Here is a 70,829-nt window from a genome sequence, read left to right as displayed (position 1 = left end):
CCTGTCAGGCAGCTTTCAAAACCTGCCTGGTTTCCTGCCAGCTTGCCCGGCTCTTCACCAGTCCTGATTTTCCAGGGTTTGGAGCAAGCCATATGGAGTGGGCTGCGGACCCCAAGGAAGCTCCTCCATGTAGACTGCCACTGAGTCTGGGACCCCTTGGGCTGTCCCTCTGGTGGAAAATTTTGAATTTCTTCTGAAACCAATGTCAAAATATCTAAATCCTCCACAAACCGGAAGTACCTTTATCTGCACAGCTCTGTTGCTGACAGCCCACACCCAGCATTCACTTCTGAGATCTGGCAGCTCTACTGAATCCATCCAGCTCCTCTGGAGTCTGCCTAGAATAGACATCCTCAATGGTGCAGCATACGCTGGGTTTCCTGCAATTGTTTGGGAGACATTTCTATTTGATGGTTTTGAAGTCTTCATCAGGAACATGGAGAGGATCTTCCTAGAATATTGAAGTCATCATTGCAGCCAGCGTGGACATGCCAGTGGAGAATGTTACACGAGCCAGAGTTTCCTAGCTCAAGACCGTATCACCACCACAACATTCTTAATCTCCAGCGAAAGGCAATATGTCAGAGGTCAGTCCTGGCCTCCACCCACCTCCATAGCACACAAAATTAGCTTTGCATTCACCAACGCCCTGAATAACACATTCACAAGTGGCAGCATGACAAGGCCTTACCTCATCAGAGGTAACGCCCTGCTGCTGCCTCAGTTGCCTCACTGTCAGAGCCAAACAAAACCACCACAGCTGGTACTTTGTCATTACTCTCCCCTTCTGGGGACTAATTTACTAACATGCAAAAAGTTTAACTCAGTAGACATGCCCAGTCTTCTTCTCCAGGCTCACCAGTCTCCTAATGCCCTCTTAAGGGATTTCCTCCAACCCCTCCCTCCAGGTAGCTCTAGCCTAGCCTTTACCTTTCTGTGATAAGAAGAGCTTCTGCCCTGGGATAATTTGAACTTGCATCTCCTCTAGGTCTCTCCCCTCTTTACCCTTGAATCAGGTCCCGTCTCACTCTCAGATCTAAGCAGATGCATTCTACCAGCTCCACCAGAAGACTCTCAAGCTAGACCTTCCCTAGTGTTGGATCTCCCCTTTTCTTCTCCTCATATAGGAAGCCCCACTTTGGGGCTACCATCACATGATGCCTGGTCACCTGACCCAACCCCCAGCCCAGTCCCAAACCCATCACCTGGGAGGCAGACACCTAGGCACAGGTGAGGATGAGCCCAACTTCCCTTAAAGGGCAAGGCCATGCTGTGACAGGCATCCACTCCCAAAAGCTGTCGGGGCAGTGGTCAGATCATCTGAAGCAAATAACCGGCAGTGTGTGTGAGCATTAATACCGTTCACCCTTAAACAGGGGGCAGCTCTTCGTCATTTGCTTTTCACGAACAATAGGCACCCAGAGAAAAAGGCATGGAAATGGACAATGATCAGTGTCAATATTTGTCATGCAACTGTGTTCTGTGTGCATGGTGGGGGGAGCTGGAATTGTTGGGGCTGGCTGGACATTTGCTGCTAATTTGTTTTTTAAATGGAAATGTGTGGAAAGTGCCTGATTGCCCCCCAAAATTTGGATTTCATTGAAAACCCCAAACCTGGCAATCGGAAATGTTTGAAATTTCAGCCAAACATTTTGGATTGTTGGGTTTTCAGTTTTCCAACAAAATGTCCAAAATTTCAATGAAACCACACAAAAAAGTTTCATTTTCATTGAAATTTTCCCTGGGAGGAAAAAACTGCCATTTTCCAAACAGCTCCAGGAATTACACTAGTTCCATCCCTCCCTACTCGGATGAGATATACATTTCACCAAAGGTCTTATACAGCTACATGTGGGAGCTTTAACAGAAGCCCTGGGTCTCCTTGCCTCATCCCTGTGGTCTGTGGACAGTGAGGCTATATTGAGGATGGGAAGTCAAAGGCAACTTTCTCACTGCGTTTTCCTATCCAAGGACTGGGCATTGTTTTAAGAGAAAAATTCCCCTGGCTCAACATTAAAGATAGAACTAAATCATGTGACAGCAACCTCTGCCCGACTGCCACCCCTTCTGCCTCCAGTGTGCTAGGAAATGGCTTATTGTAAAAGGGAAGCACTGAAATAGCAGGAGACCGGAAGTGTGCGGCTCGATGCTGGTGTGCAGAGAGAAGAGCTACTGTGGATGCTGTGCCCATTGTGGATGCTGTGGATGCTGTGCCCTGTGTGGATGCTGTGCCCATTGATTACAGACCCAGCCCCACGCACTCATAGTAAGCGCTTGGCCTTGTCACACTGATGTCACCGCTTTGCAAACTTGTCAAAAACCCTGCAAATCTCCCCTCCCCCATGGCGTTTGCACTGTAGAACATTCTGCCCAGCTGATGGTGGTCCATCCATGGTGCTGGGGGCTCTGCGGCTACTCCCCTCCATTCTGAGCCAAATCTGAGTCAAGAATCTAAATCACTAATCCGCCAGCAGAGGTTGGGACTGATGAAACAGCACCCCGAGCTATAGGCAATGGAGAGCCTCCTGTTGCTGCTGGCTGGTATAGGTTGGCATTGCCGATCCAGCCCCCTGTCTGGCCGAAGGGAATTCCCTGTGATTCACAACCTTGATGGGAAGTTTAAGTGTGTGCTGGGGGGAGGGTAAACTGGAATATTCTCCGTGGAGGACCCTGGAAAAAGAAATAACCAGTCCCCTGTGCTCCACAAGGTCACTATTTATGGACAGAAAGTATGGGTGGCACGTGACTCCTCCTTTTGCAGGCTGTGGCCCCGCCCCAAGGCCAGCCCCCACTCCGACCCCCCAACTGCCCTTTTCCCTGAGGTTCCCCTCACCTGCCTCTCACACCTCTTCCCCCGAGGCCCTCCACCCCACCCGCCTGCCTGCTGACTGGGCAGCCAGCCGGCCCCTCACTGCTTACACAATGCTCTTCACCCCCTCCCCAAGACCCCCATGTGGGAAGAGCGGGGACCAGGAGAGGTGAAGCAAGGGCAGGGCCTCTGGGGGAAGAGGCCGAGTGGGAGTGGGGCCTTGGGGCGGAGCGTGGGCAGGGCCATGGCCCTGGCACCCTTTCAGCAGCAGTGCGCACCAAACGTAGTGGGCCGGCTGTTTAGGGAGGCTTAGCCTCCCCTGGCCTCTTATACCCAGCACCATGACAGAGAGCTCTGATGTGTACCTAGGAATGTACAAGAAGTAGTAAAGCAGAGCTGAGTTTGGGTCCAATCTAAGAGGGCGTTGGACAGTCAAGGAAGAGCTCACGTTCATTAGCGTCACAGGAGCAGGTCTTCTTCTTTTCTCCTGGATGAGCATGGGAGCCCGAGAACAAGGCAGCAAAGAGGATGTAGAACCTACTGCCTCTTTATCTACCTTACGCTTTCATACAGCACCTATCGCTGCGGTAGTGCAGTGTCAACCTCTCCGTCACTGATCTCAGTCCAGCCTAGATCAGCAGAGGACAAAAGCTGTTCCTAGCTCATGGCTGTTCAGTGGCCAATAGGAAATGAGCTGGGCTCCCAGCGCACATCATCCAAACTGGCACTGACTGGTCCCTTCAAGGCAGTCTCAGCAGAGAGGCCCAGGGCGGAATGGGAATTGACCTCCCTCCCTGTGAGGGCCGCTTGCACCACTGCTGCCCTTTCTGCCCACGTGCTGTGACTGCAGAAGTCCAGTCCCAGGGTGGCCAAGCCGGCAGCTTTCGCCAGCACTACAACCCAGCCCCTCAGTGGTATTTAGGCTCCTCAATCAGTGCGAGTTAGGCACCCGCACACCTTGGAGGATCTGGGCCTAAGGTCCCTTGAAGCAGGAAAAGGTAGGAGTAAAAGTGGCAGCGGAAAGCCAGGTGGGAAAGAGACCAGGAGTGGCTGAACGGCCTTTCCACTCTATTGTCCTAGGCTCCGGGGTAAGCAGCGCGCGCCGAGTCTGAGTGAACTACCGTCATACCATGCAGTGTGCATCACGCATCACCACAGTTCCCAGGGGGGACTCACGACATCCGGGCCCCGCAGAATCAAAGTAAAACAATCTGTGGAAATGACCCAGCAAGGAGAGGGGACAGGATACCGCTCAGCAGCACCGCAGGCTGCATTGTGCCTTTGGATTCCTCACGGATGAAGTCAGACTCCAGCCTTGCTAGTAAGAGGGGAGCTGAAGGGGGAAGGGAGAAGGCCGGAAGGATCAAGGGCCACAAATACCCCTTCCTCTGCTGTGATCATGGGAAATCATTTATATAGGATACTCCCCCTAACGGATGATCCATGCCCCGTGCTCCAAAATCAAGTAATCCTCTCCCCCTGCCCACAATCCACTCCAGCACACCCCAGTGGGAAATGCATTCGCCCCTGAGCTGTGGTGATTGGGTGAGCCCTGTGCACTGAGCAAACTCCTGTCACTTGGGAAGCTCTGGAGCTAGAGCACCCACCGGGGAAAAAGAGTGGGTGCTCAGCACCCACCAGCCACAGCTGTTTGGCATCTGGTGGGAGGCACTTGGGGGAAGGGGCAGAGCGGGGGCGGGAAGAGACAGAGTGAGGGCGGGGCCTTGGGAAGAAGCAGGGGTAGAGCGCCCACCAAGGAAAATAAAAGTCAGCACATGTGTTCCTGTGTCTTTTTGGTGGGATGCGATGAAGGTGCAATACCACACCTGTTTGGGAGAACTCCCAGCCCCACCTGGGAGCTCAGAGGAATGGTGTGAAATGTGGATCCTCCTGGCCAGGCAGGGCAGCTTCATATCAAACCCACTCTGCTCAGAGGCCATTTGCCTGAAGTACCCTTTGAAAACCCTTCATCCTCTTCCTCTAGTACACCGAGGCTTACTATAGACCCCTTCCTATTGCAATCCTAGGCTCTCCGGAGGATGGCATGGGATGGGGAGATAGGGCTGCATCTACTTTTACCTTAGGGCCTGGTGACTGAAATCAGCGTGCGTGACGTAACACAGCAGCAATACCTGGACTGTGGGAGTCGGTCTGTGATACCAGTGGCCCAGTGTTCAGCATCTTCCCTACTATTTAAGGCATTGTTTATCTCTAGGCTGTGTAAACCAGCTGCCGTGCCATAGCTGAGCCCAAATCCAGGCTGTTGGCATCACATCTCTCCAGAAAGGAAAGAGGGTGCCTGGGGACTGGCACCGAGGAGAAGGGGTGAGATGCCAGAGGAAGATGCTGTTATGTGACTGAAGGGCGTGGCTTTGGGGAAGGGATGGGATAGGAGGGGTAGATTAGCAGCTGGGATGTGTACGTGTGAGATGTAACCATCTCCACCCCACCCCGCAGCAACCTCTCTTTACATCCTCTGCCCCAACCCCTCCTCCGTTAAAGTGGCTCGCTGTAAGCGCCGGAAAGTGGGGAGAAGGGGTGGCCACACCCAGCTTACAACTCATCTCTCCCCATTAGCAATAGAAACATTGAGTCCAAGTGACAGCTGTGACTCGCCTGGCTGAGCAATGTTCCTCCTCTCTCCTGATCAGGGGACTGCTCAGCACAGCAGGGTCACAGCCAAGCTGTGGGGAGAGCACGGCTCCGTCCAAACCCCCTCCGGCTGGAGAGAGCGCCAGGGAGGAGGCTATGGCAAGTGAGTCAGCAGCAGCAGTGACTGTCACAGGATCATCTGGGGGATCAGGACACTGAGACACATTGCAGGAGAGTGTGGCACATTCGGGACAGCCAAAGGAACTGCCGTGGGACAGAGCCGAGGGTGGAGCAAGTGGCCGTGACCACTTCTCTTTCTGGAGCAGAGTATAGCTCACACCCACTCACGCCCTCTTTCCAGTGCTCTCCTTCTGGGTGCTGCACCATACAGTCTTGGTTCCAGTCCCAAACACTCCCACGCACTGTGGGGTTACCGCAGGCTTCAGAGCCCCTGCTGTAGTTTATAACCAGTCCCTGCACAGCCGCATTAAAGCTCCCACAGGCCGGGCTGTCTCGGGCACAGCCTCACACCAAAGGGCAAGGTTGTTCTGGGTACCTGCTCAGTTTGGGGATGGAGCTGGTGCAGATGCAGAGAGGTCCCAGGTTTCAGTCCCTCCTGGCGGTCCCAGCACTGTTTGCTCGAGTGCCTCGTGATCACAACTCCCATGGGATGCCATGAGGAGAAACCATCCAGCCTGCCACTTCCCTCCTGGGCACTGCAGAATTGTTCCCTTCGGTATATCCCCAGCTAATATGCCAGGCCGAAACGTCCCAAGCAATGGAGCTAACATCATTTCCTTTGGCAGATGATTCCACAGAGGTTTCCTCTGCTCAGTTTCATCCCATTGCTCCCAGTTACCCTCACTCCCTGGACCGCCCTAAACAATCCAGCTCCAGCCATAAAGGGTCACCCTCTTCAGATGCTTGTGGATGGTTAGCACATCCCCAGCCAAACTGCACATATCTAGGGCCTGACTCATCACTGCGGTCCCGAATCAGCTGTTCAGTCCATGTGACCCTTCCTCATGAAACTCATGTTTTCCTGCCCTCTTCTTCCATGGTACGCCCACACCTTGAACACTCCGTGCAGATCTGCTCGCCCCAGCTTCAAAGGGATATGTTAGCATTGGAAAAGGTGCAGAGAAGGGCAGGAAAAATGATGAGGGGCACAAAACAGCTTCCATAGGAGAGATTAAAAAGCCTGGGACTGTTCAGCTTGGAAAAGAGACGACTAAGGAGGGAATACGATGGAGGTCTATAAAATCATGACTGGTCTGGAGAAAGTGAACAAGGAAGTGTTATTTACCCCTTCACATAGCACACGAACCAGGGGTCACCCAGTGAAATTAATAGGCAGCAGAATTAAAACAAACATAAGGAAAAAGAAAAGGAGTACTTGTGGCACCTTAGAGACTAACCAATTTATTTGAGCATAAGCTTTCGTGAGCTACAGCTCACTTCATCGGATGCATACTGTGGAAAGTATAGAAGATCTTTTTATACACACAAAGCATGAAAAAACGGGTGTTTACCATGACAAAAGGTTTTCTCTCCCCCACCCCTCTCCTGCTGGTAATAGCTTATCTAAAGTGATCACTCTCCTTACAATGTGTATGATAATCAAGTTGGGCCATTTCCAGCACAAATCCAGGTTTTCTTCTCCCCCCTCCACCCCCCCCCCACACACAAACCCACTCTCCTGTTGGTAATAGCTTATCTAAAGTGATCACTCTCCTTGCAATGTGTATGATAATCCAGGATTTGTGCTGGAAATGGCCCACCTTGATTATCACATACATTGCAAGGAGAGTGATCACTTTAGATAAGCTATTACCAGCAGAAGAGTGGGGTGGGGGAGAGAAAACCTTTTGTCATGGTAAACACCCATTTTTTCATGCTTTGTGTGTATAAAAAGATCTTCTATACTTTCCACAGTATGCATCCGATGAAGTGAGCTGTAGCTCACGAAAGTTTATGCTCAAATAAATTGGTTAGTCTCTAAGGTGCCACAAGTACTCATTTTCTTTTTGCGAATACAGACTAACACGGCTGTTACTCTGAAACCAAACATAAGGAAGTACTTCTTACACAACGCACAGTTGACCAGTGGAACTCATTGCCAGGGGATGTTGTGAAGGCCAAGACAATAACAGGGTTCAAAAAAGAATTAGATAAGTTCATGGAGGATAGGTCCATCCATGGCTACTAGTTAAGATGGTCAGGAATGCAACCCCTGCTCTGGGTGTCCCTAGCCTCTGACTGCCAGAAGCTGGGACTAGATGTTAGGGGATGGATCATTTGATAAATTGCCTTGTTCTGTTCATTCCCTCTGAAGCATCTGGCCCTGGCCACTGTCGGAAGACAGGCTATTGGGCTAGATGGACCATTGGTCTGACCCAGAATAACCATTCTTCTCTGAATTGCTTCCATTTTTTGTGACATCTTTCCGGTCCTGAGGAATCCAGAACTGAACTCAGTGTTCCAGAGAACGAGGCATCACAGCCCTATAGATAGGGACCGTTATCACCCAGCTCCATGGTTCCAGGTCGCTGTTCCATATGCAGCCTTCAAATCACACTGCCTTTTCCTCTCTCTTTGCTGTCCTCTCTTTTGGCCTTAGTGTCCAAGTGTCTCTCTCCGTCCCCTTCTCCCACTGCTGCTCGCCTCTGGCTAGAGCAGATTTCCATGCAGCCCCACCCAAGAAGCCTGACCCCAGGCCCTGCTAGAATGACACCCTCTGAAGATCTGCGCCATTCACAAGTGGCCCCTGAGGGCCCCCTTCCCTGACAAGCCATGCCCTAATGGCTGAATCTATGCACTGTCTAGCCAGTCTCAGACATGCCAGCATCAGAACATAAGAACATAAGAATGGCTATACTGGGTCAGACTAAAGGTCCATCCAGCCAAGTATCCTGTCTACCGACAGTGGTCAATGCCAGGTGCTCCAGAGGAAGAGAACTTAACAGGTAATGATCTAGTGATCTCTCTCCTGCCATCCATCTCCACCCTCTGACAAACAGAGGCTAGGGACACCATTCCTTACCCATCCTGGCTAATAGCCATTAATGGACTTAACCTCCATGAATTTATCCAGTTCTCTTTTAAACCCTGTTATAGTCCTAGCTTTCACAACCTCCTCAGGTAAGGAGTTCCACAGGTTCACTGTGCGCTGAGTGAAGAAGAACTTCCTTTTCTTTGTTTTAAACCTGCTACCCATTCATTTCATTTGGTGGCCCCTAGTTCTTATATTATGGGAACAAGTAAATAACTTTTCCTTGTTCACTTTCTCCACACCACTCATGATTTTATATACCTCTACCATATCCCCCCTTAGTCTCCTCTTTTCCAAGCTGAAAAGTCCTAGCCTCTTTAATCTCCCCTCATATGGGACCCGTTCCAAACCCCTAATCATTTTAGTCGCCCTTTTCTGAACCTTTTCTAATGCCAGTATATCTTTTTTGAGATGAGGGGACCACATCTGTATGCAGTATTCAAGATGTGGGCGTACCATGGATTTATATAAGGGCAATAAGATATTTTCCTTCTTATTCTCTATCCCTTTTTTAATGATTCCTAACATCCCGTTTGCTTTTTTGACTGCCGCTGCACACTGCGTGGACAGACGTCTGCAGAGAACTATCCACGATCGCTCCAAGATCTTTCTCCTGATTAGCTGTAGCTAAATTAGCCCTCATTATATTGTATGTATAGTTGATTCTCAGTGAATGCTGTCTCCCCATGTGAATTACAAGATCACCCAGACTGCTGCATGCTTAATAGGACAAATCATACTGTGTACTACTTTCCATATAAAATCTCAACACCCCTAAAAGCTCATTCCCGCAGGGGCTTCGCTTCGCTTCCCTTCCCTTCCCGTTGGGGGGGAGGGATAGCTCAGTGGTTTGAGCATTGGCCTGCTAAACCCAGGGTTGTGAGTTCAATCCTTGAGGGGGCCATTTAGGGATCTAGGGCAAAAATTGGGGATTTGAGCAGGGGGTTGGACTAGATGACCTCCCAAGGTCCCTTCCAACCCTGGTAGTCTATGAGTCTATGATTCTTCCCTGGATGCTGCTGAGGTCTGCCACTTCCACCGAGGAAAGCTGTGATGGTGACATAGTGAAAGCACAGAGCTGGAGGACGTGTGGCCATACGAGCACTTTGCTTTCCCAGCTCCACACAGGAAATTACTCACACTGGGTAGTTTCAGGATGAAGTACCCACTCCAGTCTCCAGCATGTTCTCATTTCTCTCACTGTATGCCAAGTGAGACTCTCTTGAGGCGCAACAAAGACGCTTTCCTTGAGCCCATACACTCTAGCGTAGGTGTTGGTGCATGCAGCACTGATGAAAGGTGCCAGTTCGATAATGCTGGAGACTCAAGTCCCGACTCAAGTCCCTAGAACAAGTGCTGCACTGGCCATGGTAGTACAAAAGTCCACTACCCTGGCCTACCAATGAAGGGACCACCCCTCGGGGTGAGAGTGCCGTTTGGTGTTCACACCCCCAAAACCCCACCATAACCGATTCTCTCAGCAGAGAGGTCAAGGGCTGAATAGATTGTGGAGACCAGTCTCTAGAAACTAGCCTGACACCCAACACTGCACTTCACAAAGGCTCCCAAACAGCCAGCTTTCAGTTACCATCTACCTGCAGTGGGACCAATGATCTAGAGGAGATAGGCTCTGTACCTCAGCTCCTGTTTTATTCTGGCCCTGTTCCCTGTGTCAAGAATGCAGGACTGGTTTCCAATCTGCCCTGGTGCTTCAGCTAAATCTTTCAGGGACACTTTGACTTAAATTCTCCAACTCATCAAGAATTAAACTATTTCGATGTCTACGGGGCTTGTTCTGCATTACTAGACATTTAATAACACACTAGTGTTTGGAGGGAGCTGTCCAGGGAATCGCGGGGTGAAATCACTGGCCTGTGTTACACAGGAGATCAGACTACATGATCATAGAGGTCTCACTATCTAAGAATCTCTGGCTGCCCTAGACTCCACAGAGCAGGTCTGCTGTCTGCCTGCCACCCTGCCCTTAAACTGTTCAGCTTAACCGTGGAACCAAATGAAACTGGGACCAAAGTAACAAAACCATCTCCAGATAGAATTGGATCTTGAGAGGTAGGAACAGATTCAACACTCTTTGGGGCATGTGTGTGGGGGGGGAATAAATGCAGTACAAATCGATCCACTCCCTGCACTCAAACGCTTCCTCACTCTCTGCCAGAGTACGTTCTAGAAAACATGCTCTTCAAATAGAAACAAAGTAGTGCACAGAGGCTAGTGCCTCCTCTGCAGCCCCCATTAATCCTGGAACTTCCCCCACAAACCACATGGGAGCGTTTGTCGCACAGGAAAACAAACTTTCTGCAGAGGCAGGGGACACATTCACTGCTGTGGTTCCACTCAGGTAACATCAGCATCTTCCATTCCTATGGTCACCCTCAGCTTCTGGGTGCCCAGCAAACAGTTAGTACAGAAGCTACATGGTTGTGCAATTGTATGTGTAATAACATCCCTGCTAGAGGATTGAACCCAGGACTTTTGGCTCTGAAGATATGAGCCTCTCCTGCCTGAACTAAAGGCAAAGCTCCTCATCTTGGATGCAACAGTAGACTCATCAACCTCTATTCTTGTTCCAACCACTAAAGGGAGACAAAGAACCACAGTGCTTTAGTATGGGGTACATAAGGACCAGGGATAAATCCTGGTCAGGCTGTCTCTCTCAGAAGCTTTCTCTTCCCACCCTTTCTATGCGCTCTTGATTAGATAATGAATCTCTTCTGCCCTGATTAATTCACATCCAGCAAAGAAACCAACTGCTTTGCCTCAGCGTCAGAGAGGATGACTCCTGCTCACCTGCTCTTCAGGAGCTCAACTCCAAGGGCCCACCAGACTCAATGAAGGTCTGAAGTATGGAAATGCAGCTGATGATCCCACAGTTTCTTTGGGGGCTGAGGGTAGCAATCATATCCTTAGCCTGCCTCTGGTGGCCTGAAGCTGCCCCTATATCCACATCTGAGTCAGTGAGATTTCCACCACTACTTCAACAACCACCACTGATCCATTAAACTCTCTCTGGAACACTGCCACATCAGCATCAACTTCCTGGACACCAGGATCAGCTTCAACAATGGAACCCAGCAGACAACTATATACAGGAAACCCACAGATCACACCTACCTTCACAGATCCAGTAACCACCAAGAAATCTGTTTTCAATAGCCAGGCGCTCAGATACCACAGAATATGCTCCAAGGAGAACGTCCAGGATATACACATTAACACACTCAAAACTGCCTTCACCAAACAAAGAGACTCCACCAGAGAAGTAGATCACATCATGGAATTGGCACCCAAATACCCTGAGATAACTTGCTTCAATACAGAAGTAAAATCCCCTCTGATTACACACTCTTAGCAGTCACCCACCCTCCCACACTGGGACACATACAAGGTATCAACAGCTACAACAAATACTCGATGGGGAGCCCACCCTGAAAGAAATCTTTCCTGAACCCCCTCTTCTGCGCTTCAAACAACCCTCCAACCTCTCCAATGGCATCATGAGAAGCAAGATCCCCACAGACCAGAACCCACCAACTCAAAGCAGCACCAGACCCTGCCAGAACAACAGATGCAAAACCCGCAGACATATCTCCATTCCTACAATGATCAACACCCTCCACAACAAACTTTTCAAGATCCATGGGTCCTACGCATACCTATCACAATAAGTGGTATACCTCATCCAGTGCGCTAAATGCCCCAATAACAACTATGTGGGTGAAACCAGGCAATCACTGCACTCTCAAATGAGCTCACATAGGAAAACGATAAAAGACAAAAACACCACATCACCTGTGGGTGAACACTTTTCACAAAGTGATCACTCTATATCTGACCTCTCGGTACTTATCCTCGAAGGAAACCTGTACAACAATTTCAAAAGATGAGCTTGGGAGTTTAAATTCATAACTTTGCTGGAAACTAAAAATCATGGACTGATCAGAGACACTGGATTTATGGCTTATTACAGCAATCTGAAACCCACTAACAATCTCTCCCCCTTCCCCCCCCCAGCTGCTTCCCTGCCACACACACACACTTCCTTTCCCCCCATATGACTAGAGGAAAGTTAATGGGCCACTTCACCTTGAATAGTCCCTTGAAGTATGCATTAACTACTTATGCTAAACAATCTGTTGTACCTTGAATGTAGCTGTGACTCTCAGAGGGCAGCTAAACAGCTGCACTGCTGAAGCACTTTAATGAAGATGCTCTATGTGTACAGGAGAGAGCTCTCCTGTCAGCGCAGTTAATCATGAGAGGTGCTGTCTATGCTGACAGGAAAAGCTCTCCCACCAACTTAGCACTGTCTACCCTAGGGTTTAGGTTGGTATAACTATGTCGCTCAGGAGTGTGGATTTTTCATACCCCTGGGTGATGTAGTGATACCGATGTAAGTCTGTAGAGTAGAGTAGACCAGACCTGAGGAAGAGCTCTGTGTAAGCTTGAAAGCTCGTCTCTCTCACCACCAGAAATTGGCCCTATAACATATATTACATCCCCCACCTTGTCTCACTAATATCTTGGGATCTACATGGCTACAACAACACCACATGCCAGGGGGGGCAGTTTTAGAAGAGAACTAGGTTAATTGTCCAAAAAGTGTTTCCTTCTACAACAGCTAGAAGTCTAAATATAAATGGGAGCCTGAGTGATGTGGCAAATTTAGGCTCCAATGCTACTGGAGTCAGTGGAGCCCCCTGCTAGCAACACCAGGACAAGGAACAGTCCCTTAGAGCACATAAAAAGAAGAGGAGGACTTGTGGCACCTTAGAGACTAACCAATTTATTTGAGCATAAGCTTTCGTGAGCTACAGCCCACTAGTTCCATTTAAATGAAGAGCAGGATAAGCGTGAGGGAATATGGCCCCAGTCTCTGGAGATCTGTGGTTAACAGCTTCACGGCTTTGTAAGCATCATGTGCTTTGGGCGCGCCTTTCCCCAGGGCACTGCCTTTGCCATGGTGCTTTCGCTTAGTGGCCAAAGCATTCACACTGTGAGTAGCAGCACCCTTATCGCAAAGGATGACTGTGCGCTGTGGGTGTTTTATGGGGGAGGGGCGACCCAGCCGCTGCTGAAGGTGCTACTTCACCGAGCCACGAATTCCATCTCTCAAGGGTTCTGACAGACCTCAGTGCTGTGCCCAATAGCAATGTCACGGGAGTTTCCTATGTGGGTGTGGACTGGGGAGATTCTGAAATGTGAGAGAGGAGGTCAGTCCCTATGTCTTAGTGGGAATGCTTTCCCCACACCTCTTAAGAGAGGCCGCCAGCACCAACGGAGCATTGCACCTGTGCTCCTGCATAGGAGGAAACATTCGGTCAATGTGACCACAGGAGCTCTGGCCTGAAAAAAACTCAGACGTTTGTGGTACATATGAGCTCAGCAGGTCTGGCCAGCTGGAACTGTGCTACCAATGGGGACTGGGGATGAACCTCACCCAATTCCCAACATGGAGACTTGTCTATTGGACAAGCAGGGGATCTGGCTCATGGTGTCAGTTCCCCAGGGCCCGTGGGCAGTGGCAGAGCAGATCCCCTATGGCCATAAATAATATTACAGACCCTGGCTCCCGGCCGGGTGCAGATGGGGCATCTCTCTGTAATGAGCACAGGTTTACAGCGGAGCTCCCAAGGCAGGTGTTGTTCTGGGTCGGTGTGATTTGCTGCCAGGCTCTTGGTTAGCCACTTCCTGCCTCAAGGCAGCCCCGTGTGTGACGTATGGCTTATAAGAAAAGCAGATGGCAGCAAGACAACAAGAGTTGCTAGGCAACCTGCCCTGTGGTGTAAAGAAACAGGCAGCCTCAAAGGCGTGCCAGGGGACTCATGAGTAGGGTGACCAGATAGCAACTGTGAAAAAAGGGGACAAGGGGTGGGGGGTAATAGGTGCCTATATAAGAAAAAGTCCTCAAAAACGGGACTGTCCCTTTAAAAATGGGACATCTGGTCACCCTACTCATGAGTCCCACTTGCCTGCTCTGGTCTGACAGGTGGTTTCCATCACTTCTGTCTCCTCTGCAGGAGCTCACGGGGCTACAAGCAACCTGTCCTGTTGTCCGTTACCGTCAAACGGCCCATTCAGCACTGGTGGGAGGCGCTGGGCTGACAGCCCTGGGGAGTAAAGGTCTCTGCAGAGCCGGTGGGTCCAGGGCGATACTACTGCCACTCAGCATGCCCTGCCAAGGATGTGTCTGTGCCCCTCAGTTCTCACTCAGAGGGCCCTCCATGGCATCAGAAGGTCTCTGTGCCCTGTTCAATCCTCAGCCTCTCTGCTGAGACTGCCGACGAACTGCTACAGGTGGTGGTTCTTCGCTAGAGTCCAGAGAAGGGAATGAGCTCCTGCAAACTGACCGGATCCTGCGGTCACGGAGAGGATTGCTGACCACAGGCTGCAATGCCCCCATATCCCTATCACTTAGGAAACTGACTTGGGTGATAGGGATATGGGGGCATTGCAGCCTGTGGTCAGCAATCCTCATGACCGCAGGATCCAGATGAGGCCCCAGGGGGCGACACTGCCCAACAAAGCTGTGTGCCCTAGTCTGCAAGGGGACAGGCAGGGAGCCAGGGGGTCTGTGTGTGGGTGCAACACCCCAACTACAGGATACCTGGTGGGTTTACTGCATCTTACTGCATCTTTACTCTTCTCTATCCCAAGGGACACCATATTGGGCTGGATTTGACCTGGCCCCCTAGTGATGAAATGACACAAGTTTCTAATATTGTGAATACTCGAGGATGGGACCAGAGACCCTCCAGACTGAAGATCTCAGGACAAGATAGAAACACCCTGGATCAACAATCGCCCTGCCCTGAACAGCAGATCACACCTAGCCCCTTGTGCCCTGGACCTAAACAAGAGCGGGTGTTGCTCAGGTCATTTGGGTTTCCAGGGGAACTTCAACTTATGTCCATTCAGCCATCCCAGGAAGAACAGATATAGAGACCCAAGTGATGTCACCTGCAGCATGGCACCTCCACCCCACTGCACGAGTGCTTGTGTAGACCTGGGAGCTGGAACATTCAGGCTCAGAGACAAGAGTGGAACCAAGCAAGGGCTGCTGATCTGTGGGGCCAGGCTGATCCCTGGTGTAACTCCCCTACATCACGATGAGCTGGTCCAAGGATATTTTGTGGGAACGGAAGGGAGCAGGGAGCTCCTTCCCTTTTAGTGCTTTACAGAAGACGACCTTTGCTTCACCCTCTTCTGCAGGAAGGTGTGCAAGACAACACACCCTGCTGCACGGCAGCATTTCAAGGTGCTAGGAAACAGCTCTGTCTCTTTGTGAAATGTCTGGGCAGGACAGTGGGTAACTACCTCCTCCCACCTCGCAATGTGGAAAAAGACAGGTTTCAGAGTAGCAGCCGTGTTAGTCTGTATTCGCAAAAAGAAAAGGAGCACTTGTGGCACCTTAGAGACTAAATAAATTGGTTAGTCTCTAAGGGCCACAAGTACTCCTTTTCTTAATGTGGAAAAAGAGAACCACAACTGTGGGGATTTCTTCCCTGGCTTGTTCACAAAGGGGTAATGGGGATTTTGATCACAAGGGTCATGAGATGGTTAGGAAAGACTCCTAATTCCAAAGAAGAAGTGAAATTAAAAGTGATCTTAGTGCACCATTAGCAACAGCAGCCGGCTAGTAACAATACCTAGCCCATCTAGAACATTTTAATCTATAGTTTTTGAAGCCGTTGATGTCTGGCACTGCCTCTGATAATCAGGCCTAGTGGTTGGAGCGTGGGTCACAGGTAGGTGTAGGGTTAGATCTTGGCTAAAGGTGGTTCAGGAATTGAGATCCAGGGGCAGGTTGGGGTCAAAACTGAGATCTCAGAGGCCTTGTGGAGTTTTAAACAAAGTCTGAATAGCTCTGTTCTCTCTGCAGAGCTGTTTGGTTGTTGGGAGTGTCCCACAAGCTGTCCCCCACCCTCCAGCAAAGAACCAGGTTGGTGAGGGAAACTATGTTGCTTGCAGGGAGTAGCAAACACCCAGCCTGTCACATGCTGCTTTCAAGCGGATGCAATCAGGGCTGATAAACTTTGCACCACGTCCACCACAGACATGTGAGAGGGATACTCTTTTCTCACTCTCCATTCTGCATATTCAAAACCACATTTTCTCTGGCCTGTGAAATTAAATGGAAGCTATCATCATGCTTGGGTACACCCTGCTCCTCCACAGCTCTTCACTTACCACGGGTGAAGAATTCTTGCAGGATAAGGGGCATCCTTTCCACACAGCAGGTGTTGCATATCTCGGAGATCAATGGGTCTGCTCGGTAGCTGAAAGTTAAGCATGTGCTTCTGGGCTTTGCTGGATCAGGGCCTAAATTGTAGGCAATAAACGCCTGTCCAAACCCTATTGAAGTTAAGAAATGAGAGTCGTTCTGTTGACTTCAGTAGACAAGACATTGGACCATGCCCTAAAGAAAGAGGGTGCAAAGGACCCAATAGCAAAGAGGATGTCACACTTGCTGCTGGTGCCCTACATTGGGAGGACAGCGCAGGTTTTAACACCTTATGTTAGAGATGCTAAAGGAAGGGAGAGCTGGTTCATTGGCTTTTTCTTTTATTTTATTTGAAGTTTTGGCTGTTTTCTCTGAAATTTTAAGGAGAATTTTCATCCAAATTTGAAAAACGTCAACCAGTTGGTTGGGACAAATGGCAAAAAAAAGACTTTTCCCAAAAAATTTGTTCCATCTTTTTTTCTTTTCTTTTTTTTTTTTTGCCAATTTTTTGTGGATATTTTGCATCAAATTATTGAAATGTGAGAAATTTCGACCAGCTCTAAAGGAAGGTACAGCAAACACCTGCTAAGTGGGATGTCCCGCGGGACAGCCACGCACGACAGTGAAGAGCACTTCCCATTTAAGAGCAAACACCTGTTTGTACCCCTAGATTGTGATCACAGGAAGCTGTAAAAATGTCCCTCCTGCCTGCGTGGATTCAGGGTTAGATCTGCTGGTGTTAATGGCAAATGTCAGTTTTCCTACATCTTGCACCTGGCTAGCCTGGGATAGCCAACACAGCCAGGGAAGAAAAGATCTCCATTTCTTCTGGCTCATGCACCAGCAACAGAATGGTGACTGGATCCTCCTTGCGGGGTCTTTATCACTACAGAACATGCGGGAGCCAGCATTGCCCACAGGTCCTAGGGTGAGTTTGCTCAGCTTTTATGTTTTAACGGACGGCTTTCGGCACTGACTCAAGGGTTTGTGCTGCCAAAGGCCCTGCGCAAAAACAGCCACCCCTCCCAGCAACTCACCCACTAAACAATCACTAACACATTTTGCTGCCCCTACTATTTTGCTGCTTAGAAAGAACCTTTGGGGCTTGCGTATATTTATAGAAGCGGTTGCTTGGCAACTCCTCGAGTCACGTTGCGCTGTGAGTTTAGCAGATGTCTTCTGGGAATCTTGACATCATGCGTGGCTCCGATGCGAGGAAGTGGCTAACCTCACCGGCTCTGCATAGCATGCATAGCCAGGCAAGCCCAGTAGGGAGAGGTCTGGTTTCCAACCCTTGCTGGAGATGAATTTTTAAATACTTTCCCACATGCTGCTAACTGCAGACACAGGACTAAGGGGGCAGGGGATGTGGGTGGGGTATGCAGAGACAGTGTTGGTGGTGATGCTGCTACATAGAATGACTCATAGAAGTGGTGAAACCTACTAGGTGACAGTTGGCCCATCCCACCCAGCCCTCCCCAGTTCAGGGTGAGTCCCTATAACACACTCTCTAGTGCTCTGTCCTGTCCCAGCTGATATAGCCTAAGTGTTGAGTCTTTTACCACTCTGTGGTTCCCAATCCACTTTGCTCTCCCAATTGCGTGGCACCGCATGGCAAACTTCTGAGCAGCTCTGAATATGGCATCTTCCCACAGTATGCTGAGCAGCTCTGAATATGGCATCTTCTGACCTTTCATAGAAGCTGCTGCAGCCTTTTCAGTGTGTCTCACTGACCACCTCTAAGTTGCCTTTTTGTCCTTTAAGTGGCTGCTGAAAGGCACTAGAGCAGCAGCAGTGGGGACAGATTCATCCTCAGATCAGGTACAGCATGGCCAGGGGCAGCACAAGCTTCCCCTGTACACATGGCCCTTTGCCAGTAGTGATCTTTGACATGGATCTAGGCCAAGATTTCAGGGGTGGCTAGGGATTTGGGATGCCTGAGCTGGGATACCATAAAGGGGATACCATAAAGGGGCCTGATCTCCAGGAGGACCGAGCACCCGCCCGCTGAAAGGTCATCCCCTTTAACAAACCACCCAGAAACTCACCACTTCAGGAAAGTCTTGGCCAGAATGGGCCTGACTGTCATCTACATCCAGACCCATCCACACCACTCTGGCAGTCTTGTAGGTCCTCCACTCCCACTTTAAGACCCCTTTACACAACTGGAATGGTATAAATGGGCCTTTCTGGAAATGAGAATCAAGCGCAATAAATTCCATCTCATATGGGTATATGTGAAAGGATGAATTTGAAATAATAATGTAATACCTTTTTCTTGTACAGCACTTTTCATTGGTAGATCTCAAAGCACTTTATAAAAGAAGTCAGTATCGTTACACCCATTTCAGAGTTGGGGGAGAGGAGGGAAAACTGAGACACAGAGGTGACATGACTTGCCCAAGATCAACCAATGGCAAATCAGTGAGTAGAAGCCAGGTCTTAAGAGTCCCAGACCAGTGCTCTGGCCACTAGGCTACACTTCCTCCAGGGAAATAGGATAGGGCCATAGCAATTGTTGTTCTTTCAGGTTCAATGATCTCATTTTGTGGGAGTTTTCTGTAATGGATGGTCATCTTTGCAATAGTGATGGTGGCAGATGCCTAAGGGTCACTTGGAGGCCTGCAAACTGGTATAAATCCACTGCAACACCCAGCATACATTTGGCCCACTGCTTGCTACAGGGCTCAGAACTAGACTGCTTTGTAGCTGGGCTGCCTGCATGACTCCAGGTTAGAGTCCCTGGCACAGGAAGTACCATCTGTGCTTGCAGCTGAGCTGCCCTAGCCCCTGCACCTGGACACACAGCTCATGCTGGCTGCAGCCCCCTCATGTCCCAGGAAGCCATGAAAAAAACAGATGTTTCCATGTTATAGAGGCAGGGCTTGTGCAATCAGAGGAGGAACTAGGTAGTCTAAAGGTCTCCTTCCCCTGCCAGCGCATCACAAAGCTCACGTTCCCATCTGCAGCTGAGTGCTGGTCAGTCCCTTTTTAAAGACACCATAGATCCCTTTTTTCTAAAAGAGCAGTTGACTGCTGGATATTTATAAATCTTGCCCCAGCTGCGGAAGGCCTCAGCAGGTAACCTTAATTGGGGCATTTCCTAACTTCTGAGTGCGTAACTTTGCAACCTTAAGGTTCTTTTAGTGTAGATTTTGGGGATGTTGTTAGAAATGGATCTATCAGATCATGTGACATCATAATTAGAGGCTTTAAATAACATTAATGCCATCAATTAACTGCTGATAGCAAATGTACTCTAAACATGTTCTTGCTCTCCTGTTCTGATGGCATCTCCTTATCAAACATAATTGTGCATCGTTTCACTTTATCAGCAGGAAATCATGAGGAACAGGGCATCATGACATATAGCTAGAAGGGGACAGAAATAGTTTGAGGGGAAAGTGATGCTGATATTTATTTACAAGGGAAACTCTTAGCTATAGTTTGTGGTTATACTTTGACAAGTGACTGTGTCAGACTGCTTACTCACCAGATCTGCTCCCAGGGTCGGCTCAGCTCCATGCAGAGGACATCACCAGCCTACGCATCCCTGAAGTGCAGTGGAAACCCTCAAACTGGAGCTTGAGGGGTGCACAGTCTTGCACAGGGGTCATTAGACCTGCTGGGTGCATTCTGAGCACTAGCTCCTGACGAATAACTAAGGGCTGTTGTTAATAGCTTTGATCCCTGTAAAGTCCTGAAGAAGCAGTACAGCTCAGCAGAGCTCTGATCTCCATTGTACAGCCTCAATGGGATCATTGATTAAATTCCCATTACAGGGCCAATCAGTTGCATGTGTGCAAATGCACTGAGGGCAAGGGAGCTGCCAGCTGCCACTGAGGTTATCGTTGGCAGGCAGTGAGATTGCACAGGCGTAATCAAGGGCACAGTGCTCCCTGTGAGAACACAGAGGCAGCAAGTTTATAGAAGTCCTGGTATCTTCTGGCAAATCAGGCTACCCCTGCAAGCAAGAAAGGAGGGAAATTCCAGGTCCATTCTTAAGCACAAGCAACTCGATGGGACTCATTCAGAAAAAAAGCAATCTGGGACCAATAGATGGTAGGATGGAAATTGTTGAATCATAGAATATCAGGGTTGAAAGGGACCTCAGGAGGTCATCTAGTCTAATCCCCTGCTCAAAGCAGGACTAATCCCCAACCAAATCATAGAATCATAGAATCATAGAATATCAGGGTTGGAAGGGACCCCAGAAGGTCATCTAGTCCAACCCCCTGCTCAAAGCAGGACCAATTCCCAGTTAAATCATCCCAGCCAGGGCTTTGTTAAGCCTGACCTTAAAAATATCTAAGGAAGGAGATTCCAATACACCCGTATTTCCAAGCACAGTCAAACTAAAATCCATAGGCAGAAAGATGGGTTCCAGGGCTGGGGGTCTGATTCTTCTCCAGTTTATCCCACTGCCAATTGGGAGTATCTCCATTTAAGTCAATGGGTTACTCTGAGTGGGAGGAGCAGTGAGAAAAGAATCAGGCCCCCGGATTCTCACTGTAGGCCATTTTAAATGAGAGACAAGCCCCTTTCATTCAGGCTGTTGTGCAATGGAATAAAGAGAAGCAGGAGTTTAATTTGAACATGTTTATTCACGGAGGGAGGGATAGCTCAGTGGTTTGAGCTTTGGCCTGCTAAACCCAGGGTTGTGAGTTCAATCCTTGAGGGGGGACCTGGGGCAAAAATTGGGGATTGGTCCTGCTTTGAGCAAGGGGCTGGACTAGATGAGTCTCCTGAGGTTCCTTTCCAATCCTGATATTCTATGATTCAGAGTCAGTCTGTGTCCTGGCCATGTGGATATGGATGTATTCAGCGCCCAAAGTCTGAACAAGTTGTTCTATAAAACCATGCTGTGACCAAAATGGCCTATAGCTGCCCACCCAGCCTCACTGAGCATCCCACAGTGGACTGGAGATGCCCTCAGTGCCCTGCAGAATGTCTTGGAGATCAGGCTAGGGCCTGCTTGCTTCTCTGTCTCCTCCTCCTCCCCACATCTCAATGAGCGGCCCGCAGGGCAAAGCCCCATATCTCCCATCACCAGTGCAGTACCCCAAGCACCAGGGAGCCTCACTGAGCCATGCCAGCAGTGCCCTACCTGCCCACCGCTCTGGGGTCCTTGCCGCTTTCCCTGCACGGTACTTATGCAGGTGGATGCACCTTTGCCCAGGCATCTGTTGCTATGGCAATAGGCACTGTACATCTACACTGCCCAACAATGCCCCTGGCCGGGAGTTGCAGCGCCCAGGTCAGTTGACTCTGGCTCGTGGGGCTCATGATCCAGGTCTAAAAATGGCAGTGTGGCCATTTCTGCTCAGGCTACAGCCCAGGCTCTGAAAGTCGGGTGATGGGGCTGGGTCTCAGAACGGGGGCTCCACCCGTAGCAGGAGCAGCTACACAACTATTTTTAGCCCTGCAGCGTGAGCCCAATTCAGTGGAGCCAGGCTCTGAACTGGCCTGCCTGAGGGGGAGCGTAGCTGTGCTCTTAGGTGGTCAGCTTTGGGGGCAGAGCTCATCGGTGTGTTCTGTGTTTGTACAGCACCTAATGCCGTGGGGCCCTGGGCCATGCCTGGGGCTCCTGTAGGCTACAGTAGTACAAATAAATAATGATTTGCCAGGAGACACACGGTTCTGTGAGCCAATGGATACCAAGCTTGGATCCAGTTTCAACCTCCCACCCAGCTCAAGGGCCAGAGCCACAGCTGATGTAAATCAGTAACACTCCACTGACATCAGGGAAGCAAGTGCCACCAATGTACACCTTTAGGGCAGCTCAGGGTCTGAGGTTTTGGTTTGGGCTCATCCTCCTTTTAACAAAGACAAAGGTGGCAAGAAGCGAAGGAAGGGGACTCAATCCTCTTGAGTGAGGTTTAAATTTGTGGGGGGTTAAAAAGGGAAGAACTAGAAAAAGACTGAAACAGAGAATTGAAATGTGAGAAGTGGTCAGATACCTTCCCCAGCCCCTGAGAGAAAACGCTGTTGTTCCCACACCCAGTCTCTTTGCTTTTCCCATCTACCCTCAGTACCAGCACTCATCCTCATTTCTTCTAGTACCCAATCCTAGTTCAGCTCCCTTCAGAGTCCCCATGTTCCTAATATTTGATGAATAATATCAGTTTGGTGCCCTATAAACTGGTGCTGGCATTCTGCCCTTCCACTGATGATCTCTTCTGATCATGTCAAGGGTTAATGTCCTGTTCTGTACACAACATTTGTTTAAAACACACACAGAGCTAGACAGCTTCAGCCCAAGCACTGCCTGCTTCCGCTCTCTGTGAAACTCAGCTGGTCCATGCTGCAGAACTCCCACCAGCTCAGTTGTGAGATCAGAGCCACCCACTCCAAGGCACCAGCTGTAGGAGGCCTGACTTAAGCTGGCCAGTCCCCTGACAGAGTTCACACCTCCCCCCCCACACACGCCCCTTCTCAGACACATTGACTCAAAAACATACACCCAGACATTCACCTACACATCCAGACATTCATCTGTGCACAGCCTGTCACACTCACACCTCATCCTGTCCCTTGCAGTCTTACACTCCTGTTCTCCAGTTTGATTCTCCACCCCACCCCACGTGGCCTGTCTCCCTAGGAAAGTTTCTTGGCTTGTAAACCAGCAGTGAAGTTCCTGAAGTAGTCCTAGAGAACATATGCAGAGAGCAACTCAGGTGCACAAACACATGTTTTACAAAGCTGACAAGGGCAATGCTCAGACTTGCAGTAGCATAGGTGCCGTTTGGGTTTAATGGCCATCGCATGCTAAGGTCAGGCTGCTCATGAACACTTGGACTTGCCTTCAACGCCCTGTCCTGCTGCGGCCATGCAAGTGCCTTCCTCTGGCTCATCAACACAAACAACTCTAAACAGTGTTTCCTCAAAGAGGCAGTGGTTTGCCAGACAGTAGCTGAGAACAATCCCCAGCAGGTAACAGCAGTTTGGGGAGGATCAGAGACATAGTTTGAACCCTACATGTGAGAAAATTTTATCAGAACCATAACATTGGGATATCATTGGATTTATTATTTAGGGGGATGTAGCTCAAGAAGCCTTTGGTGAAATGGACTCGGATTTGGACTGCTGACACTCCCCTGAAGCACAGTCATGTTCAAGACCATCTGACTCAGCATGTTGTTTTTGGAGACTGTAGATAAAAAAAACAAGTCTCAGCCTCAACTATCACAGAGTCACCTCTCTGCTGTAATAAGGGCTCCAGGGGTCAGAGGACGCAGTCATTGCATATGAGCCACCATGCCCATTGAAGTCTTTTTCAAGCATCCTCGTTGCTTGGCTACTTCTGTCTGAATGCTGTGATATTTCTCAGGGTGACCCAAGGGTCAAACATATCCCTTTTGGGAGAATCACTTAGCCCCAGCTCCCATCACAGATCCTTTGTCCATGGAGTTCGGTGCAACCCTATAACTACAAGATTACTTGAGTGCACAGCTCTGAAACTCCAGGAATGGGAAAGCCTTGGAGACAGCATTCACAGAGCAAATCCACACAAAGCAAAAATTCCACAAAATCCTTTTATTCATAAAATACATGCATGTCTGTATAAAAAATTTAGAATCGTCCTTATTTTACAATATTTACAACAGAATACAAGCATTCAAGACAGAGGCACTTAGGGTCTGGTCTGAAGACATCCAGTAAACAGCTGGGGACTTATGAAAAACCATTAAGAACCATTATCTGTTTATTTAGGCCAGGGGTTTTCAACTTTTTCTTCATTTGCAGACCCCTAAAAAATTTCAAATAGAGATGTGGACCCCTTTGGAAATCATAGTTCATGGACCCCCAAGGGTTCATGGGCCACAGGTTGAAAGCCACTAATTTAGGCAATAGCTATCTTCCTGAACCTGAAGAGAGACACCTCATTGCACAGATCCTCAGCTGGTGGTACTTTGGCATTGCTCCATGGACGTCAACGGAGATACGTCAATTTATGGCAGCTGAAGATCTGGCTTGGAATCATTATTAAAGGCCGTTTGTTAGGATTCAACAGCCTCCTTTGGTCAATATGGATCAACACAAAATTTGGTGTTATCAGCTGTAAAGCTGTGACCCAAATCCAAAGCTGAGGGATGTTCAGCTCTGGTGGTTTGCACAGTCCCATTATACCTCTAATGGAGGTCCAGAGGGTTAGTATGGGTCTCTCTCTACTCAAACTACGATAAATGGCAATCCATTGCTAGCCTAACCCATCTGAAACCCGTATGGAAGGTGCCTAGAGCATGAGCAGACATTTAGCCAACTTTAAAATGGAGATGCCCCTCAATTGCTGCAGGTGGTATTTGCCAGAAGAGCTACCACTGATGCCAAAGAGCCCTGCAGTGTTAAAGTACTGCAGGAGCCAGGAGGTTCATTAAGAGCAAAACCATTGTCCACAGGCCCAGGAAATACTGTACAATGTCTCAGAGAGGACCCTGATGGAGCTGGGAAATAAAGAGGCTTCACCCTGCTTTCCTTCTCATTACAGATGGGACTCTGGACTCTAGGGGTAGCTTACCTTGGCTTACAATTCCAGCACTTGCAATTCTGCTCAGAGTAAAGAGGTCTCCTCAGAACACTCTACCCTACCCTCAGAGATGGGGAGACAATACATTGGGAAGAGGAGGGTGGAGGAGTGCTATGGGTAACAACTGGAGAAATTTTGCCTTGAAAGTGGAAAGTTTGTGGTTAGTAGCCCACCAAATGCAGAAGGAAACATGCCAAGGCCAGTACCTAAATAAATCCCAACTCGCAGGTCTCCCCACCCTGAGATGAATCAGTATTTGCCATGTATGCTGATTGTCTGAAGAGGGACCATCAGATGACAGAAGGAAACCTGCCAGGATTCTCAGGCATGATGGATTTGCACTTGAGGTCTGTTGTTGCTGGACAGTTGCTCTGCAGATGGAAAGCGTGCCTGTATTATCCTTGCCCCACGGGGTATGAATTTTAGACCCTGCTCTTCCAGAGCAGAACATGAAAGGATGGGGTGGAACATCTCAGTTCTGCCATAACCTCTTCTCAGAGCTCCTGGCCAGAGACAGCATCTCACATCTCTGCAGGGCGAAGAAGAAAATGTATTGTTAGGCCATTGAACTCAGCCAATGCAAAGGAAACCCAAACCCTGTTTTGCCAGGCTGTGTGTGTGTAGTGGTTAAAGCAGGAGATTGGGAATCAGGCCTCCTGGATCCGGCTCCTGGCTCTGCTTGGGGTTAACACCCAACGTTTCAACAATGACCAGCTGAACTTCTGACTTCTGTGGGGGGACATTCAGGGGTGCTGAGTAACAAAGGAACTCCAGGGGAGCTGCTCAACACATCTGAAAACAGTCAGACCCTAACTGCCTTAAGCTGGGCACCAAAAAATGACTTTAGAAAGTTGGACCTTAATTGTGTCTCAGTTTCCCCATCTGTAAAGATGGAGACCAGCCATCCTGCAAAGAGCGTGGAGATGCCTGGGTGCCAAGTGCTGGAGGGGAGCAGCGTTTTGTTATCACCGCTTCTCTTCCAAGTGAGCCATAAGGAATGGGAGAGGATTCCATTTACAGCTTTTTACTCATTCTAGAGAAGTGGGCCAGAGGTTGCAGTCAGTATCCCTGCATATGGATAGCAGAAGAGAGCAAGGATTTCCCTTAGACAAAACTGAAGCTAGAAACCCTCTCGCACCTGCATATGTAAAACTCCCCTAGGTTTCATTAGCAGGGAGCAATGCAGCAGGCAAAGAGTTGCAGGAAAGATCTCTCGCCCTGCTCAGTAAAGGCCAGTGTTACAGGCCTTGGTCAGTGTTCGTCCAATAGCAGCCCAGCCCCAGCCCGCTATCCTGAGCTCCTGCTGTCACCACAGATGATCCTATATGCTGGACATCCACACTGATTTGATTTTTTTTCATTGCAGCCGGCTGCTTGAGTGAGGGGAAATCCAACCTGGGCCAGCTCTCTCTGGGGGGTTTCCTGCCAGCACCAGCACAGCGCAAGACAAATGTAATCAGGAAGTGCTGTCATTTCCCCTCTCCCCTCAGACTAGAGGGGGGCTGCAAGGAAGCAGCAGGGGTGCAGAGCTTGGGTGGCAGCATGCTAGGGCTGCCCTGAACACTCTGGGCCAATGTAGCCCTGAATGATGGAGACTGTAGAATTTAGTGCGGCATGCCCAGCACTTCACCAATAACTGTCAGGCCCCCCCCAGCCACCTCCCTCAGGGCTGGACAGTATCATCACCCCCCCCTTGACAGATGGGAAAGGGTGGTGCGAGAGGGGAAAGGAGAGACTCACCCAAGGTCACCCCAGCAACTGGGTGGAAAAGACTAGACTGGAATCCCAGGGTGAAATCCTGGCTCCATTGAGGTCAGGGGAAGTTTTGCGATGGACTTCAATGGGGCCAGGATTTCACCCAAGATCTCCAGATTCCACTAGTGTTTAATGCTGGTGTTTCTAACAAGCCTGAGGGACTTAGAAGCCCAGGTTTATTGATTCCATGGGAGCTGAGTGGTGCTCTAGGGGATTCAGGCCCTTAACTCCCATTGAAAACCCCACCCTTAAACACTAGATTACATTCCCCGCCATGGCTGCCTTGTGCCAGACTAACCCAGGAGGACACACTGTAGCCTAGACACCACCTTCCAGCCCAGGGGCTGTACAGCCCTGGAGGCAGCAGGCCAGAATTCACACCTGCCAGATTCCCATGCTGTCTGTCAAGGTACAATTCCTAACGTTAAAGGAGAGCAGGATGCAGCCGCCACAGGACAGGCGGAGCTCCTGCAAGGGACTGCACTGGGTGGAGAACAGGGAGAGGCGTGGTCAGACACAGTCATGCCTAGGGACGAATCGTCAGCCTGGGTCCGTTGCCGTAGTTCTATTGACTTCAGGGGAGCTGCACTGATGGCCACCAGTGGAGGATCTAGCTTTCAGCAGTCACCAAAACATGGCAGAGATCAAGGCTCCATACATACCCTCTAGCACTTTATCCAGATCCGCAATGAACTCCTCCAGCTCCTGTGTGTCCCCGAGTTTAGCTAACAGAGAGAAAGATCCATGGTCAGATGCTCGGCATGCCACACCCATCCCAGTGCAGGTCACAAAAGGGATTCTCCTCAGCTTCTTCTGCCCATGGCTGCTCAGGCCATGCTACTATTACTGCTTTCATAACATCACCCATTGGGGCATCTTGTCACAAGGATTTGGAACATCTGGGATGTCGTTTATAGACTAGCCTCAGGCTAGGTCTACACCGTGAACTAGGGGTGGGATTCCCCTGCTTGTGCACACACACTGGAGCTCATTCCATGCAGCTGCAACAGCGGAGGCCCGGTATTCACGGGTGGCTGCAGCAGAGGTGGCTGAGCCCTGCCAAGCACGTACCCGCTGTTTTAAGGCGGTCTGCACTCAGCACAGCTCAGGCGTGCCTCCTCAGTCACGACCTGGGCTACCACAACGACACCGCTCTTTATACTCATACGAGTGCTCACTGAGCTGGCGTGAGCACGTGTACATGAGCCGGGGAATCGCATCCCTAGCTCGTAGCCTTAATGTGAAAGCTAACTGGGCTGTGGGGTATTTCTGATGGCCAGTCTGGAGTAAAAATGATTGTTCTGCCTGGCATTACGGCCCAGGTCCTTGGGAACGCCTTAAACCAACGCACGGAGACTTGACAGTAAGATGCATATACTGTGATCTTTACTGATCACATCAGCCCTGCATGAGCACTTATTAATCTCTCAAGGCCCTGCACTGTACACTCTCGTTTTAGGGCAAAATGTGGGATGGATTTTCCTGGGGATAGCCTTTCCAAAGTCCTGACTAGGAATTGAAGAGCCTGAGGGATGATGGTGGTGTCCCCAGGAGACGCCTGGGAGAGCATCAGACACGTAAGCCATGGTTCCTTTATTGTGGCATGGAAGTGTGTGTAGGGGACTCTCCCTAATCTCTGAATCCTCATACAGATTCCAGTCTCATTTCTACAGGGGACACAGGATGTCACCCCAGAACAAACCTCCTTAGAGGTCCTTGTGCAACCACCAGCCTGTATCCCCATTAGCACAACCAGTTCAGCCCAGCCAACATGCTCCTGGGGTTTGGAGTGGCCCAAAGGGGTGTCACCTGGACTGATGGGCTGAATTTAAGCGAAGGAAAATTCGGGTTGAATATTAGGAGGAACTGACAGCTTGGAGGCAAGGGCCCCCTTCTCCTCTCACATTCACTGGGGTGAGTCAGGAGTGACTCCAAGCAAATCAGTGGCGTTCTGATGTAGAAGGAAAATCAGGGCTACAGACCCAAGTATTGCTTTTGTTCCTGTGCAAGGCACTGCTTCTGAGATCACCCTCTGCTAGGCCCTCTGTCAGTGCCAGGGCTGGGTGACCCTTTCAGTATCAAGGTTCTGGGCTGGGATCCATGAGCTCTGAATGGACCCATCAGATTGGATTCCAGCCTGGATCAGAAACATAGCTCGGTAACATCATGCATGTTCTGCAATCCAGAGGGAGTCGACTCTCCTCTCCATTCCTCACAGAACACACCCCTCTAGAGAGGATTCCCACATAAAAACGTGGATACGCTGCAGTTACTGAACTGAATGCACCTTACCTTTAATGCATTCAATTTCTCTAGGGCCATTGCTGAGGAAATGGGCTCAGATCCTGCATACTTCTACCCTGAGGACACTTTAAATAGGATTCCCCATGGTACCCCTTGAAGGGGACTTTTTGATGGAGAGGTGTCCTGGTCTTACCTTTGGAGTTAGCAGTGCTGGCCGACGTGTTGAGATCTTCTTCACTGGAGTTTAAACTGCTCCCAGGAGACGTGCTGGTACCTGCATACAGAACAAGATCAGTCACTGCACCGAGGCATCATCTAGCTCCAAGAACCACAGGGGCATTATAAAGATGCCAGCAGGGGACAGGGGCCAACATGGTGCAACATGGATTCCCAAATCTAGCTGCTGGGTCCCACTTTCTGCCAGCTGAGTTGCTGAACTGCATCACTCTTGCTACAAATCTCAGCTACAAAAGGGAACAACGCTCTTTTACCAGCCCAGCAGAGGCCAAATTCAATCTAACGGCATCTTCTGTAGTCTGGGTGTGATGGTGGAACAGAGTGATCTGGAACTTCAGTGGGATTATCACAGGCACATGAGGGCAGTGAAAGATCAGAGAGGTGGGTTTTGGCCCAAGACCCTGGCATGTTATGCAGCAGTGAAGCCATTAAATCCCTTCTCGCATGGGGGATACAATGTAGAGGCTGACAAACCCTTGACTTTAAAGATGCACCTGTCAGGCACACAAATACCACAGCCCCTCAAAGTAAGCACAGATGCTACTTAAAGCCCTAGAGGGAAGAGACCCATGAATGTGTGGCCAACATGGGGATGCTCAAAGATGGAATGACCTGGAAGTTTAATCACTGAACAAACCAGAGGTGCAGCTACAGACTGTTGAGGAAGTAAAATTGCAGGAGCCCTGCAGCCACGTTCAAGGGCTCTCCAGCAAGATAGTAAGCAGTTGGGTGGGGATGGAAGAGGCAGACAAGTTCCCCTTGTCCCTCCCAGTGGGATTTTCCCCAGTGATGAAACATCCCCGCCCCAGGTGAACACCATGACTCCTTTTATTCTGCACCGACAGCCCCCAAAACTCACTTTCTAGCTCATCGATGCCACTGTCATAGACACTGGGGTGGGTCCTTCTCTTCAGCTCCTCCAGATGCTGCTCATACTGACAAACTTCACCCTTGTCAAAGTCTTCGATCACCTCGTCAAACTCCCTCAGGAGGTCATGGAGGTCGTCTGGCAGCACTGAAGAGTCAATAGATCAGCCCGGTGAGTCATTCGGAGGCAAAGGCAAACACACACACACAGAACCCAGGAGTACTCTGGGCAGGGTGGGAAAGGGGATCAGGATATCAGAAGGAGAGGGAAATTATGGGGAAAAGGAGGAAAGAGGTTTGCTGTGAAGCTTGAAAATCAGATGACATGGGGAAAAGACAGTAGTTGTCCTGGGTGGTGGGAGCTGCATGGGAGAAGGCTCTCGCATCAACAGTGGCCAGATTTTGGGGGAGAACTGGGAATTCAGTGCCCTGAGTAGAGCAGACAGACTAGGAGCCAGAGGTCAGTGATGTTACCCCAGTGTCGAGCCCATGTGAGAGTGATCAGAGTCAGACCCTGGATCTGAGTAAGGGGGAGGGACTAGAAAAGCAACTTTGAAGTGATCTGTAGAACAGAAGAGCATTCCCGTAGGATGGTCACCTTTAGCCATGTACAAAATGGAACACAGGAGGAGCTGCTGCCTGGGCGTGCCTTTATCCACCCCCAGCATTCCCCGCCATGTACACCCCAGCAGCCAATCCCAGTTATGCTCTCAGCATTATGGACTAGTGGGTCAGATATGAATATCAACCCCTTGCTCTCAGTTATCCATGTGATTGACTGGCCAACATGTCCTAATCAGCCAATGACTGTGCAGCCACCCATTTGCAGTGGTGCTCATGAGTGTGACCTGAGAACACCAGGGCTCTGTCTACAGAATGATTGAAACTGTGCCAGCAACAGCACGGATGCAGTTGTGCAGCAGAGAATCTGAGACAGATGCTGGGCCTGATTCTGATCTCACTTACTGCCTTACCGGAGAGTAATGTCACCAGTTTCAATAGTTACTCCCAGTTTCCACCAACGTGAGATCAGAATCAGATCATGCCAGTTCACTGGATTCCTCCCAGTGGTTTTTAAATGGGCATGGGAGGGGGAAAACCAAGGGATGTAAATTTGTAGAGGAAACTTTGTCAGGATTTTAAAGGAGCCCTGTATTTACTCCTTGGGAGCTGAGTGAGTTTCCAGGACCAGCCCTCCAGCTACGTGCAAATCAAGCAATATAAATACAATTGGCAGAGTCTCCTCTATAATTTGACTTCCTTGTTGCGAAGCTATGAGCTGGGACTGTAAGCTTAGGGGTTTTTTTTCCTCCTACAGAATTGCCAATCTGAAATGCAGCAGGGAGTGCTGGGAAAGCCGCGCAGTCATTCAGCCTGGGGTAGAGCAGCAGATGTACTCCAGGATGCATCTGAGCCGACCCCAGACCACCAGCTTCAGCAACTGGACAGACAACTCTTCCTCACCCCCCTCAGAACTTTTTCAGCCTCACTCCACCCAACTGCTATGGCACCAGCTTTCTGGCTAATGAGGGCTGTAAGAGAGCCAGCAATTCTAGCCAGCTAAGGAGCAGCAGGGTTGCTGATGGATGGTGCACGGTTCTTCTTCCCCCCTGAGGAGTGAGCATGTCCCTTCTGCAGCTCCACCAGCAAGAATGTGCCAAATGCAGCTGGGAGCAAATAAAAGCTATTTCCTTTGACTTCAATGGACATCCCACCAGCTGGTGCATCAGCACTTTGTGGCTTGTAGCCAAACTAATTGTCACAACCAGTCACATCACCGACTTTGACCCATTGAGCCAAAGTCTTCCCTGGTTTAACTCCATTGCCCTCAGGAGAATTACAGCAGGGAAGACACTAACCCACTGCCATTTTCCCCCCACACAGCTGGCCTTGAGAAACTTACAGAGTAGCCTAGGAGTGTAATAAAGAAACATTACAAACTTGCAGAAAGAAGAGCTGAGCTGATGCACCACAGGACCGCAAGAGAGTCTTCAGCACATTTACAAACCACCACTCTACACTACACAGAGCCAGATTCTGCTCTCCCTCAGAGTGGGGTAAGTCAGGAGTCCCTCCACTGGGAAGCTGGTGTGTGAGCAGAAACAGGCCTGTCAGCTGGGTCTCTCTAGCCACCTATATATAGGCCCATCACCATAGTAGATGGCTGGCTCACAAACATTAAGAGGCCAGATCCTCAACTGCTGGAAACCTGTGTAGCTAATTGCCCAATGGATTTGTCCTCACAGCATCCCCATGACAGCACTGACACCCCCATTTTACATATGGAGAACTAAGGCACGGAGAGACCAAGTGACTTCTCATAGGTCCCACAGGAAGCTTGTGGCAGAGTCTGGAATAGGACTCAGATCTCCCAAATCCCAGGTCCATGTCTTGACCCCCAAAACTACCTTGCCTCATCATTTCCCTCCAGAAGAGGCTAATTATCTCCAGAAAGCATGTAATGTTCTTGGGATCACATCAGCACACACTGGGCACTTTGCAGAGAGAGCTTAAAATAAGATCTTAGCTTCAAAGAGTTTACAATATCAACATTTGCTCTGATCTCTGAAAGACTATTGAAAGCTTTTTCTGTTCACACGCACTCCCTCCTCAACTCACAATAGAATGTGTTTATGAGACCCAAAGGTTTTGATGCAAGCCAACTTGAGCAAGGAAAAGCTTGTTATGATTAGATTTTGTATGGAATACACTCTCCTCTGTGAGTTGGAGACCCCCTGCAATACTCATGAAGATTAGGGCAAGTTTAAAATGGAAAGCCATCCTGCTCCTTTACCCATCAGCCTCCTTGCCTTGCTGGCTTCAAGTTCAATCATAATCACATACAAGAGCCTATTGTCTATGTGCTCATTTCCACTGAGGTTTTCTTGACAGTAGACTTTAAAAAAAAAAAACAAAACACACAATCAAAAAACCCTTCCGACCTGTATGAGAACTGATATACTCAAAACTGAAATGGATCCTGGTGAGCTACTGGGAGATCCACAAGCTGGATTCCGATTTCATCTATGCTGGTATAAATCAGGTTTAAATCCACTGAGTTACTCTGGATTTAGCTTAGCTGCGATCCAGCTCTATCTTTGTAAATTCATGGCTATTTATTGAGAGTACCACTCTCAGAGGAAGATCTCATCGGTCACCCATGCATAACAGCTTTCAGAAAGATCAGAAAATTCTCCTGCTGCATTTACAGCTTATAATTAAAACCACTTACAAACACAAGCACAGACAAGATAATCGAAAATGTGATGAAGCCCGACTTCTGTGTGGGTGTGCCCGGGCACGTGCGGGTGTGTGCATATGAGTGAGAGATAACGGTTACTGCCCCGATCCTTGTGCCATTTCAAGAATGAGGCTAACGGTACACAGGGTATCTGCAGATGGCAGGAAACATACACAATGCAACTTCTATCCACCAGCAACTGTTTTTAGTTAGAGTATGGCAAGAGGAGGTAGAATTGTGCTGCAAGAGCGCCTTCTGAGTGACATATCTTGGCTCTCTGAAAGTCCCTAATAAATAACTTGTTTTGTGGTTCTTACCACAGTTTAGAGGGGAAAACCCTTAGAATATTTCCCTAATCTTCAGTAAAGCAGTCTACCTTTTTTCCCTTCCATTGTACAACATGCATTTGCTCTTTTCGGCAGAAACACAATGCAGATAGGCTTCATGGGGAGAAAGCTGCCGAAGAGAAGGTGCTGCTTGGAATAATTAATGGCTAGTAAACAGTTTACAGGAGCGTGATTCCAGGATGGGTTTTTTTCCCCCCACAGCCTTGGAAGGAATCAGGGTTAACACTGGAGACAGCTGACTTGCCTGCCCATGAGAGAGGCGTTACAGGCTTTGAGGTTCAATGCTGCAGCCACTGCTCTGTACCCTTTAAGTCTGGCAGCTGGAGCTGCCTCTCATGGTCAGTGCCTATCAGTACACGATCAAGAAAAAAAATTGGGGCAGGGGGGATTTTTATCAAAATGTGGCTATGTACGGATACTGCTCCCTGCATGCAGGGACACAAATCCACAAGAGCGTGGGTTATAGCTCACGAAAGCTTGTGCCCAAATAAATTTGTTAGTCTCTAAGGTGCCACAAGGACTCCCCATTGTTTTTACCCATCCTTTAACATTCATGAGAAGAAGGAAGAAATATAACAACAGTACGATCCTGGAACACTTAATCCATTGAAGCCAGTGCAATGAGCTGAGGATCAGACCACAAAATTCTATCCAAAGGGTGAAAACACAGTTCCACATGGAAGTTTACTCTTTAGAAATGTTAAACAACTCACACTAGCTTTGTGGAACAGCATAATGGGTTGGAGAAAGCGAGGAAAGCTTGCCGGGCTTTGGGGTTGTTGGTTTTATTTATTTATTATGATCCCACAAAAAAAAAATGTTAATTGAACCCAAGTTGCAGTTATCTGTAAACATAATAAAGCACTATAAGATTTGTGACATTTTGGATGGCTGGTTACTGATGGCTTTTTGAAACGAGGCAGAGTTTTATTATTAATGCCAGTTGGTTTTTTGTTCACATTATTATTATTTCAATAAAAGGAATGTCTCTTCATGACACAAACCTGTGACCTGGACTTTTAGGAACACATCTATTTCTTTCTTCTTTTCTTTTGAAATTTGGTCTGAAGTACATTTGTTTTCTGGGGCTGAGAGATGCTGGGAGGATACTGTTGCAAGATCATAAAGATCAGAGATATATATTTTAGTTGCTGTGTGATGATTTATGTTAATTATTGGGGAAAGAGTCTATTTGTGTAACTTTATTTTTAAAATATGGCAAGGATTACTTAAGGCAAAGGGAAAGGAGTACTTGTGGCACCTTAGAGACTAACCAATTTATTTGAGCATAAGCTTTTGTGAGCTACAGCTCACTTCATCGGATGTATACTGTCCTTTTTCATGGACGGTGTACACAAACAAAGTAAATACACATACAAAATGTATATCTAAGAGAACACCTTTCCCTCTTTAGTATGAGTGAAGAGATGAAAGAGCAAGCTCACTGTACTTGGTTTAAAAATAAAGAAACAAGTCTGGCATTTTTCCTCTGATCAGGTTTTAGGTTAAGGGCAAATAATCAAAAATACACACCGCATATTGGATTCTTTAAAATAGCATGTGGAAATAATTTTTGTGATATGAATTGTTTTCAATAAAACCTTTTTTCAGTTATTTAACACCATTTATGATGATGCTTTATTGTGATTTTAATCTAGAGCAACAAATTATATTGAATAGAGAGAAGTTCTATAAGTGAGGGTGAAGAGAGATCTTTTGAAAAATACCAACGCACTGAACAATTACTTCTCCCCCCTAAGAAGATCAGAGGTAGTGATGCAGCTAATTCATACTATAGCATTCAAACCGATACACCAACCTCTTCGATATTATCCCTTTTTAGAAATTGGATTTTCCAAGGATGACAGGCAAGATTAAACATATAAAGCGCTACGAGGTTTTTAACAAAACAGCCAGAAAAGGTCAATAAGAGTTTTCAAATACATTAATGAATAGAAACTCATTTGCATTTCAATGATCAAATATACTTGTAATAACTCACAGGAGAAGGGGGAAAGTTAATACAGAAGGAGGCAGCACTAACCTGCATTGTTCATGTTCTCTGTGGGGCTGGCCATGATCAGCGAGGGAAACGCTCTTCTCTTCTGCACAGGAAGACAATAGGTCACAATGTGAAAATGACTAAATTCTAAGAGCTATTTTCACCCAGGCGCGGCAAGTTTTGTGCTTTCGGCCCTGCCCCCTCCTTCGCGCTAAGCCAATCAGAGGGCCGCTCGCGGGGCTCCGCCTAGCAAACCCCAGCAGCCTGTCAAGGAGCGGCGGCTGAAAAAAGGGGGTTTTCTGTGAATGGAATGGAACGTGCGTCCCGGAAAGAATGCCGTATGTCTGGCCAAAAAACGATACATGCCGCGGCACCGAACGATCGCTCAGGATCCTGCCGACGGGGCCAGTGCAGGGCACCGTGGGGCTTATAGACCGGAGGCGTAGGAGTATTTAACCCGTGGGGTGTGGAGCAATTTGCAGGAGAGAATAAAGTCCTGGAGGGCGTGGCGGAAAGGATGAAAACCTTGATGACTCTATAGTGGAGGTGTTTGCAGAGAGGACTGAAATCGGGGGGGTGGGAGGTGCCTGGGTGTAATAATGCCTTGGTGAGGCAGTGATGTGTCTGGGGGGTATTAGGAGAAGGCAGAGCCGCTGTTGGCGGTGATTCGCAGGGTATCTAGACAGAGCGAGGATGAAACATATACGGGAGGGAGGGAAAGAAAGGTGTCCAGGACTGTTTGCAAGGGATGGTAGACTAAAACGTGTGTATGCACGAGGAAGAGTGCTCAGTCCGGGTGCTAGCAGAGGGGATGGATACATCCCTTAGTGGTATGTGGAGGCATCTGAGAGCAGGAGCTGGGGAACGGGCCCTTTTCAGCATTACACAGCGTGGATGAGTCTTGTAAAGTACCCAAAATGTGTTACATAATTTATGGACGGACCCATAACACCCTCCTACAGTTGAGAGCTCATGAAAAGAGGGCTTCAAATGTTCCGGGCAGAAATGCTTTAGCACTATTCAGACAGGTGAGGGGGTGGGGGACTTCACCAGTCAGTAAAATCACCCTTTTCTCAGTGCCTTCTTTGGTCCCAAGTCTCCAATTAACAATGTCAAAAGCAAACTAAAAAGCAAAATCACTTGTCAAAGAGCTGAGTTTAACATGCTTACTTTGGTAGGTTGCATGTTTCCCGTAGTTCTTGTTTCTACCAGTAAATCCCAAATTGTTCTGTTTGAAAACACTGGCTTCCTTCTGTGTCTGTTCATTGAGGGTGCTAGTTCACAATTAAGACACAGATCTGAGTATTTAGGATAAATTCATAATCTGATTACATGAGCTGTAACTACTGCTGGTACAATGCTATGCATTTCCTTGTAATTAAATCAAACTCAAAAATTCAGGACTTGGGGGAAGGTGCAAAGAAAAACAATTCACTCAGTTTCTAAGTGGAAACTTGCCATTAATGTCACTGAGGACGAAGGGTCTGGCTTGGTCTGGAAAAAAAGGAGCCTGCATTTTAAAATGACTCATGCTTGGTGTGCCTTGATTTTACGGAGTCCAGTCTCCGTACTATAAATGATTCTGATTTTCAGAAGATGAGTGCCCAGCTCTGTCTGAAAATCAGGCTCTTTAAAGTCCCTCCAATTGGGCACCCAAAAAATCACTTGTGATTTTTGAAAATATAACCCCTGGTTCGTATTTAGCAAAGACAAGAAAGTCTGAAAGCCACACACAATGGGCTTTTCTATATGGGGAAGCTATTGCGAAATAAGCAAGGGTGTGAATTTAAAGAGCGATAACTTTTCCACATTAGCTGTTCCAGGCTATTTCCCTGTGTAGACAAGCCCTTAGCATAAATGGTGGAACATGTCCTGAAATCTACCCTGCTCCTGCAATCAGTTACAAGTGAGCAGATGTTTGTGCCCACACAGAGCTCTATGCATGCGCAAGTGATTGCAACCCAGATCTGAATTCAGGATTGAGGTGTTAACCATATGGGTGCTGAGTGAGTGACCTCAACACCCCTGGTGCTCAGCACTAAGCAGAACTGAGTCCTAAGAACACACCAGCTGGTTCAAAGAATTTAAAAACTCCGTTGGCGAAGCAGAGAAAGCCTGTAAGTTCTGCAAGTCAAGTAGAGCTCTAAATTAAAGAATTTACAAGTTCTGCTAATAAAACCAATGAATTTGTTAGCTCCATCAGCTGAACAGCTATAGAGATGGGAGTCCATATGTGCCGCAAGACTGGGAGCTCCATATTTTTCTTCTTTAAAGAAACAAAAAACCTAATAAATCAAGCCAGCATTTATGCAGCATTAGGTTACAGAGTTAAAATCACACACAATGAAGGCATCTGATTCTCCAGTGCTTCAGGTTTATGCTGACATAACTCCATTACTTTCAATGCAGTACCACTGGCAATGTTGCCAGCTGTGATGATTTGATCTCAAGTCTCGTGATACCTAGTGTTTTGCTTCAGACACCAGCAGCTGGAGTCATGTGATGGTAGGAGAATCTCAGCTTCCATTTAAAAAGCTCTGCTTGTGGAGAAAAGTTTAAAAATGTGACCTGAATGCACTCTGAAGACTCAGAAGCCAGAAGGCAAAGAAAAAGAACCAAAAAGTTAAGTTTTTATTTAAGAAATCTTGTGATTTTTTAAGCCAGTTTTACGATTTGGGGGGGGCTGACTCTTCACTTTTTGAATATTTGGGACTGGCCATCTGCTCTGGTGTAATGTAGAGCAGCATGATGAGATGCCAGAGATGGAAAATGCAAGCTCCCAATATGCAGGTGTTTCACATATGCTATTTTCTATTCCTGCTGACTACTCTTGCTGCTGCAGAATGCACAGAACATGTGCAATACAGGTGAGCTCCTGGTGCTGCTGGCTTAGGGCTTTTGTAGTTCCTGGCTATCTGTAATTCTGCTGTGCAGCCTCACAGCTGCCTTCACACAGCTCTTTGGTTCCCATCTGGAGAGACGAGGCCATGCTGACCTCACCAGGAGAGGGAGAAGATGAGCTCGAGTTAGTCCTAGGCTCAGTCAGAAGAGCTGTTGTAGCAATTCAATCCCCTGCAGCTTGTGTGCAGGTCCCGCCCACTTCCACATTTGCTGCTGAGGCCCTTGCCCACCAACCTTACAGTGGGAAGAGACACATGAACAGACAAAAGAGGTGGGAATGAGATACAACATATAGCAGCGGTTCATGGGGATAATTGGCATGAGTGGTGACTGGCACAGGGGTCTGGGGCCAGCCGAGTGACATGTGTGGTGGCTGGCACGTGGGCCTGGGGCCAGCTGAATGACACCAATGGTGACTGGCACAGGGGTCTAGGGCCTGTGCCCCCTCACTGGATACTTGGCACATTAAATCCTGACTGTAGAGGCTGAGTTTTATGAAGACCCAGGAAAGAAGTGAAAGGGGTCGTTTGCACCCTTTGCAAGCCTATTAATTGCAATATTTATAGAGCACCTTTCATTTGGAAGGATCCCAAAGTAATGTACATGCTGCATATGTAGGGATCACTCACTAAGCTCTTAAGTGCAGGACCCTCTGGGGTGGAATGCAGCAGCTGACTAACTCCATTATTTTCAATGCAATGCCACTGGCAGTGTTTCCAACTGCGATGATTTGCCAGAAGCACTATGCAACAGGTTTCAGGAGGGGGAGTGAAGAATTTGGACGTTAGGAAAAACTTCCTAGCCATCAGAGTGGTTAAGCACTGGAATACACTGCTGAGGGAGGCTGTGGAATCTCCATCACTGGGGATTTTTAAGAGCAGGTTGGACAAACACCTGTCAGGGATGGTCTAGATCAGTGCTTCTCAAGCTATCTGATGTGGGGGACCGGCAATTTTTTTTCCAATGTGCGCGCAGACCGGCAGCCGATGGCTCGCGGACCGGCCCCGGTCCGCGGACCACCACTTTGAGTAGCACTGGTCTAGATAATACTTAGTCCTGCCTTGAGTGCAGGGGACTGGACTAGATGATCTCTCAAGGTCCCTTCCAGTTCCATGATTCTGTGATTCGATCTCTGATTGAAATGACATGGGGATGTCCACATGGACATGTTCCCCAAGACAGAATTGCGGTTGATGCCCCCATTAAATGGTTCCTGGGCTTTTTAACTTTCACGATGTCAGAGCCTTGGTTTTATATCTCATCTGAGAGACAGATGTGAGTTATCACTCTTTTGCCAGATTGGATCTATCCCTTGGAATACTAGCAGCTCAGCTGTTATTTCTGAAGGAAGCAGCCTTTCCTTCAAGGCAGGACAAGCTGTCCAGAGCATTAGCATGCTCAGAAGCAAGGCCTATGTACACAGATTGCTTCATTAAATCCTTTGGTTCCCACCCGTCCTGAGTATTGCTGAATGCTCCAGATGTTCGCTGCTCTCTCCTGTGCCAGAGGCAAAAACAAAACATCCTGGATTGTGGAAAACCCGCTACCTGCAGTATGACCTGACAACACAGAGGCCCTAACACAAGGTGACAATGTGACAATATCCCTTTCCTTTGAAATGAAACTCAACTCCCTGACTCCTGAGCTGCCTAGCCCAATTCTGTCCAACTCTGACACCCTGTGGCAGGAGGAGTGTATGACTCCTCTTTGCGACAGTTTTCTCTGAGGCTCTAAAGCAGCCTGTGGTTGAGAAAAATCAAGAGAGCAGGTGCCATCCTGCCGCAAACACAAGAGTTCCCAGTTCAACGTGTGAAGTATCACTAAACAACTCCTGTCTCATCCAGTGTTGCCTGCAGTATCCATATTTCACCTCTGTGCATTGGGATATTAAAGCACCACAATAGAAGCCACTGAGCTAAATTCTCTGTTGGAGTGGAGTCAGCACCGTTGATCCCAATGGAGTTTAGCAGAGAATTTGGCCCCCTATATTTAGGGGAGAGTTGTTCATCTCATTTCCAATCCATATTTTCAGCTGGACTGGTGGCTTTAACTATGGGCTGGATGGGCCAAGGCTAAAGACAAACAGAAATGAGGGGGGAAAGAGAGGAAAAGGTGTCCATTTCATTTGGTTTTCTCATGGCTGGAGTGTATGGAGGATATTTTTAGTCTTGTCCCTCAGTGACAAAAAGGGTTCATTCATCACTGCTAAGAGTACATGTGGTGGGCTCTTAGAGGCACCATCTCTCAGAGCAGACATTGCATCATGATCCTTTATGGTGTCAATTAAAGTCCCCAGGGCTCTGAGAAGAGAAAAGGAGTTAACCTTAGTGTCCCGGATTCTCTCACTAACAAGGATTCAAGGTCGAAGGCCACGTGGGAGCCGTGGCTGAGCCTGGGCTGGTGGCAATGTTTGTCTGAACCATGATTGCGCTCTCAGCATTTAGCTCATCACTGTATTAAGAGCTTTCGGGAGACCATGGGTATGAAACGCAAAACCTATTATAGGAGCCGAACACAGAACTCCCATTAAGAAATGGGATTAGCACAGGCTCAGAGGCGGACCATGAAATCAGTTCTAGATGCTCAAAGCACATGCCCTTAACCCACTTTTGTGTCAGCTGTCCCAGGGGATTATGGGACCACAATGATCTCCCTTCCACGCCACAGACCAGGACTTTAAAATAACCAAAGAAGAATGAAGAATCCAGCCTGGGTTTTACACCAGACCCAGTGCATGCTAGGACAGGACACTCTGGAAGGGATTGGTTAATTTCACATAGATAATTGGCCGTGCTTTGTCCGATCCATATCCTAATGAGCTGTAGCTCAGGAAAGCTTATGCTCAAATAAATTGGTTAGTCTCTAAGGTGCCACAAGTCCTCCTTTTCTTTTTGCGAATACAGACTAACACGGCTGTTACTCTGAAACCTGTATGAAAGAAAGGCTCCCAGTGCCTTTGAGAGCTTAGCACCACACAATCCAGCCTTAGGATGGTTTCATTTTTAGTAGACTGCTTCAGGGTCTATACATGAAACTGTATGAGACTGTACCCTAACATTTCCCACTGCAAGCAAAGGTCTCTAACCTCTCTGCCCCAAGCACAGCCTTAGTCTTAGCTTGTTGGCTGGTTGCTATACTAGCTATCAACATGCATCTAGACTCCAGCCAGGGATCTGAAAAATCAGGTTGCTGGAAGGTAGAGGGGGGTGAGGGTTTCCCCAGGCCATCCTGGTAAGTTTTGAAGAGCCCCGGGACATGAGGAGCAGAGGTGAATGGAGCGCCATTATTCCTACCCACTTACTTTAGTGGATTGCGAGCTGCAGGCCAGAACAGGAACTGGCCCAGACTGGATGTGCCTCACGGGAGATGTAACTGCCCAGCCTCCAGCTAACACTCTCCTCACAAATGTGTTTGTGTGTCTTCAGGCAGAAACTGACCTTAGTCAGGAGGAGATTTTTAATGTTTTAACAACACTGAGCTTTTCACTCCCAAATAACCTGAATTTTGAGTAAACTCCCATCTAACGTTGTTGGTTTGTTTCCCCCAGCCCAGGAAGGATCAACTCCATGTTCAGGTTTCTTTCAGGCCCTTCCCTCAGGGCACGGTTTACTGGACTCCAGGACCCAGAGGTCTTTCCCTTTGGAATGCTCTCTGCTCCAGGGATGAGGCACAGGACACAGCCTCCCTTCCAGCTTTAAAGGCATCACCTGATCCCTTCCCAGATGGGTCTCATCATTGAACAAGTTTGGCTGGCCCCAAGCACCCTGACCCTTAAAAGGGCAGACCGCCCTGTTACACTCCCTCGAACGCTGACTTTCTGGAGATGAAATCAGATCATTTTGATGAAATCACAATGAAATGCCAACACCTCCAATTCAGAGGGGTTCAGATTTTGGGGTGACTATTTCACACAACCCTACATCAGTCAAACAAAACACAAACATTGTTGCATATAAGAGAACATGGATGCAGAGACCATTCAAATATTTCAAATCTAATAGAGTGTAGTCTTTAGAAAGGACTTGTCTAGATTAGGGTTTGAAGGTATGATGGTAGAACCTTAGCTAACACATTCTAACTAACACATTTGAAAGATCTGATGTAGATTGCCTTTACCATGTGCTAAACTGGTCAAACTGAAGCCAAGGAAGGAGCCCAGGCTTTCACTGGATCAGTTTAACATGTGTTAAAGGCTACACTGCTTTGTCTACACTAGACTTTTCAAATGTTAGAACATGTTCTGACATCCCTTCTTTAAATCTTAGCCTAGACTAGGCCTACGGGCCCAGTCCTGCAAACTTTCCGGACATGGAACTCCCCTGTTGACAATGGGAGTTGTAAACAGAGGGATTTTGCCTGGATGTGTGGCCCCAGGCTAACCACCCTGCTTGAAAGAAGTTGTGACAACCCCATGTCCAGCAGCAGGGAGGAGAGAAGAAAATAACAACAGCCACTCCTCTAATTCAGATCTAGCCAGAAGGTGAAATTTATGGGGGCTCTTCAGCCATAACTCACAATGCCAGAAATTAGTTAAATTAACAACCTCCTCTTCCATGTCTCTCTTTCTCATATACTTTGTGCTGCTGTAAGACTTGAAGACACAGAGCACAACCCCCTAGTGTAGGTACAGCTATACGGATATTAAGACGTAACTGTCACTTTTCAAAGATATACAAGAGGCACTTGCCATTGACTGACCAGCACAAGACCAGTCTGCACTGTGTTACCAACCGTCCCCACAGTGGATGCGGCCACACTGTGGCAAGCAGAATGGGAACCAGCAGTTCCCTCTGTAAGAAATTCCTTCCTCATCACTCAGCCTGATGAGAGACTGCCTGGTTTTGAGCTGCCATGCTACCTCTGGTGCAAGCTCAACCATGTCAGAGGTGTGGTGGTCAGGCTAGTTTATCATGAGGACTTCCTAGATGCCACACTGCTGACCCCAATGCTTTTGAACAGTGACAATGCCTGTGATTCTTATTTAAGTCCTTTTGACACTTTTGATATTTTCTTTTTGACTTATACACTTGTTTTAGTTTCCTACTTTATACTTTATTGTTTGAACTTTTGTCCATCTTTATTATACCACTTGTGCATTTGAAAAATAATAAGGTGCTTATACTGGCATAGCACTTTACAGTCATGGTGAGACAAAGTGCAAATTTTTTGTAATATTCTTAAGAAGCCTGTGTGTGCCTCAGTTTCCCCTGTGTGCTGCATTATTACCTGGCAGGTAGGAAAGGACACAGCTAAGAGACATAGATATGGGTGTCACCTAGCTATCTGGGCCTTAATTCCCATATCACTGGAGCATCTGAGAAGACAATGGCAAATCCAATTGCCCAGACACTGATACCTAGCAACCAGTGACCCAGAGAGATATGGACTTCCCTGCCTGGGGTGGGGGGGCTGAGCCACATCTCCCCAGCTCAGGAACAAAGGACTGGAGAGAGGTGAGGTTCAGGATAAGTGTTGGCTGCTGGAGGCAGTTGGGAGGCTCTGACCTGGGGTTCAGCCCAAGGAGATCAAACTGACAGACACACAGAGCTTGCACAATGGGGTACAGCTTGGCTGGGTGCTGGGCTCCCCAGACTGGACTTTGCTTTAACCTACATTCCTCTATGCTAACCTAAGGAGTTCCTATGCTCTATTACAGATGACTAATAAACCCCACTGGTTTGACAACGCTGTGTAAGTGTCACTGCAAATGCTTGGCGAGGTGCATTAGCCTCTGAAGAGTGAACAAGTCTCCATCAGGGGTCTGTCTCAGCTGGACTTCCTGACTGGCACTCGCAGTGTGAAGCAAGAGTGCTGCAGGCCCAGAGCTCCAGTCAAAGGAGGCAGTGAAGATGCATGGCTTACCTTGGAGGAAGTGTGAGACCCCACTGGGGACCTGGCCCATGGAAGAGGTTCCCCCTAGAGACTGTTCCAAAGCCGAGGCCATAGCACCAACGGCCTCGGTGATGGGACACTAGATGGAGATGGCTCTGAGTTACTATAGAGAGTTCTTTCCCTAGTGTCTTGCTCAGGGCCGGCTCTAGGCAGCAGCTAAGCAAGCTGGTGCCTGGGGCGGCGCTGCTAAAGGGGTGGCACTCCGGCTGTTCTTGGGGTGGCACTCTGGCAGCAGCCCCGGTGGCAATTCGGCTGCAGCTCCTCTCCATTGTTTCCCGTGGCAGCAATTCAGCGGCGACTCTTGTGGCTCAGGTCTCGCCGTCTGCGGCAATTCAGCGGCAGCTCCCTCTGACGTTCCTGTTCTCTCCGGCGGTGGCATATTCAGCAGGTTTTTTGTTTTTGTTTTTGCTGCTTGGGGTGGCAAAAAACGTAGAGCCGGCCCTGGTCTTGCTGGCTGGGGGGTCTTGTCCACATGTTCAGGGGCTAACTGACTGCCATATTTGGGGTTGAGAAGAAATTTTCCGCCAGGTCAGATTGGCAGAGAAACGTAGGGGGTTTTAGCTTTCCTCTGCAACATTCAGCATGGGTCAGTTGCAAGTTTAAACTAATGTAAATGGTGGATTCTCTGTAACTTGAAGTCTTTAAATCATGATTTCCAGACTTCAGTAACTCAGCCAGTGGTTATGGGTCTATTACAGGAGTGGGTGGGTGAAGTTCAATGGCCTACAATTACAGGAGGTCAGACTGATCACGATGGTCCCTACTGGCTTTACAGCCTCTGAGTCTGAGCACCGATCCTGTGGTTCTGTGACACATGGCTACCCTCAAAAGTGGTACCAGTATAGTTAAAGTGGTACAACCGTGTAGTGTAGACACAGTTATACCGGTATAAAGATGCTAATGCCAGTCTAGCTTTTTCCCACAAATTTCTATTAGGTACCTTTACACCAGTATACCAGCAGCCACACTAGGGCCAGGCCTACATTACTAGCTTTGCTGGCAGAGTTTTGTCAGTCAGAGGTGTGATTTGTGCCCACTGCCAGCAGCAGCCCTAGTGGAGATGCAGTTATACAGGCGCGTTTCCTGGCATTGTTCATTTTGCTAGCGGGGTCTGGAATAAGCTGCTGTATATGACCAAAAGTGCAGTTTTGCCAGTACAAGTTGTGTCCACACTAGGAGCCCTCTGCTGGTGTGGCAAAGCAGCATAGCTATGCTGGCAAAACTCTCCTCGAGTAGACCAGGTCTCCAGGTTATAATGATTAACTATTTTGGTAGAAAATCACGCCCTTCATTGAAATAATTAAGTAGGTACAAAAACTGTGTCTGGACCAGGCCTTCTTACCATAAATTTACAGTATCAGACACCTTTCTCTCAGTCTAACTGTATCCACACTAGGGGTTGTACTAGTATAACTCTACTGGTATAAAATCACACCCCGAGCCTACACCAATAAATCAGTACAAAACCTGTGTGTAGACCAGACCTAAGTGTCTGTGAAGCACTCAACAAATGTAAAGAAGTGCTAAGTATTGTTGCATTTAAAAGTCAAGAAATACAAAGGGCTGAAATGCTCTCTCTCCATTGTCAGTGATGCAGGAGCTCAGGCAGTAGAGCAGTGTTCACAGCTCGGAAGGACATCTGCCCTGTGGATGGCCAAGATTCTTCCTTTTTATTTATGTATGTATTTTACTATGGATTCTTCTTTATGTATGTAGATTTTAAACCCTTGGCGGGGGCGAGAGAAACCGCCTTTTGGTTCTGTATCTGTACAGCGCCTAGCACACTGAGGTTCTCTTCCTTGACTTTGGCTCCTCCTGGGCACTACTGCAAGGAGCTATAGTGGAGGTTCTGCATGGATCCAAAGAAGACAGGGATGAAAAACTGTTTCTGCTTTCAAACACAATCTGTGCCGGAGGTCAGGTGAAAGCAGCCAGTATTTCCAGATGCAGCACCTCGACCTGGGATGGATTTCTGCAGCTGGGGAAAAGTTGGGAACTGGTCTCCCGATCCCTGCCAATATCCCTCCTGGGGCAGCTGTACCAAGGAGGAGGAAAGCACCCCAAATCTACCCGAGTTGGTTTCCTTAAATCCAGTATGGGCGGTTTGCCAAATAAACTAAAATAATTTATCCCAAATCCACCGGTACTAAGAGGAAATCAGCGAAGGTACTTGGTATTACCTGCATCTCAGGTTGCAAAGCCAGAGCGCTGAAGAGTCCCTTCCTATTCCAGCAAATAAGAAACAGCAGGGAGCGGTAACACAGCCTGTGCCCAGCTGCGCTCCGGAAGGTCCCGGGCGAGGCTCGGGCTACGCAGCTAGCCTCCGGCATGGACCGAGGCGCCATCTAGTGGCCACGTGCCGCCAGCGTCTCAGCTATGCGCCTTGTTTCCAAGCCCATGTTGCGCGGGTTTTACCTGTTTAAAGCACCGTGGTTCGCCCTTTAAAAAGCGGAGTATTTGTTGGCGGGGTTTAGTGTACCCGACTAGACATAATTTAATTTGTAAACTATGTAATTATGAGGGGGAAAAAGTGAAACTTCCCATACCGGGAGTCGAACCCGGGCCGCCTGGGTGAAAACCAGGAATCCTAACCGCTAGACCATATGGGAGGCGCTGAATAAATGCCTCTGTCCGCTTCTCTCATAGTTGTTCTCTGCTGTTTCATTTGTCCTACTTACTGATCTGTTCGGTCCTTTTCTACTTGCCTTTGGCTCTAGCAAACAAGCCTATGATATGACTGTAGCACTCCCTTATAGTGGCGATAGGCATTAGGACTAATCATATCATCCCAGGTAAAATTGTCCTCTGTATCTAAACTGAGGAAAAGTGATCAGATGGGGAAAATAGATGCCTCTTGAATAATACTGAGTTTTTGGTAAATGCAAACCTGCAACATTCCTGCAGTGTGCATGCACAAACCATGTCTAACCAGTTTGACTTGCCCTAATGCACACCATCTAGACATGCCCATATGGGATTATAACAAGCATGGTTCTACATAGGCCTGTATTCACCCCAGCCATAGGTTACATTGCATTATCTGTGGTATTGGATGGAATAATCAATATGCTCCCAGGTTGGGTGTGAACTAAAGTCCTGGAGTGAGACACCCATAAACTTGGATCCAAATTTTGCAACCGGACTGGTCCAGTCTCTATCATGGGCCAAATCAAAATCTTGGAGCCAAATACCCCCAAATGGTGCTAATGTTTGGAAATGTTTGTTTAATGGCTGAGACAAATCCTGTATCCAAACAAAATCTTGGGAAAATTTGGATCCAAACTTTGCAGCTAAGGCCCATCTCTAATATGTATACTTGGGCCCTGATTCTGCAATGCTCCCCTCTCCCACAACGATCCTACACCTGAGGCCTGATGTCCCATATGTGCAAATCCTACACTCTGAGCCTAATTCTGCACTTTGTACATGTGCCAATCATAGGTGTGGGACTTGCTTCTATGCCCTAAGCAGGTGTCAGTCATGAACATGGAACTGGATCCTGCACATCACACACTATGCCCCCACAAATGCACCAATCATACCCCTGGGAACTGATCATACAGCACCAGGTGCATGCACCAATCATACACACAGTGCCCAACCCTTCACTCCATGCGCTATTTATTCCATGCATGTTCCAATCATTCCCACGGGGCCCAATCCTGTACCCCATCAGCTACAACCCATACATGCTAATCATACATGTGACCTGATGCTGCACCCCATACATGAATCCCTCAGGACACAATATCCACTGCATATGCCACACCCCAGATTCCCCAATCAAACATTGGGGCCCAATCCTGCACCCTATACACAGTCATATAGATGGGGCTTGACTCTGCATCCTACACACAGGTACCCCAGTCAGGCAGACAGGGCCCAAGTCTGTATCCTACATGCACCCCAGGCTCTCTGCAGTCATACACTTGAGCCCAGACTTGCAAGGTGCTGAGCACCCATGACCCCCATTGACAACAGCGGGCTTGGTGGTGCCCCCCAATCCCCCGGGCCAGGCTGCCAGTGATCATGCCGGCTACAGAAGCAGTGCCTCACTTATGGGCAATTTGCCCCTACGCAAGATGGCCGCCCTGGCTTCACCCACCCTTCGCGGCCCTGCGGCAGTTCTCGCCTTTCCGCCTTCAGTCACCTGACGGGCGGGGGAGGAGAGGGCTGGGCGGCTGTTCACGTGACCGGCTGAGGCAGCCTAGTCCCGAGTCTCGTGAGCCAGGGGCGCAGGGGGTGTCCCGGGGGCCGCATCCGAAGGAGGAGAGACCCCGCCGGGCGGCTGGCTCAGGCAAGGCCGAGGCCTCGGGGCCTAGCGGGGGGATTGTCTCTCTCTGCGCGCCGAGCCCTGCCCCCAGGACCCCCCGCTGGGCGCGGGCTGGGAGAGACCCCCCCCCCCGACCCGCTGCGCTCGCACAGCCCCCGCTCGCCAGGGAGGCGGCCTGGGGCGCAGAGCAGGGACCCCCCGCCCCACCGCGGGGTCGGCCCAGGCGGCGCCGCGCTCAGAGCCAGAGGTAACGGGGGCGAGGGGCCGGGGCAGCAGGGTCTGGGGTTGCTGTGGGGATGCAGTGACTGTGAGGGGGTCAGTGTGGCTGGCTGGGGTGAGGGGGGTATGAGTATCTGGGTTTAAAAGGCACGGGGTAGAGCAGGATCACTGACATGAAGGGGGAGTTGCGATGGGCAGGGCTCAGTATGTGAATGGCTGTGTAATAACCTGGGGTGCGGGGAACGCTGTGTAGGGTGTAACTAGGGGGTTTGTATAGGGCTAAAGATTAATTTGTTTCGGGTGTAATGTCAGAGGTTGTGGGGTGGTTAGAGGATAATGGGGGATATTAGGGTATGTGGGAGCATGTGACTAGTTTGCCTTGGGGTGGTTAGTGTGTACATGAGTGACCAATGGTGAACGGGAAGGGTCATGGGGATTTGTGCGTTTGGTTGGAATTACTTACTGTTGGGGTTTAGAGAATGGGTACTATGTGGAACAGTAATGTGGGGGTTAATTTAAATGTGGGAATAGAAGTGTTGCTAATTGACAGTGCTGCGGGGGAATGGAGAGAGAGAGAGTGTGGGGGTATTAGGAGTTTGACATGCTGGTGGAGGGTGTCCTGTCATTTTCCACCACACACTGAATTTCTCTTATGTCTAATTTAACTACATAGTTAAGAGAGGTGTAAGCATGGGTGTTTTAAGGATCTCTTTATGATAGGATGTTTTTGCTAAAGATTCCTTCAGCTCTTTTGCCTGAGACAAAAGTTGTAAAGTGCCTTCTGTAACTCTCCCTGTTATCTGGGTTGTGATGAAGTTGTTAACTGGAGCAGAGGAAAGTACAGCAGTGTAACAGGGATGCTTGTCTTTGTCTTAAATCTGTAGGTGGGTGATGCCAAGCACAGCCATGAAGAAAAAGGTAAGAATTGGATTACACACTCTCTGTTTTTGCTACCTACGTTGGCAAATGCTGATCAAGTTTCCCTTTGAACCTAGCAAAATACCTTTGAGATCCCAAAGGGCTCATCAGATACCTTCTGGTGTGGAAGCCCATTTGGTGTGAGTGCTTGCACTAGTCTCATGGTATGATCTTCATGATTGTCAAGTGACCATTAATACTCAAAGACCTCTTTCGCATCCTGCGGTAGTGATACCTGCTGTGTCCTTCACTTAACATGATAGGACTTGAAAATTAGTATTTCTCAAATATTTTGATAATCAGAGCAGCTGGGCTTGTGCAAAGTGGAACCTGCCATAGTAACCACTAATTGAATACACCTCACTCATGGCAAATACTTAAGTAAAAATTTAGTGTTAAGGGGAGAAAATGTGTTATGCTCTAGTTTATATGTATGTATGTAATGAAACACTCCTGATCTCTGTCATAGAAATGTGCTTTGGAAGGTTATATTTGCATTGAGGGGTTCAAGTGATATCTTATCTGGAGAGGGAAGTTTGGTTGTCTTCAATAGTGATTGGAAGCCAATGATGGAAATATAGCTCCTCTACTCAGAATTAGGAGTGTAGATATTACAGTGATAACTGTATTAGAAATGCCTAAGATTGCTAACTAAAGAATGTGACTACTCTTGTATGTTTTACTTGGATCAGATTTCTCCTCTTCCCCCATATTGGGGTCTAGTCCCTTTGAAAAGCCACCAGAGGAATTGGTGGTGGAATCTCACACCTTTGAATTTAGATTTGATTTTAAATTGGATAGCGCTATGTCTAACTATTACAACAGGCTGACGCTCATGCAGACATTTCTTCACCAATTTTGTTGTGAAGCAAGATCAGATATCTCTCCTTCTTTTGGCCTCTTATATGCAATCACCAGAGAACACTATACTTGGGGGTTAGCTTCAAAGAGTCTGAGACACATTACAGGGCCTGTCTGCATCTTTGAAGAAGAGTATGTTGCCATTCTTCTGCTGCAAAGTCCACCAAAACCTGTTATCCTGAACTCTGTTATGCTGTGGGAGCACTTCAACTAGTCTGTACCTTAATGATGTGGTGAGCTGCTTTTGGAAGGGAACTAGTTAGCCTATAAATGTGATTCTTCTCAGAAAAGTGACTAAAAATAGCAAGGTGGGATTCCATGTCAATTGGTTAAGTCTGAAATTTGTTTTCTAGTTGTAAACCATGCTCTGAGATCTGTAAACTCTGGGACCTGAGAATCAAGCGGGTATCTTCCTGACTCATACTCTATTGCCAGTCAAAGGTTCTGTAGGACAGCTTCAGCGTAGCGTTGCATCTTTTTTTTTTTTTTTTTAAACCCTGCTGTCTATAATAGGATTTCAGAGGTGTTTCCAAAGGCAGAACTTTTGTTTTGGGACTGGAACTTGGCTAATGATTCTTTTGATAGTGTGAGCCAATCCCTGCTGCTATAAAATCATTTAGGGTTGCTACTGAGCCATTCAAATTATATCTCACACAAAAAACCAAAAACCTAATCACAATGTCTCCTGCTCTTTCATGGCCTGCTGACCTGGGAAGCAAGAGATTGGGATTGCATCTGTGCCTCCTGTGTAGCAGTACTGGGTAGTCAAATTATACTGGTCCGTCTGCTTTTAAACTTCTTTCTGCCTTCCAGCATGTTCACATCTAAAAGCCAGATGTGGATTTCATTTCACAGTCAGGGAGGAGAATCTGATTCTTGTATTGTGAGGTGGACTGTACAAAACATAAGAAGAGTGGTGAGGGGAGGGCAGAGGACATGGAATGGTCAAGTGCTTTTTTTAAAATGTTTGGGATTAAATGTTTTTGGCTCATCAAATCCTTGTTCTCTGATGAATCAGGAAGAGCAAGCTTTCATCTTAAGTGCCAGTGTGTTTGGAGAACATGTGTGGAGGCTGGGGAAGTGAAAGATTAAAAACTACTTCAAAAATAAATGTAGCTCTTCACTGGATGTCTGAAATCCAGCTGTGAACTCTGCAGAGTGCCTTCTCAATGTATGTAGCAGAAATGATCTCAGGTTGACTTTCTCTGTGACACATTCATGCATTGTGATTGTTTTTTATTGGCATGGGGGTCAAGATGAGAAGAATGAATAAGCTTCAAGAACCACAGTAACTTTTCTTCTGGATTTTAGGAAACTATACAATCAATACTAGGGACAGGGTATGCAGCTCCCTGAGAGTGATCTGACTATGGGGAAGGAAGAAAGCAAAAGCCAAGGAGAAGAGGAATGGTCCTTCTGTGTGTTGAGTAAATGGAAGGCATGTAAAGTGACAGTGAGAGTTTTATAGTGTGTAATGCTTGTTAATTGACCATGGATATCAAGGAATTAAGAACACGTCTTCCAGTCATTCAGGTGTAAGACTTTTGTTTGCTAGCCTTTTTTGAGGCGTCCAAATCACGATATGCACAGGTCAAGTCCTCTGTGCATGGGGCTACTAAAACCTTTTGTCTTTACACCATTAGTATTTAGGCATTAAAGAGCCATGGAGAAGCCAGTGTTCACTGTAGTTGAACTCTTCTCTCTTGCCTTTCCTTACCAGGTGCTGTTGATGGGTAAAAGTGGGTCTGGAAAGACCAGCATGAGATCCATTATCTTTGCAAACTACATCGCCAGAGACACACGGCGCCTTGGTGCCACAAGTAAGATCTTGGTCTCTTATTGACTCCTTATTGATGCCTGTGCTCTTGAACTTGAGTTAACATTTAAGACCATCTGCACAGAGATGCAAGGCAGTTACCCACTGAGACTCTCCCCTTTCCTCTGTGGATGGAGTAATAGGGTGTCTCTTTTGTCTGCTGGGCCCCTCCATGAGGGGTCTGGCTGAAAATCTGAGCCAAAGTACCTTGGATGTGGGTGAGGTGGACTGATCCCTCTCCTTTAAGCTGTGGGCCAGAGGGTAACTTTAAATGTTGATGCAAATAGAGTTCTGATGCTAATGCTTTTCCACTGACCCTGCCTTCCCACGAAGAAGTGTTCAGAATTGCTGATGAACCCTCCAGAGAAGACCTGACTTCTCTATGCCAACACAATGATTTTGGGCAGTAATAAACTTGCTAGAGAGTGGGGCTCAGTGGTCTTAGCAGAAAGACCTCTGCATAGATGATTCTGCAATACGCAATACTCCATATCCATTGAAGGTAGGACATGGGGTCTTAATCTGCAGCAAGGGAGATTTAGGACAGATATTAGGAAAAGGTTTCTAAATATAAGGGTAGTTAAGCTCTGGAATAGGTTTCCAAGGGAGACCCCATAATTGGACGTTTTTAAAAACATGTTGGATAAACATCTATCAGGGATGGTCTAAGTTTACTTAGTCCTGCCACAGCACAGCGGGCTGGACTTAATGACATCATGAGATCCCTTCCAGCCCTACATTTCTATGATTCTATATTCATCCATGGCAGAATATACCTAGTAAAGCTGAGTAGCTGGAATTCCACACTTACAGCTCTGGGCTTCAAAGAGTCACCGTAAATCACATTTTCAACTGTGTTGGATGGTAACTTTCCAGTAGTTCCCCTTTTCAGTTGATCTGTGTTTCATGTACATGTGGTATCAGATTACGGAGCCTGAGTGTTGGTCTCTGTGTTAAGGTGTTCGCCCCACACTGGGGTTACCAGATGTCCCAATTTTACAGGGACAACATAAGAACAGTTATTAGACTTCTCTTGTCTCTTTCCAGTTGACGTGGAGCACTCCCATGTTCGATTTCTGGGAAACCTGGTGCTGAACCTGTGGGACTGTGGAGGGTAGGTGTTGTCTGTTCTTTTGCTTGTGAAACCCATGGAGGTGGCTGTGGCAACTAGGATGGTGATCTGATACATTAGGAGGCTGTCCTTTTAGCTAAAGTGGGATAGGAATGCTTTCTGTGTATTAAGTGAACTGTTGATGAAGGCTTATAGAACTGTAGATGGACCCATATAATTAATAAACCACATCATAAACTCAGACTTGGGGGCGGGGTGAAAGGTGCTGACTTGATGATCATGGAGCCCAAAGTAACCTCTCCATGGGATGGGGAGTAAACTGCCTCTCCCTTTCCTCACTGCTTCTTTATCCTGTCAAAACAATGTCTCTGAGCCTTGCAAAATAGATGAGCTACCTCTAGGGCTGCAGAATTGTTGCTGGAAATGGATTCTAGTACTTTTTGTTTTGGGGTCATTGCTTCAGATAGGACCAGACTGGTAGTGTTGGCCCACTAGCTTTTGTTAAATGAATTGGGGGTGGCACTGTGGTTCCTGATGGGTAGCTGTCCATAGAAGAAGCCCTCTCGTTGGCACTCAGCAGAGATGGGAAAGGCATAAAGGCTGAACAGCCTTCTGATGAATGGACTTGGTTTCCTATAAAAAGTTGATATACTCAAGTGGGGCAAGGATGGGGCTCACTTGAAAGAGTAAGCTTACACCGCCCATACTGTACCTGTTCTGTGCCTAAGTAGAGGACTTCAGTTTCTACAGTTGCTGTATTGATAGCTCAGTCCTCATACATAATAGACTTTCTTGGCAATGCAGACAAATGGGTAAACGAAGCTGGTCTGATTGATCTAACTGGAGTCCCTTTGCCTTGCTGCTATGCCCCTTCTCAGACAAGACACCTTCATGGAGAACTACTTCACCAGCCAGCGGGACAACATCTTCCGCAATGTGGAAGTCCTGATCTATGTCTTCGACGTGGAGAGTCGCGAGCTGGAGAAGGACATGCACTACTACCAGTCGTGTCTGGAGGCTATCCTGCAGAACTCTCCTGATGCCAAGATCTTCTGCCTAGTGCACAAGATGGATCTAGTGCAGGAGGACCAGCGTGATCTGGTAAGGAGCTAAGCATTGCCTTATCAGTGTGGACTCTGTAACAGAGAGCACGCATAATGTTTCCATCTTTCACTTTAAACGTAGTCACACCCGCACTTTCTCCAGAAAGGTTTTTTCAGGTTTGTGTGTGGGGAAAATCTCTGAAAAGTTGAGTTGCTCCCAACCTCCAAACCTGTAGTCTCCATGCTACTGCTGGCCCATTTTGTATAATGCCTGTCTAATGACCTACACAGAGAAGAGACTCTCCATGCCAAATTACCTGTAATCTTCTCCTTTATGGTGTCAGTTTTAGCATCGTTACCAATTTTTGGGATAGGTGGCACAAAGAAAAACTCAAAAGGTGTAACCTCCCTGTTGTACGTCAAAGGTTTAGGTGATCAACTCTATTACCATTATGCTGCTGGTTCAAATCCAGCTCAGCTGCGTATTGAATAAAAATAGTTACCACGTGTCAGCTGTTTAGCCTGTGTTGTAAATTGGGGAAGTCTCAATCTCAATCCTAGTGGACAGATGTCCACATCACAGTTGGCACTAGCCAACACAGAGACTGACAGTTGTAAGCAAAGGGGCCATGGACTATGAACTGGCATTGAGTCTGACCTGCCTTCTTGCTCAGATGTATGCGCTGGCTGAAGTACAGCCAAGTATTTCCAGCACTCGGCGCAAAACCTGCGGAGACACTTAAGGATGGAGTTCCAAAGTGCCCAGCAGCTCCTGTTATTCCTAGGACAGGAGTGAGATTCCCCATTGTTCTCAGTGGCAGCTGTTGCATGCTGCACTCTGTCTTCAATCTGGGCCATGGTAATCTTTCAGTGAGAAAGCTATACCCAACTCCTGGTGTTAGATGAGAAATTTAACTTTTTGGGTTAGATACATTTCTTTATGACACATGCACACCCCTAGCTCTGCGGTTGATCATCAACCTGGTTCAGACCTGGAGATCACTTCTTTGGTCTAGTGCAGCGGTTCTCAAACTTTAGTAACCTGAGGACCCCCACTTTGGTTTAAAATTTTTGCCACTGACCCCTAAGCCTGCAGCTCAGCCCCAGGCCCCATCCCCACCCCATCCCACCTCTTCCTGCCCCCACTCTACCCTTGCCCCTCCTCTTCTATGCCTCTTTCTGCCACCTCCCCCAAGTGCCCCCATTCCCCTCCTCACCCTCCCTCCCAGCACCTCCTGCACGCTGGGGAGGAGCAGGAGGAGTTTAGGGAGGGAGGGGGAGGAGTTGATCAGTGGGGTCAGTAGCCCCGGACATGATTCCTCCCACTCCCCTCCCAATGCCTCCTGCACGCCGGGAACAGTTGTTCCCTGGTGTACAGGAAGCACTGGGATGGGAGGAGGAGGAGTTGGTCAGCAGGGTCCGTGGACCCCCTGGCAGACGCCAGTTTGAGAAACGCTGGTCTAGCGTACTCAACGCACTGAACTCTTCGTCACTTCCAGCTTGATACATCTCTGTCCGGATGTGCAACGAAGGGCTCGGAGAAGAGCAAGTTGGCCACGTGGGTGAAGCCGCAGGCTGGTCTTCCCTGGGTAGACAAACTTCTTCAATGAAACAAATTGGCTCACAAATCAGCAGATACTAGCTAGTGTTCTGAGTCTCATTTTGTCACTCTAGCTCGACCTGGCTGTAACTTAAAGCATTTTCCTTCTGGAGCTTGTTTGAATGTTACCTTCCATCCTCCCCAGCAAGGGGTCAGGAATGTCCTGGACTCTGCATAAGTTAAATGAAAGCTGGTTCCATAGGGCTGTGATGCTTGATATTTCAGTTTGCTGTCCAGTAATTATTAACATCGGTATCCACACCAACCAACTGCATATGAATTCTAACCATTCTCTGAAATAAGGAAAGGCATGGGGGGTGAAATAGTGCAGTGACACAACTTGCAAGCATTGCAGCCCCTCTAGTAGGAACTGCTTTGAGGTATCTACTTGTCTCCTTTGAGTCAGGGATTCTGTCTGTTTGCTTGGGCCTAACTGTTGACCTGACTTGAAAGTAGTGCCAAATTGTGGACCTTGATGTCTTGTGTGTATTGGGTTACGTAGTCGATCAGGAGGTTTCTGGATGTTCCCTGCTTTCACGTTCCTGAAAACAGATTAAAAATAGCTTGTGGAAATCAGGAATATAAACCCTGTGACGTGGGTCAGCTTTCAGGTTGGGGCCTTCTTAAGCATACGAATCTCAAATGTCTTAAGGTTGGGGTCTCTTGTGGATTGGAATATCAGAGAAAAAGAGGAGAAACCTCAAAGAAATCAAAATGCTGTTGATCTTCAGCATGTTGTTAACACACTGGGCTGGGATAGAAATGATTTTTTCCCTATCCCTGTTCATTCCTAATGTCCACTTCTGAGGCTTCCTGCCTCATAGATGTGGGTGGAACAGATAGTCTGGATTTTGCCAGTGAATTTACTATGAATAATTTACTTTTTCCACACCAGGGGGCTCACTGCTAGCTGTTTACCTTGCTTTTGTAATGATTTCTTAAGTTCTGATATCTTGGAAAGTCTTATTTTGACCCATCTCAGCTATTTTTAAACCATAACCTGTAAGAGCAGAGTAAGGTGTGGGACAGTGGGGTTATGCAGTGACTACTTAACCCATGGCAGCTTAGTTAATGCAGCACACTTCATTGTAAGGGTTTTCTCCCATTCTCTTTTAACCTGAATGCCTATTAAGTCCTTGTTCACATTTGTAAGTCTATGAGTAGGGCTCTACCAAATTCACGGTCCATTTTCACAAATTTCACAGTCATAGCATTTTTAAAACCTTGAATTTCACAGTTTCAGATATTTAAACCTTAAATTTCACAGTGTTTTTCACAGTAGGGTAGGGCCCTATCTATGAGTAAACTTGGAACTCATGAAATATAACATGACTAATGATTATTATCGGAGCCAGGCATGTACAAGCAGCAATTGTGCACACTTCTCCTGCGCAGCTCTGCCAATTCACCTGGTTCCTAACCTGTAGCACGCACAATTTTCCAGTCCTGAGGTCCCACCCAGCTCTGCTGATGTAACTCAGTTTTGATCTGCAGCCCCCTGTTCTTCCAGTCATGGATCCCTCAGACAGCTCTACTAGTGCACCTCTATTCTGGCCTGCAGCATCCTCAGCTGCTCTGGCACTGGAAAATATTGTGCGCCCTTGAGTTCTGTTTTGAAATGCAAAGTTCTTACTATAAATGTGGTAAAATAACCACAGCAGAAGCATTCACCAAAAAACAGGAATGTATGTGTTCATCTAGGACAGTGGTGCTCAGACTGAGGCTCGGGAGCTGCAAGTGGCTCTTCAATGTGTCTTTTGTGGCTCTTTGCAGCATATAATATTAAAACACAGTGTGATATTAATTATTAACCAATGTAAGCTATTAACCAATCAGGATGCTTTCACTATGTTATTAACCAATTGTTGATAAAATAATACTTAGTCAAAATAATCAAGAAAAAAATTATGTATATAAAAATAGTAAATGAAACCATGAATTAACACTACTGTTGCTCTTTTGGGTAATGTTAATTGCTGATTTGGCTCCTGAACCACTGAGGTCTGAGTATCACTAATCTAAAAATATCAAACTTCTGTCTTCCAGATTTTTAAAGAGAGGGAGGAAGACCTGAGACGACTGTCCCGCCCCCTGGAGTGTGCATGCTTTAGAACGTCCATCTGGGATGAAACACTTTATAAGGTTTGAATGGCTGCTTCTCTTCATGGGTGGGATTTCCCTTCATCTTCCTCCTGCTCTACTGTTGTGTAAGCTGCATTGTCAGTTGCTGCAGAGTTCCATAGCTTGACTGGACTCCCCTAACCCTTTAACTTCTAAATGTTTTCTGAAACAAGTGGTTCCATTCTGGCTGTTCAAGTGGTAGGGCTGATCGCAGTTAAATTGCTGGCTTCATAAAATAAATCCACCTTTCCTTTCTCCCATCAGTATTCTGGTTCATAGTCCTGTATCTTCCTGTTAATACTGCCCACATACTCTCTGCCCAATTCATTTAGAAGGACCCTCCACCCCACTTAACACAATAATGTGTTCAGCCAGTGCAGAATTGTTTCCATGTTCTATTTTCTAGGACATTGTCAAGTAGTCAATGACTCAAGTGTTTGGGCTTCCACACATCTGCCTGGGAGACTACTTCATAGTCTGGAAGCTTATCTTGATATCTAGCCTAAACTTTCCTTACCTTCATGCTTCTCAGTTACCTATTAAGATCTCCCTCCAGATATTGGGGTCATGGATGTTACATGGATCAGATTGAGAGAAAATTATGGTTCTACAAATGTGCCACAACCATCTCAATGGGCAAAGGTAGTGAGAGCCCATTAGCCTTCTTGATAGACTGACGTTCATAGGAGTTGATCTTCTGGCAGTCCCTTTGACTTCAGTGGGAGGTGAAGCTGGGCACCTTCTAAAATCTATCCATGAGTACAAAGAATGCCCCAGCCTACAGTATGTGGGATCAGCCTGAATGAAGCTGATCCAGGCTGCACCCTCCTGAAATTAGTTTTTCTGTGTCTTTAGTGTGTACACTGGTCCCATACTGAATGCATTTAGCACATTTCCCTTTTGAGAGCCAACTAGATGCAGATTGGCTAACCTTTCTTCTTAAATGGATCCCTGCAGCCAGCCGGTCAGTCATTGTGGATGCTCTTGTTTATGCTTCATATTGAAGTGCCCAGAGGCAGAACTGCATCATTCTAGGTACAGTCCCATAAGAGCTCTGTATTGAAAATGAATATTTTGGACTTTCTGCCTTCAGACAAGGTGAAACCTCAATTGTTCCCTTGAGCACCAGAGAAATGCCAATTAAATATAAAAAAGCTTTGGTTTTGCCCAATTTGCTTGTATGTTGGAATTCTAATACACAAGCAAATCACTGTCTGTATACTATGCTTGGCATAGGCAGTGAGGTGAAGCCCTTACAGACTGAGGGCCTGATCCTGAGATGTGCTGAGCACCTGTAACTCCACTGGAGCCAACTGTAATTGAGCGCTTGTCATCTCTGGGGATCGGTCCCTGAGTTAATGCAGTGGTTCAGAGCCTTCTGCTGTTACTTCTATGGGTACACAGCAGAGATCTGCTTATTTCCAAGCAAGAAAACAGAAACCTGTGAGGCGTTAGCTGGGAGCAGTAAACAAATGCTTCTCCTCTGGAAACATGGGTTCAAATTCAGCCCAGACATCACCTGGCAAATAGATGGTATCAGACTAGTCCCTGCAAGATTTTTGCATGTATCACGATTTGACGTGGCTGGTAGATTGATCAAGAAAAAGTGTGGGACTGGAACACCAGTGGGGGCCATAACCATAATTGAAGTGTGTGGGCACAGAGAGATGGGAGAAGCTTGCATAACTCCTGTCTCTGCTATCATTGACTGTAGCCTGAATTCGCTGACTCTTACAAGCACTTTGCATAACAAGAGAGGGAGGATGGGGACACCCTTATGCAATCCTCATAGCACTCACTGTACTTTTTGTCTTCTGACAGGCTTGGTCCAGTATAGTCTATCAGCTGATTCCTAATGTCCAGCAACTAGAAATGAACCTGAGGAACTTTGCTCAGATTATAGAAGCAGATGAAGTTCTTTTGTTTGAGAGAGCCACTTTCCTGGTGAGAACTGCCGTCCCTGCTCTTTGCTGTGTCCATTTGCTCCTTGGCCCTGTCCCTTAAGGAGGCAGATTCATGATTATAAAATGCACAGGGTCCTTGTATGAAAAGCACTGTAGAGTGCAAAGGACTCAGGTGGGGTTGATGACCATAACACATGCTAGGTGGAAGTTCCAGGTTGCAGAACTTTTCATTCAGTGCCTTTATGACAGAGGGAGTAAGGGCTTGCCTAGGCAGGGAAGCTATTCTGAAATAAGGTAGGATGTGAATTTAATGCACAAGAGCTATTTATGTGGATTAAGCCAAACTAAACAAAGGCACACTCAGTGTGGAATAAACGTGTCCACGTGGAGAGTTATGGTGCAGATTTTCACTTCCTCCCAGGTGGTACTTAAACCGTTCAGGGTCCCTCTGTTGCTGAGTACCTGATCCAATATAAACCTAATCCTGAGAGCTGGTTGAAAACTTTCCTCAAAACTTTCTTCCTGACACAATGTCGTGCTTTCTAAATGAAAACTTTTGTAGAAAGTTATTTTGTTTGGAACTTTCCACTTAAACAAACAAAATTTTTGGTTTTGTTTTTTAATGGAAAATTTAGGGAACCACATCTTTCTTGAAATTGCCATCTTTCAATATGCTCTACTAGTTTCTGAGGGGTTTTGTAAATTAGTATGACATTAATGATCAATGTGATTGACAGCATTGTAATAAACCCCTATTTTCACATAACTCTTGAAAACAGCTATTTTGGGGACAGAAGCTTCTCATGCTCACAGCTTAAAAGTGACTGTTTTACAAAAAATATAAATTTCTGGATTTTTCTGCACTCTCATATCTTTGTAACTTCGCCATGGACTTAGTCCTCCTCGAGGAGAAATCTGTTTGACACACTTGAAGAAACTCTGTTGAAAAACATCATTATGCGTATTTGGTAATCGTACTGGACATGCATGCAGTGTGAGGATTAGCTGGGTCCAGATACATGCACGTTTGTTTGAATATGCAATCAGATTTTTTTAAAAATTAAATTTAAAACTATTTAGTGCATTCTTGACAGCTTTCTAAAAGACATTCTGCTTGTTCTTGTCTCAGTGTGGGGGCAAGATGAAGCATGGGCAATTGCAGGGCAAGGAAGAGGAGATCCTCAGGACTCATTAGGAGATGTGCTGGTGGATGGGAACTTCTGCTTTGATTGCTGAGTTAGTGATTTTTCCTTGCAGGTTATTTCCCATTATCAGTGCAAAGAACAGCGCGATATCCACAGATTTGAGAAAATCAGCAATATTATTAAACAGTTCAAGCTGAGCTGCAGGTGAGATGAATTATCTGTGTATTTACGTTACTAAGAACTGGAAATCTTTAGACTCTGGGTGAGTGCCATCAGCCCGACTTGGCTGTGTTGATGTCCATCTACCCTGGCTAGGCAGAAATGATAACTTTGTCAACCAGACACGCCTTGTAAATTCTCTGTAGCACATCCTGGCCTTGAATTGAGTTATGGTTCTATGGATAATAGGCCACTAGAGAAGTTCTTATTCAGAAAGGTATTAGAATGTATCCTGTTTAATCATGACTCAGTTTTTCATGCCTTTCATCTTTTTTTGGGGGGGTGAGTGGGGTGTTCATTGAAAGAGGTTCTGAAACAGTTTTGCTCCCATCCTTTTTTCTTCTGGGTTCTGCAGAGAAGTTATAGTACTGAGCTTGTGACCTAATGACAGTTACTGATGACACTTAGAGGCACTGCAAATCTAAGAAAAGCACTTAGTTATGGGCGCAAGAACCAAAAAGCTGGTTTGAGAGAGGAAGCACTTGCTCAAACAAATTTAGCAACAGTCACAAAAGGAAAGCAGAAGACTTAAGACAAAGTTAAACTTTGAAATAGGTTTTTGTTTTTTTTTCCCAAAATTGCTCCACTTTTGCCCTTCCATCCCTAATACTTGAAAAGATTTAGAACACTAATAGGGTAGGAGCAGATGAATAGCTACATGTGTGCTTTAGTAGGCTGTTTCCAGAGTCTTCAGTTTACTACTCTCTTCTCTTGCTGGTCCACAGAGTCATTCTGCTATTGTTGACTTTCAGTCTGTGCTGAATGGTTCCAGCATGCACTGGTCAGGAGACACTGACTGTTGGGGGTGTAGCAAACTCAAACAGGTGTCGGTCACTATTGTGCAGTGCAAAAGCTGTTTTTTATTAAGTGTAAAAAGAGAACACTAACCCACCATGGCTAGTCAGTACTGAACAGAGAGCCTTGCTTAAATTGTGTTCAAGTTTTGTAACCATGAAGTAAATAAAAAATATAGCCACAGATTTTGTATCTGTCAAAAACAAAAACCTAGTGTCACCTACTGGCTCAGTTCTTATTTTACAAAGAAAGCTGTGCAGTTATGAATACATGATGTGACTAAAGTGATCTCTAGGTATGAGGTGCTTTGTAAATACAGTGATTGCTTTTGAAATGGTCACATAACAGGAGTTAACTCTTTTCTTTCCTCCTCACAGTAAGCTGGCTGCTTCTTTCCAGAGCATGGAAGTCAGGAACTCTAACTTTGCTGCTTTCATTGACATCTTCACATCGAATACATATGTGATGGTGGTCATGTCTGATCCTTCCATACGTAAGTTTAATAGAGCATAGGCATCTATTGTGTCGCTTTTACAGGGACCAAGAGCTAGTTAAACTTACATTTGGCTCTTGATACCATAAATGAGTACCCACCTACACTGTACAATCAGTGAAGCCCCTAAGACAGTTAAAACAGTTTAATTCTGGAATTGTGGATAGGACTTACACATGTTAAGTGTGCTTCACCATGGTTTGGGAACATTGGTTAAAAGATGGCTTGATCATGCAGTGCAAACAGCACCAGACTTTGCAAATCAAGTTCTTCTCTGCTGTTTCTCAGCATGGTGATTAATACAGGTGGGAGTTTATTCAGGCAATGTCAGTTAACATGTCTATTCTAGTAAAGCTGCGCATAGTAAATATTCTTTGCCAGATCTAATCTGGCAGCTGGGCTGTGAGTTTTAGGCCTAAACTTGAATGTGGGCATTTTCTAGGTGAATTGTTGTGCTTTGTTAGTTAGATCCAATTATGGATGCATTTTCCTTTTTAACTCAAGAAGAAATTGATAGATAAAATTACCATTGCTTACAGCCAAAGGGTGCAGGCCCTTGTATGTTCTTTGGTAACATGTTTTCCTATTGCGCACTATGAAACTGCTTTTTGTATTACGCTATTTGAGGATTTTAAGTGAGATAGCCATACGGCACATGGGCCTAGTGCTGTGATTCCCTGAGAGCAGAAAATACCTTTTAAAAACTACTTTACTGTATTTGGTTAGCCCCATGCATTTAATCCTACCAGTCTGGGGGCTTGCTACCAGCTGTGACATTATCCTTTGGAAGCTCACAAATGGGAAGCTAAGAAAAAGCTGAAGGACCTTCCTTCCATAATCACAATTCCTGTTAACAAACCTTGCATCAATACAGTATACCTTCACTAGGTGCTCCCTTTGGGTCTCAGACAGCACCACTCAGGGATCATCCAGCAGGGCAACCCAATCTTGCCTGCTCTGCCCCTTATATTACATCCTCAGTGGCCTGGGAGTAGCAAAACAGACCTGGTAGAACTCACTTTTTAGATTAGTGGTACTTTTTCATAAGCACTAGACCCTTTAGGAAGAGAGGTCCTGTTTCCGTATGTTAGTTTTCCTCTCGAGAGTTTGATCAGTGAAATCTGACATTGGTCAATGTAAAATATTCCCTTTTCAGTGCTAAACAAGGTGGCAACTTGCCTTGTTTGTTTCACTCCTGGTGAAACCTGTAGCTATGGAGCTTTAGGGGAAACATGAACCAAAACCACACAGAGCTTTGTGGCTTCAGTCCTGCTGCTGTGAACCAAAACTCCTGCGATTTACACTACAGGGAGCCTTCCTAGCTAACCTTTCCAGGCAGCTTTTAACTCCTGGTGAGCTAATTACTCACATCCTTTCTGGTTTTTCCTCTCTTGCCCCTTCTTCCCACTAGCTTCTGCAGCTACACTGATCAACATCCGCAACGCTAGGAAACACTTTGAGAAGCTGGAGAGAGTGGATGGACCAAAGCACAGTCTGCTCATGCGCTGAACACTGGCCAAGCCACATGGTCTTTGGGGGAGAAAAGTTGGAACTGCAGTTTTTTTAGGAGAATCTAACAATGTGGGTGTCTTTGTGGGCTTTGAAATGAGTGTGCTGCTTACCACCGCAATCTTCTTTATTTTTTTCTCCTTTTAACATTGGACACTAGTCATTTGGATGATGTCTGGATACACAGTGGAACTTTAAGAGAGACTTCCTGGCACACTAGGGGTTGGGGAAGATGCAAGGGCAGGTGATTTGCACTTGGCCTGATAAGCCTAGTTGCCATAGTCACGCACACTGAAGCCTTTATGGATGTTTTCCTGTATTCCAGGTGATCATATAAATCACAAGGATGGAATATTACTATTTTATCAGCAAGTTGCTAGGATACATTTATAAATTTCTCCTTGTCTTCAGTCATGAAAATAAATTTTTGCTACCAGGGACTTTGATTCCCAGAGCTCTGGAAGTGATTATTTTTCCTTTTAAAATGTTGTTTTGAAGCTTTGCCATTGGACAGGCAAACAGGTACATAGCTGCATTTCTCCTTTCTTATTACCTGGGCCTTTTTTAACCAGATCCTCATTTGAGAGAGAGTTTCTACTGTGTCAAAATTCATTTAATCCAGAAGAGTCATAGTCAGAATGACCATTTATTTGTCATCTTAATCTTTTTGTTTGTTTTGTTTTGCTATGATTTTAGGCATGCCAGAATGAAGATCATCCTTGTTATATGAAAGGAGCTGAAAGTAATACTCCCACTTAACAAGATAGTAGTCCTGGCATTCAGGTTTTCTTCCTCCTGAGCAGAGAGATGCTGAGAAGGGCAAGGGACAAGTGTACAGAAGTCAGATGAGATAACAGATCTCATTGCCCTGCTGAAAATGTTGCAGTCGGTCATCTGTGATCTCAAAAAGGCAGTCTGACAATATTAGACACCAATGTGACTCTACATTATGGTCTAATTTGTTTTACTGGACTTGTGCTTGATTCTCCATTAAACGCAGGAAAACTAAAGCACTGTCAATTAGGGAAACCTATAACCTGTAAGAGTTGTTGAATGAGCTGATGTTCCTTTGAGCAATTATTTCTGCATACACAGTGATGTTACTCTAGGAAAAAGAGGACATATTGAATCTAAAACAGGTGTGGCACTTGTTTTATATAATCCCTCACTCTATCATGTTGCCTCAAAGTCAAGCTAGTAAACGGTAAGTTTTTCACGATGTGAGCACTGAAATGTGAAGTGCGTATCTTAGCTTGACACAAGCTAATAAGATGCCCCCAAATGTTTATCATCTCTAAATCTTTGCATTATTTTATACTAGTGCCCCAAACAGCCTACTCAACAGGCATGTTTACATAAAGATTCTGTATGACTAGCACGATCTTCAATCAAATAGCTGTCAAACCAGCATCCCAGCAAGCGTGGAATTCTCTATTGTCCATGTGTATATTGAAGAGTCAGACATTTGAGTACCTGGGAGACTTATGACTGGACTATAAAAGTACAAGAAGCTTTAGTAGTATGTAGTGCTTCCAGGAAGAAGGATATGGAGGACAGAGGCAGAACGTGGAATGTGAAGTGTTGGTGTGGGATATACCAGCCACTAGCAGCTTAATCTGGTCCCTACTTTTAGTAGCAAGCAGTGAAATTGCCACGCCTTTTTTCATTTTATTGACTACTATCTCTGTTCTAAGTTCAATCAGTGGAGTTCTTCCTGCTTTTCTTTTTTTCCACCCAAGAACTATCCTCAGTGCTCTTCTGACAAAGGAGGTGGACTCAGTCCTTATCTGCTATGCTAACATGCTGGCTGAGTTCAGGGAACTTCAACTCATGAAACCTCCAAACAATTAGCAAGAAGGGTTCTGAGCCTGTACTTGAGAGCCTTCCTCCTGCAAACTTCAAACGTTGCTGAGGAAGCAGAAAATGGCCTGTAGGTACAAATTCTGAACATTCTCCTCTGAAGGCTGAGACCTCTGTTGTTTTGCCTTAGATTTAATCTCACCATCCCCTGACGCAGCTAAACAGTACTCTTTTCTGGTTAGAGCAGGTTGGAGTTGTGTGTTGGGGGAAATGTTTGAATGCTGGACCTCTGAGGATGAAATATGATGAGTTGGCTGCGGGAATAGAAAGCCCCACAGTTACTTTCCCATGATTACTAAAATGAATGCTAAAAAAATGGAAAAGTAGCTCTGAGTTTGAAAACTGTTTATCTCTGATTCCCTCGCAGGAAAGTTTAATGGGGCTGTGGCTAGCATGTGAAAGCAGAACAATATTGAAAATGTTATCTGCCCTGGAAGGGTCCTCTTCCTCATTCCACATACCTGTTTACTGTACAGATCAATGTGAGCCTGAAGTGAAGCCTAATGCTCAGCTTTGCATTCTGTAAACTTCTCAGGGCAAGTGTTATGATAGAAACCCACAGTGGTGTTAGCTGGGGCACTGTAAGTCATCTGAGGTGTATTTGTGCTTAGTAAGGGTCCTTTCAAGCAGGCCCCTGGCTGCTGTCCTGTGGCTGACACATGCACTTTTCGTACTGGTATGCCAAAGCAGCAGCATCTGGACATGGATCCTTCAGCTGGAAGGGCTTTTATGTCAGTTTAACAGGTGCAAGTTACACACTAAACTGTGGTGAAAGTGGACTAAATTGGTGGTTTTTCCTTACTTTTCTGAATGTTGTCATCCCCCAGCTGCTCCAAAGGCTGAATTGCTACTGGATTACTCTACCTATCTGTCAGTACATTGGATGGTATTTATTTCTGCATTTAGTCCAGTAGCAACCATTAGTTTAAAATCTGTTGGCACCCTTATAGTCAGAGGTAGAAGTGCTGCTGGCAGGGGGCAGTGTTTAGCTTTGCCATCTGTGAGGCCCTGCAACATGATGGCTGAAATTCCGAAACAGCAGCTATTACAGAAGCAGTGTTTCACAGACCCGGATCGGCTCCTCACACAGAGTTGTTCTAACAGCATTTAAATCACCATTTCAGTACCTCTGTGGCTAGCCTGGCTCAACCTCGTGAATGGAACGGAAGTCTTGGTGAAAGATGTAAATGCAACTCGTATGTTGCAGGAACTAAATTTTACAGGGCTCTCTGCTGCCTTTTGTGTGTCTCAGGTAGATGCAGGATTTAACATTACTCTGTGTTGCCTGCATGCTAAGGGAACAGGTTAAAGACGAATACCATGCTACATTGGGTTAACCACTCAGATACCGGCTATATAAAAACACTCTTAATCCTTACTGTAAAACCCCAGTGTACCTGGGTAGCTAATAACTTTTTCCTTCTAAGCTGCTCCTCCTCCTGACCCTTTCTTCCCACGATCTCATCTCATCTCTATTGCTCCTGTGCAACCTGTCTTTAATCTACATAGTTTTGCCAGGGCTGAGGCTGGGGCAGGTGTTGTAGGCTCAGCTGTTCCCTTCTAAATTTAAAAGTACAGGTTATAATAGTCTTTTGGTACAATTCTTAGTGCTGCCACTCTTTTTGTGTTTGTACTGTAGCCACTTGCTTCCCCCTGCTGTCTGAATTAGGCTACAGCATAGAGGAAAAGACTTATTATCCAAAGTAGAACTCTTACCCTTCTTTAAATGTGGCTTATAAAAATGAATCTTTACTTCCTATCAGAATTTTGCAAGATCAACTGATGTGATGATCATGAAGGTGTCTATGGTGATTCTCAGAGAACCCCTTTTATTTTATAAAGCTGTTCCTGCAGCCCCTTATCCTTGTATGGCATGAGGCTCTGGGCATTTAATGGATGTCGAAGGCTGGGCATTGTCCTTGAAATGCGACAAACACAGTTTGCAACTTTTTTTCCCATTCGTGGGTAAGGTGCTTAAAATTCTCGCTTGGTTTTTGTTCCCTGCCTCCTCTGATGATCAGAAGTACAAAACACTGAAAGCAGCATCTCTGGTTGGGTGATAGTGCCTTGTTTTTGATTCAAGGCACCCTTGCCACAGTCTTGTTGAAAAGTTGTCATCTCCTCCTCTTCCCCACTGAGTGTACGTGGAGATTGGCAAGTCCTGTATGGGTTGGCCTCTCACTGTGCCATTAGAACTGGCATCGAGTTTGCTGATGATTGTGGATGTGGGCCATCCAAAGACTTACTGGCCCAGGACACGCTCTCTGCTGAACTATCAAATGGTCACTATCGTAGCAATAAACCACATTCAGACTTTCACTAGCAACTGTTAGGCCTAAACTAGTACCTGGCTAGACATCTTACTGCAGGGAATTACATGCAGTACACTCTGGGTGTATAGAAAAGAACAAGCTACTATTCAGTGGTGCCACAGAAGGGCAAATGAACTAATAGATGTTTGATGTAAAAAGTTTTAGGACTCAAAGAACCTGCAAGTACTCTATGTAAAGAACAACGTTATCATTATCAGCAGCATTGATTCAGCCCTTATCCTTCCTGGAGTTCCATGTTGTATGTGGTTTGTGACTTTAACCGAGGACTCATCTATTTAACTGAAGTTTCCTGCAGTATCCTTGCCCCAAATTCCTCCCATGTCCCTCTGTTGTACAGTGTGCTCTGTGTTGATGGATTACTGCGCTCTATCCCAGAGGTGCCTGCATTTCTGTCTGTGTATGAAGTTTGTGAAGCACATTTGTTTGAAAGATCTTGTATAATTAGTGTAAGGAGGAAATTTACAACCTCCTTGAAAGTCAAATCAGGATTTCCATGTAGGGAACAACCCCATAGCAAACTAAGAGGCTTTCAGTAAAATGGGGCAGGAGGTGGGGAATCCTAGTGAACGTATGGCCGTGACTTTTGTACCTGGGATGGTTATGCAAATAGTGGGGTGCTGTCTCCAACAGAACTGAAGGGTTGCATATAAGCAGTGTTATCAGGAAGGCTGTAATTTGTGCTGATTTTATGACTTGCGTACTTGCTCAGCACACCAAGAGTTATTAGCAACGTACTGCATTTGGCTGGGCTACAAGGGTCTCTGACCTGCAGAATGATCCAGTTGGAGGGGCTGAGTGGCTGTACTATAAACTGAGATTCAAGTGGCCAAAAGTGATGGCCAAATCACAACTTCAATCCACAGGTTTGGGGGTGGGGGAGAGTAATTTATGGCTAATGTGCCGATCCTCCCCCCATCCTGGTCATTGCCTGGTCTCCTTTTGCAATCCTGTGTGGTGGCTTGCTGAGTTGTCCTTTGCTGTATGTTCAGTGATGATCAGATCTGTGGTTGATGTTGAAGCTGGAGGCATAGCAAATGGACATGAGGCTAGAACTAACTTGACTTAGGGGGATTAGATCAGTGAGGGCTGCAGGTAATGAGGGAGGTTTGGCCCTATTAAGTCTGAAGCTCTATGCCACAGGAGCGGCCATTAGCAGGTGCTCCCATTGCGGGGTGACTTGATTGTATTCACTTACACAGCAAAGAGGAATAATTCTCTCCACTGCAGCAAATATAAGGGGGAATTCTCTGGCCTGTGTACTGCAGAGGGTCACAGTGATGCCTTCATGGTCTTTTCAGACTGAGCTCTTTTAATACCCTCACAGTGTTACTACCTCATATAACAATGCACTCTTTTCCCCAACAATAGTGTGCGATCCGAGCTGTGGAAAGGAGTCGTCCAGTGGAGCACAGTTGTAAAAGTTGGACATTTTGGTTTAGGAATTGGGAGACCTGAGTTCCATTCCCAGCTCTGACACTGCCTCTCTGTGTGACCTTGGGCAGGTCACATTGTCTCTTCATGCCTCAGTTTCGCCATCTGTAACATCAGATAAGGACAGCTCTCTCCCAGCAGTTTTGTGAATGTGAATGAATTTCTGTGAACCACTGTGCCCTCCTCTGTCCTTCTGCAGGAGGATCGCAAAGTGTTGCTGGGTTTGGCATAAAATAGAGTGAGGGAAGTGGGTTGAGATGGCCCCTGAAGGAGAGGCTTAGCTGTAACTATGAATCTTTCTTTTGGGTTTGTGTTGCCGCCATATGTGGCATTTGAACAAACTTATTTGGGAAAATACATCTTTCTAAAAGGCTACAGGAACTATGCCAAGAGGCAGGGTGGTAGTACGGGTGTGGGCTGGGAAGGAGGGGACATATGCTCTTCTACTTAATAAAGCTTTTCTACTTAATAAGCAATACTGAGGTACTTGTCATGCTGGTATTCAATTG

The 70,829-nt window shown here is 47.0% G+C and overlaps 2 protein-coding genes and 1 non-coding gene across 5 annotated transcripts; 1 reads left to right on the top strand and 2 right to left on the bottom strand.

Annotated features, from left to right (window-relative positions):
- Window positions 1-24,216: 24,216 nt before the first annotated feature.
- Window positions 24,217-36,065, bottom strand: LOC140917576 (regulator of cell cycle RGCC). 2 transcript variants are annotated; one of them, XM_073360701.1, is made up of 5 exons: window positions 35,958-36,065; window positions 30,318-30,473; window positions 29,415-29,495; window positions 27,640-27,702; window positions 24,217-25,751 (listed from the first exon to the last, which is right to left on the bottom strand). In XM_073360701.1, the coding sequence occupies exons 1-5, from the start codon at window positions 35,989-35,991 to the stop codon at window positions 25,744-25,746; spliced, it is 342 nt and encodes a 113-aa protein (XP_073216802.1). In that variant the 5' UTR covers window positions 35,992-36,065; the 3' UTR covers window positions 24,217-25,743. The 2 variants fall into 2 exon arrangements, with proteins under 2 accessions (XP_073216802.1, XP_078710355.1); XM_078854229.1 differs by lacking the exon at window positions 24,217-25,751 and having other exon boundaries at window positions 25,758-27,702.
- Window positions 36,066-47,245: 11,180 nt separating this feature from the next.
- On the bottom strand, window positions 47,246-47,317 carry TRNAE-UUC (transfer RNA glutamic acid (anticodon UUC)). Its single transcript has one exon. It is a non-coding gene; the product is annotated as a tRNA-Glu (tRNA).
- Window positions 47,318-49,146: 1,829 nt separating this feature from the next.
- Window positions 49,147-65,142, top strand: LOC140917575 (ras-related GTP-binding protein A). 2 transcript variants are annotated; one of them, XM_073360698.2, is made up of 11 exons: window positions 49,194-49,228; window positions 50,085-50,118; window positions 52,291-52,417; window positions 52,700-52,799; window positions 53,843-53,909; window positions 54,746-54,968; window positions 58,557-58,652; window positions 60,453-60,575; window positions 61,793-61,884; window positions 63,072-63,187; window positions 64,599-65,142. In XM_073360698.2, exons 3-11 carry the CDS (start codon window positions 52,322-52,324, stop codon window positions 64,694-64,696), a joined length of 1,011 nt encoding a protein of 336 aa, XP_073216799.1. In that variant the 5' UTR covers window positions 49,194-49,228; window positions 50,085-50,118; window positions 52,291-52,321; the 3' UTR covers window positions 64,697-65,142. The 2 variants fall into 2 exon arrangements, with proteins under 2 accessions (XP_073216801.1, XP_073216799.1); XM_073360700.1 differs by lacking the exon at window positions 52,291-52,417 and having other exon boundaries at window positions 49,147-49,228.
- The last annotated feature ends 5,687 nt before the right edge of the window (window positions 65,143-70,829 follow it).

The sequence above is a fragment of the Lepidochelys kempii genome, chromosome 9, assembly GCF_965140285.1.
Source record: "Lepidochelys kempii isolate rLepKem1 chromosome 9, rLepKem1.hap1, whole genome shotgun sequence".
In the NCBI taxonomy this organism is placed as follows: domain Eukaryota; kingdom Metazoa; phylum Chordata; order Testudines; family Cheloniidae; genus Lepidochelys; species Lepidochelys kempii.
The sequence above is the reverse complement of the archived record's forward strand: the minus strand, read 5'-3'. Positions and strand labels throughout refer to the sequence as shown.

Bases quoted from the DNA above. Each gene is read 5' to 3' on its own strand.
- LOC140917576 (XM_078854229.1), bottom strand. From the start codon at position 35,991: ATGGCCAGCCCCACAGAGAACATGAACAATGCAG. The intron at 30,474-35,957 runs GTTAGTGCTGCC...TTGACTCTTCAG, and splicing joins AGAGAACATGAACAATGCAG to TGCTGCCAGACGACCTCCAT. The intron at 27,703-29,414 runs GTAAGACCAGGA...TCTCTCTGTTAG, and splicing joins CAGCACTGCTAACTCCAAAG to CTAAACTCGGGGACACACAG.
- LOC140917575 (XM_073360698.2), top strand. From the start codon at position 52,322: ATGCAGCTCCCTGAGAGTGATCTGACTATGGGGAAGGAAGAAAGCAAA. The intron at 54,969-58,556 runs GTAAGGAGCTAA...TCTGTCTTCCAG, and splicing joins AGGAGGACCAGCGTGATCTG to ATTTTTAAAGAGAGGGAGGA. The intron at 58,653-60,452 runs GTTTGAATGGCT...GTCTTCTGACAG, and splicing joins GGGATGAAACACTTTATAAG to GCTTGGTCCAGTATAGTCTA.